The sequence below is a fragment of the Populus nigra genome, chromosome 5 (genome assembly GCF_951802175.1).
Source record: "Populus nigra chromosome 5, ddPopNigr1.1, whole genome shotgun sequence".
Classification (NCBI taxonomy): domain Eukaryota; kingdom Viridiplantae; phylum Streptophyta; class Magnoliopsida; order Malpighiales; family Salicaceae; genus Populus; species Populus nigra.
This window is the reverse complement of record NC_084856.1, coordinates 22,314,492-22,382,025: the sequence shown is the minus strand read 5'-3', so window position 1 is coordinate 22,382,025 and position 67,534 is coordinate 22,314,492. Positions and strand designations below refer to the sequence as shown.

Genomic DNA, 67,534 nt, shown 5'->3' with positions numbered 1-67,534 from the left:
GGGAGTTAACTCTCAAGCCTCGTCTTATATTTGCTAGAACAACCCTTTAAATTAATAACAATAATAACAACAACAACACCCTACTATAACCTATTTAAAAAAATTAAAATAAAATAATTTTTTTATGATTTGAACAGTTGACCTTGGTCAAATTTCTATTGAAACATAATTAAAAATGAGAATTTAGAGAAAAAAACAAAACAAAAGGATGAAAGAGAGTCGTTAGAAGATACTTCAGTGGGAAATGAATAGATAAATACTTTGGTAGTTTTTTTTTTACCGTATTATTTGACCAGAAAAGGAAAGTGATAAATTATAAAAAAAACACTCAGCCTGTGCTCCTTTTCATATCAATTCCTAACCGGATTTGACACCCCGGTGCATTATATATGCCTTTCCCGGCGAAGAATTACATTGAATTTGCTGCACAAACACTAAATCGCTCGTAATTTCCGTTCTACATATTTCATTTGTGTATTGTTCAAGAATTAATTTCATGTTTCTATTACATATTAGTGGATTTTGTTGATAGATGTAGAAGAATAAAGACATGGCTCTGATAATTTATTTGAAATAATAATTTAAAAAAATAGCACGCCAGCAAAGTCTACAGCCCAATTGGCACGCCGGTCTATTTCCTTATAAAACTATACAGGAAAAGGACATCACAACCCAGGAAGCTAGCACTATCCCACGTGCTTAACAGCGTGTGTGGGAAAATATTTGAATATAAAAATTAAATTTTAAGAATAAAAATTAATATTTAAAAATAAAAAATATTTTAACAAATAATAATCACCGCTACAGTAGAAAACACAAATCATGCGCTGAGAAGGTAAAGGAGGTGACATTTCTTGCAACCTGATGTGATGGATAAGAAAGCCAATAAATGGTATTGGTCCACCACTTGACTCGGTGCACCGCACCCCTATAAACTTGCTACGAGCCAAGACGACTTCCATCGTTCACAAAAATAATAATTATTGATTTTTAAAATAATATTAGTAAAATAATCTAAAAATATATTAAAAAAATTAATTAGATAAAAAAATTATTTTTTTAAAGTACGCCGTACTACAATAACAAACAAGGTTTTAAAAAGTATTTGCACCGTAATTGAACCATAATTTTGTAAATTTTTAAATTTTTTTGTTTTAAATTAATTTTTTTATATTTTTAAATTATTTTAATATATTAATATTAAAAAATATTATTTTAATACAATTTATTAAAAACAAAAAACCACTTTCAAACAACAAACAAGCCAGGCCGGATTACATGGCTACCCACAAATTAGAACTTTTTAATCATTCCCTACTCATTACCCACAAATTAGGATTTTTTTAATAGTTACTTATTGAGTAAAGTAGGAAAAATATAAATATCCATACCATATATTATCCAACTATCATATACTATTTAACATAAAATAAAATAAAATAAAATAATATATATATAATTCAGAAAATATAATTGGATCAATTTTTAAATCGAGTTTAACAATTATATTTATATCTTATTTATTAATCATCAATTACTAATATTACACAAGAAGTAAAATAACCAGTAAAACTCACTTTTGGATTTTGATTAAATTTCCATCCCTCCTTATCAAATTAGAATAAATAAATAAGGTAATAATGGAAAGCCCACCATCCTTGACGGTCTTCACGATGATAACATTAATTGGCTGTCCTATCTCAGCTTCCATCAAAAGCATCATCATAATGCTATGCTGATCCCACACACAATCACGTATAAAAGGAGAAGACGCAAGCAACGGACAAAAATTGAAAAGCTCCATACAAACAGAGATAACAAGCAAGAAACTGCATTGAGAAATAAATAATATCTCTACATATATTACATCTTAATTACGACACATCTCACAGACCATCAACACCAGGGCATGAGATCCGAAAAGCGTTGTTAGACAGCTAAAACACACACTAGGATACAGTCCTGCATCGTCGCTACAAACGGAGACATGATCACCCGAGGAGGTGAGAACTACTACAGATGCCGGAGATGATGTAAAGGGCTCAGGTCTCACACGCCGAAAGGAGAAGTAGGATTTCTGGGTCCAACCTCGGTTGGCTTCTCGTATGCATCCGATGTAGACCTCCTTCGAAACCGAAAGGACTCTCTGCTTCCTTAACAAAATACAATAGCTCGCTCGTGTCAGTCATCAAGTTCAGAATCCCACAATTCTCACAAACAATGGAAGCACAATGGAATCAATCTGTCTGACACGAACCATATACACAAAGATATAATTAAGAACATGCTAGGCACGCTAGCAAATCCTAAGAATTAATGGAAATACGACCATCACCATATATAATACAATGGGATGCCTCCCATCACTTACACAAACACCATATATCAATCAGTCTATATCTAGTTAGACGATGGACTCCCCACCACGGCGCCCGCCACTCATTCCTCGCCGCAAGGAATTATTCAACATATCCGAGTTTTTACTTGTCACTCTCACGTATACATGGAACCATGAATACATTGTTTTCTTGATGGGTCGTTCATGTTTCCATAATCGAAGGAGTATATGCACGCTCACCACATCCATCTACTCTTCCACCAAGATTTCACATCGTTTGGTAGAGAAGCCAACCACGCTGTTGACCGCCCTACCAAACACGGTTGGCCGCGCTAGCAAAAAGGCATTTCAAGTAATACGAGCAGCAAGTGAACCCAACTAGCTACAACATCTGAATTTTTCTTAATATTTACTCTTCTTTCTTGGCCATTCTACTAAATCCAATTAATCTGAATTAATCACCTTAAACAAAGATTGCTCCACATAATCCATCCAGGTGACAGTACCTGGATTGACTGGCAAATAGTTTCATTTTGACTTCCACGATACCCATAAGATATTATCAGTGAACCATTCAATACGTTGCTGTATCCGCACCCAAATAAAAAAAGAGAGAGAGAAAATTCTACCAACCCATTGCACATAATCTTGACGTGACAGACCAACCAAACCCTAAACAAAATGCAGATACAATTTACATAATTAGGGCAACAAAAATTAATGACCCTTTCCGTATCAATAACCAAACTTATCAAATTAGGGCATGGATCCTAACATAGCAGTAGCAGCATCCCATGCATGATTGTACGTTGACAAGGACAAAAATGTCATCATCCAAAACGGCAATCAAACAAACAGTTACACACCTTGCATCTACCCATCAGATAAAGCATATCACCATATCCACCTAACCACTAATATGACAAGACTACCCCTAAACTCCACTTATCTGGGAGGAACAAAGACAGAGGGCATTATTGACTTACCAGGAAAAGGAGACACGGGAGGGGTCGATCCAGCTGGTGAAGCCGGCGGTGTAGTAGACGAACCATTAGTGTATCCCGGTGGTCTTACTATCATGATACTCCGTGTCACTCTCTTCTCATCAACCGTCGTCGCTTCCTCACTGTGCGATCTCATCACGCCGCCGCCGCCTGACTCTATTCATAACAATAAAATAATAATAAAAAAAAGCTTACTTAAAAAAATCATAATTATATTACATTTAACAAATCACTATTCTAGCTCTCTAATTTATAAGAACCGTCCGATTGAAATCAGTTGTTTTCATCATTTTATTATGGTCCGATAGTCGTGGCAAGAAATGGGTGGCATACCCTTGCCGGGGTTTGGCCGGAGGCCCAAGCTCGGCATCTTCCGGAGCTTGCCGAGACCGCTTTCCGGAAGGGGACCGGCAACGGTGTCGTCCCAGAGCTGATCGAGAAGGCTCATGGCGGAAGCTGGAAAAAAACCCAGCGAAATTTAGCCAAAGAAACGGCGCGCTCCCGCAAATACGGCGTAGTTTAAGGCCTGCAGATGATAGAGCGAGTAAGCTTCGTGGAGTGGGGAAGGGTATTTAAAGAAGAAGAGAGGGTTGAGGGTCTAGCAAGTTTGGCAGTATCTCGGCCGCTGATCTAGATGCAGTGGTGATGAAATTACGTGGAAGTGAATGGAGGGGACACGTTTGCAAAGATAAGATCAATGATGCGAGAGTGGGTCCCGGGGTTGCCGGAGATCTGAAAAGGAGATGTGAAGCGTGGCGTGTCACGTGATGGGGGTCATCGTCTACATTGGAGAGACGAATATGTCCTTGGCTTTATCTAGATGGATAGTTTTTGGAGTTGTACTTTATTGCGATGTTGAATTTGTTTAACTACTGTGAATTTGGAAAATATATTTGTAAGAATAATTTTTTATATTAAATTATTTATATATATATTTTTAGATTATTGAGTATTATTAATGTAAGATTACATTTTAGATTTTTTTTAGATTTTTATTTAAAAAAAGATAAAACTAATAAATTATAAATACATCATGAAATCTTCAAAACATATATTCATAATTTTCATTTTATATATATATTCATAATATCTTTCTCTATAATATTTTTTTATTTTCTCTCTAAAAAAATATATTTATTTAAGTATCAGAAGTTCTTGTCTTTACTAAAATTTTCTTTTATAAATATTAGTTACAAGTAACTTTGACCTATCAAGAAAAAAAAAAACATGAGCTATTAACTAAATAGAGAAGATTGTTATGAACACTTAATTAACTTATTATCTGATCCTGAAACTTTATTTCTAAACTAGTTTGATTTTTAAAATATCATCATTTATAATTTATATCATTAATTTTTTTATTAAATCTAACCGTCGTGACAAACTCCTTATGTTTAGCTCTTCATTTTAATTTTAATATCTTCTGAATCCAATAAGATAATAACAACATTTGAATGAAAGAAAAATGTTCAAAGCCTTTTTTTTCATATTATTATTATATTATAATAAAAGTTAAATTATATGTGTTTAGTGGATAGCATTATCATTAAGAAATCTCTAATAATCCCATAAAAAATCAGTGATCCCCAATTATGTTCCCAATTAACCTTAAAATATCCAAATTGCAAGTACATCATCATTGGATCTGTGACCCCACTACTAGCATGGTGTTGTGGGGTCCTTTGACGGGGAAATTACTAAATTGTTTTTATCAAATACAGACTCCAAAGTTCAGTTTGGCACTAATATTTAATTTAGTCTTCTCTTGTCTCCGTCCGACAAGTTATGTTTTATTTATTGCTAAGACTAGCTCAATTATTTGCCTAACCGGATAAAATAATGAAACAGCTGAAATATCTAGAACTTTCGTGATAAAAAGATGTTTACAAGTGTGGTAATTATTATTTTTTAAAGTGTTTTTTATTTTAAAAAATATTAAAATAATATTTTTTTAATTTTTTAAAAATTACTTTTGACATTAACATGTCAAATGATCTTAAAATATCAAAAATATATTAATTTAAAGTAAAAAATTAATTCTTTTTAAAAATTTTTCAAAAATACTTTCCTACCGCAGTGTCAAACACTGCCATAAATCTTAGCATTTAGAGTTTGGTAATTATTTTTTTGTTTGGGTGTTTAAAGAATATATTTTATTTTAAAAAGTATAGAATAGATTATTTGTTTTATAGTTTTGATGGAAAGATATAAAAATAAAATTATTTTAATATATTTTTAAATAAAAATATTTTTAAATATTATAATATTTAGCATATATAGTTATAAAAAATGGCACGACAAGTAGAACCAAAACCTGATTAACTTAGAATTTATTTGGTAGTATGACGAGGTATGGTTAAAAATATATGTTATTTCAACTTTAATTTTAAAATTGTGTGATTAATTAATAATTTATATTTTTATATGAATGTTGCTAAAAATATTCTTTTAAAACCTCAATTAAAAAAAGATTATGATTTGTAACTTTACTTAAATCTACTTTTTAAAACGCAAGAACTATCATATACTAAACATATATAGATTTAGCTTTGACCCAAATAAAGTTTTTTTTAAAAATCCACTAAAGAATCACATGGTACGTATGGCCCAAACCAAACTAGCTTGCCAAGAGTTCCAGACATTTTCATGGCATTGAAACCCATAACAAGCTTTTTGTTTCTGATTTGTCTTTTTGTAATTTATGACTAAAAACCCTTGGAATGCATCCTAATAACCAGCGTAAGCGAGTGATTTTTTTACCAACCGGTAAGATCTTGCACGGTCGGAATACCAACTGACATTTGGCTGAATAAGGCATACAAGAAATGATGCATCCTTTTCTTATGAAGTGATTAAAACATAAGATAAAATGAAAAATCATGTAAATAATGTATAGCAACTACCGCATGGATCATGGGAATTGCAGAGGACGACCAGATAAACATGAATACAACGCATGAGAGTGGCAAAATACATGGCATTAATCGATATTTATATTTTCATTCATTCCAAGAATTCAATTTCTGAATATATAAATCTGTTCGTGAATATTAATTTTGTATGTTAGATCCAGTGCATTTTCAACAATAACTTCTGACTTGTGCAACGATGTTGTCTGGATTATTGGAGGAAACTAATTATGTGTGTTATACGAGGGGACAACACTGTGATTTTCCTTTCGGCTAAAACATTTGCAGGCCAAGCAGGAGAGGTAGCAACTGCAAATTTCACTTCATGACTGCGAGCAAATGTTGCGTTCAGATTCTGCAGGCATCAAACGACGTAACACCAGCTGAACTTGCCATGGTGTGCGAAGCATGATATACGTAGCCTAGTGCACATCTCTGATGGTAAAAAAACTAGTGTTTGAAATTTAGAAATGCATGGAAGAACCCATCATTTCTTGTGTTTTCTTTTCATGTTATTTACCTGAAAACAATAAGGGATAAAAAAGAGAATAGGTTGAAGGAACAAGAAGATGGACTTGCTAAAAAAATCAATTATCAGCATCCATTAGAGCATCTACCAGTGTACTTGGTGTTACAGATTCTGCCCTAATGAAACCAAGCTGACACAATGAAGGGCTCTCCTTATCGATTTGCGTGTCTGATTTCGAATCACAAGCTGATAGATTGAATCAAATCCACAGGTTTTGAGAACGTGTGCAATGCTCGCATGAGGAATAGATAGAAGGAAGAAAGAACACAGGACTAAGCTGTAGCAAGGTGGTAGGCATATCTCAAGCTTGTGTCACTAAAACAAGACCAAAATCAAAGTATATCCTTTCAGCTTTACTCTGTGAACATAAACTCCGCCTTCCTTGTCCCTTCAGGCTAAGTTTTAGTATTATCAGTGCCACAAGATTGGGATGATTTTTGTACTATGGAAATGGAATTAATTTTGAGTCAGATAGGAATTCAATAGTTTCGCCATGCAAATCCAAAGGCATTTTGTTTAGAATTTGATGAATTAACAGGCTATCTATTAGATTTTTTTTATTGATAATTAAATTGTAATAACTCTTCTGATTTATTAGACCATCCAATCTTGAGTTAGATAGAAATTCAATAGTTTCTGTATCTTTGCGTATAATTTAAATCAAATTATTAGACCACTCAATGTTATTGGATTCAATGAGTTAATAATTTTAGTATTAAGATTTTTTTACTTTAAAAAAAAAATATTATCTTCATCTTGATATTTTTTGGTAGGACCCGGAGAAACAGCCCATCCGGAAGTGTGCAGGGAGATGTGTCTTATCAGTAACTTTCAGAGGAAGTTCCTAAAGGAACGAACATGCAATAATAGTCATAGTTTGGCCAATATAGGAAACCACACCCAAGAACAGAGTCAAATTTCCAGGCGCAAACCGAGATTTTACAAGAGGAGACATGGATGCCATTACAGCAGAAAGTTGATTGGCTAGGAATGACTAAATTAATATCTAATAATGTAATATTCAGAGTCTTAGTCGTGTATTTAGCATGAATATATTTTTCTTGTTTAAAAAAAGTCTTTTCAAAAACGAAATTTACGTTAATCAGGACAATACCTCTTGAAAAGCTTACTGTATATGTGAATATGTACACACGTTATCAGCATTTTTGTTGCTTTGCTCGGAGTGGGGGCAACGAGGAGTCATGTCATTTATATTTAACATATAATGTAATGTTAATGATAAAATAGATCATGCTAATATATATATATATATATATATATATATATATGTATGTATGTGAAGCCATGTTTTATTTAATATATTGATAAACATTTATCAACCTGGAATTTTAGCATGCCATTATTTCATAATCAAGCTAGCCTAAAAGAAAAAAATCAAACTTCATAGAATCAGGCCGGCAGGGCATTGAAGCTTTGGTAAGATGTCATCAATGATCCACAATGCCATGTACTGGTATGCCTTTTCGGTCAACTGAACTCCGTCCCAGCTGATAAACCGATCAGGTTCAGGGCAAACTGGCACACCAGGAGTTCCACACATTTTCAAGGCATTGAAACCATAATCACCGCCAGTCCCACAACAAGCCTTCTGAACAGATTTGGCATCAAAACCTGTTCATGTTAGAAGAAAGAATTATAAGTAAGTCAACTGAATAGTCTTTTTTGTGTTTTTTTAGGGTCTAAAGATGCTCACCAAGGTTTGGAGCTTTGGTAAGAATCCATTGGAATGCGTTGTAATAATCAGCATATGCAATGAGCACATTAGGGTTTTCCTTCTTCAATTCTTCTATGGCTTGTTTGAGATGATCATTGTGGGAAGCAGAGAGGTTGTTAAGTTCTTTCAGGCAGTGAAATTTGTCGTAGGCATCGGTATTGTTGGTCTGAAATCCAGTAAGATAGATTGGAAAACAACCTATTGGGACATTTCCAGGGACAACCACGCGTCTAGCACCATAACCAATAACTCTCTGCAACAGCAAGAATTAACATTAGAAGATAGACCAAGAACTTCTGATATCATGTAAGGAACCAATTAGCGTACCGTCACGGCATCTTTGATTGCTTGAACAACATCAGGCACCATGTTTTTTACCTCCTCCATGATTTTGCCTTGGAAAAAAGCATAGGTATAGTCATTGACTCCAGTCTCTCCGACGATGAAGAGGGAGTTTTTAAGTTTTTCAGCACAATCTATACGTCAAAGGTTACAAAACAGATGAGAAATTATGCGTAGTCTGAAAGGGATATATTGCACAACTACCAATCAATTACCTTGCTCATTGAAACAAATTGAATTGAAATAAGAGAACATCCAGTCAAGTTGTACACTAAGAGAACTATGAGTAGGAGGAAAGATGTTCTTTTTCGATAGAATATCTGCCGGCAAGGCAGTCGAGCTAGCAACTGCAAAATTCACTCCATGGCCGCGAGTGAATGTTCCATTTGGATTCAAGTGAGCATCAAGAAATGGAACACCTGCTGAACTTGCTGCAAAGGGCAAAGGGAATTTAATTAGCCCATCACTCAGAATTAATGAAGTGCAAACATCACATAAACAACAGGCAAATCTTTCGATCCTTTCCTTACCGATAAAATCAATCATCAGCCTCCCATTTGAGCATCTGCCGGTAGGTTTGTTGAAAAAAGTTTCGCCATAAGGAAACCTAGCATACACTGATGAAGGTTTCTCCTGGATGAAATTGCCAGTGTCAGATATCGAATCACCAAGCTGATAAATTGCATCAAACCCACAAGATTTCAGAGATTTTGCATTGGATGCATAAGGGAGCACTGCTACAAGGAAGAGAAAACTAATCAGGACCGAAGCTATAATAATTTTACTGTTAGCCATAGTCCAACAACTTATGAAAACAATGCTAGAACAAAAGTTGGCTGTGGCAGGATGTGTGGAATCAAAGGTTCATGCATGTGTTATTTATAGTAACCGTAGCTTACAGGATTTGATGTAGAATCCAATCAGTCGCAAGCTTATTTGCTCTGTAAATCCTGAATTTAAATTCTTGTGATGAAAACGAAGAGTTTGGTAATGCAATCTAGACCGGCATGCAAAAGGGCGTAACACAGTCAACGCGCTATCATTTGCTTGTCGTTTTTGCCGGAGGGGTCATGCCAAACTTTTGTATACCTTTCCTATTTAGAAGGGTCGGATATTTGCTTATATGGTGGCGCCATTGGAGTTCCTTTTCTAGGTTCTATTTTGTGTGCTTTTCCTTTCCAAAGTACCAAAAAGAAATCATCTGCTTGATTTTTCCTTCCATGAAAGTTATTTGGGCTGCAGTAAGGAAAAAATATATTACTCCAGGAGTATCTACCATTTCGTAACATATTCAATTAAATTAAGTTATTACCTCAAACAACTAAATAAACTGGATTCTTTTTTATGGACAGTGGAACTTTTTTCTTTATTTCGCATTTCCTCGTCTTTCTTTCTACTTTTTTTTTTCCTGTAATTCTTTAATATTTATTTAATTTTGAATTTACTTTTATAAATTTTTTAGGATTGTTTTTTATAAAATAATCACGGTTTTAAAAAATAAAAAATAATTTTTAAATTTTTTTTTTTAAAATTCAATAAAATCTATAACCTGGATCTGGATCGTGGATTTAATGAGTTAAGTTATAAAAATCAAGTCGATTTAATATATTATTATTTTAATATTAAAAAAAAATCATCTTACATTTATTTTTATTAGATGATATTAAAAACTTTTTAGATGATATTAAAAATTAGAAAATATCTAAAAAAAATCATACAGTTTCAATTGAAAATTTCTTATACAAAAACACTTTTTAGTGTATTTAGCACAATCCCCTAATCTGTTTCGTCCTAAATGAGAGGTGGGTGACCGAGCGAGACCACTTGTTTGACAAAGCTTTTAGAACTGCAACCCTGATTCATGACAAAGCGAGTTTCATCACTAGGCTTCAGCACCCTCTACAATGCGTTAATGGGATAAGCAGAGATCAAGTGACAATAGCGATGAACTTGACCAGCTCCGACCAATTCTGTAAAGCTGTAGTCAATTGATGCTGCGTAGAACAAAATCCACTTAGCTGGTGGCTGATCATAAGAGTTGACTGTTGAGAAGCAAACTGTAGCAAAGCAGAAAGCAGGAAACCACCTACTCCAGAAGAATTTCAATGAAAATCATATTCGGTTAGCCATGCATTCAAATCACTACAGTACTCGGGTTTCGAATACTTTGAATAAATGCAGAGGAAACACGTTGTAAAAGATGGCTTAAGCAAAACCCAGATTTTCTTAATGGCAGGCAGGTTCTAAATTTGGCAGTAGCAATATTGCAAAAGCACCAACTCAATAACAAAATTATAAAACATTAACTCAGTAAATGTGCCATCACTTGATCAAACAAAAAAAAATGAAGAGGGTTCAATCTAGGCAGCAACATAATCGAGGCTATAAGACCTAAACTTCAGTCTTCTTCCTCTCCCTCGTTCTCAGCAATGTTGAAGTATCTCAACTCATAAACATTGCGATCCTTGTTGGATGAAATCACTCGTAGCCAATCCCTAACATTGTGTTTCTTCAAATACTTCTTTGTCAAGTACTTCAGATACCTATTATACACAGAACAAAATCAGGAATCATGTGAAATAGGGCACAAAGCCATGATAGTGCTGTTGGCACAGATTGTGACAACTTCGGCTAGAAGTTAGGAGAAAAAAATTGAATGATTTATGGGAACCTCTACAAGCAAAGCCAATTGAGAAGGAATAGAAACTCAAAAGTCCATGTTCTAGTGAAACAAACAGGCTTCATGCAAAATCAAATGCTAGTTATGAAGAACAGTATAGGAATAACTAGGTAACACAATTAGGGAAATAGAGAATCATCTATCAAACCAGCATGGGTTTCTGATGCATGCAAGTTGTGGAATAAGCACCGGAGACGTCATGTTTGGGTCATAGAATTCATCCTTATTACAACAAACAAGAAACAACCTTCTCAATGATGTATTGTTACATATTAAAAGTGAGAGATCTCATAGGTTTCAGGGTGTTTAGTTGTCAAGTTTTCCACTTCACTAAACCGGCCCAGGTCGTACAATACAACACTCGTCCAAGAAAAATACAAGCAATCTTATCAGAGCCAAAAAAAGCACTGTGCTCTGTACTAAACTCGTTCATAAAATAGAATGTGTAGCAAGACAAAACACCTAATCATCATAATCCCTGAATGCCACAACAAGCTGGAACCACCTCCTTTCTCCTACGAAACTCTGGTTTCACTTCTAGAGTACCTAAGACTTCTTCTGCTATAAAACATGTCATCCCCACTATTTCCGACCATTTATATGATTAACATCCAACAGAATCAAATCAACTAGACAACAAAGAAACCATTCACTAAAACTAGAAACAACAAAACAGTAACAGTACCAAACGGTCCCTGATCGACTAAAGAAAGCAACAAATCCCATAATTCTGGAATCACAAAAAGTACTACTAACAACTTAATATCATCTCAAGCAAACCAGGAAACCCAAAAATAACAAATACAGCAAAACAACAAAAGGGTTTACCTTTTGGAGAAGTTACTGTCAGAAGTGACAGTAATCTTGCTCTTTTCACGTGTAACAGTAACTGTGTCACCGAGAGCACCAGCTTTGCCTCCAACTTTGATCCTCTCTTGAAGAAACTTCTCCAATGACGCAATGTCCATAATCTTGTCCTCCACTGGCTTTGTACAATCTACCGTGAAGGTTACACCTTTCTTCTTCCCTTTGGCTCCTGATGCTGTTGCCTTACTCATCTTTGATCAATCTCTAACATCAACAGCACAAGATAAACAAAAGCATAAGTAAAAAAAAAAAAGTGAGCTTTTTTGCTAATGTAAGAGAAGAATAAAATGTAGAGAGAATTACCGGTGGCGACTGTGGAGGAAAAGAGAAGAGGCGGCGTCTGTGAGAAGAAGAGAAGGAGAGACTAGGGTTTTGGCTTATAAGGGGTCGTTTTTTTTTATTTTAACTCTAAAGTCTAACCTACGGTTTAGTCCTTGTAATTTGTTAGACATTCCATTTCGGTTCTTAATGTTTAAGTATCTCAACGTTGGCTTTTTGTTATTATGGGTTAACATTTTAGCCTCCTCTTATATTTTTATTTACGAGTTTTTAGTTTTGTGGAAGTAGTTATTTTTTTAAAATATATTAAAATAATATATTATTTTTTTTTAATTTTTAATTTTGAAATCAACGTATTAAAATAATTTTAAAATATTAAAAATATATAATTTAAAATAAAAAAAATAATTTTGCACCCAAAAACAAATATTGCTTTTGTGTCTTGAACTATGATAACTTTGTATATTTGTCAAATCAGATATAATGACCGACGTGAAACATGGCTTGGAAATCATAAATGGATCAACTCATAAATTACTAGGTTAATTGTTTTTATTAAAATAATAATATTTTGTTTTTTTTCCTTGATTGTTGGCCTGATTTAAACCAATTTTTACTTGGTTAATTTAATTACTTAGAAACTTGTCGGGTCAAATAATTTTTTTCAAATCTATGAATTTAATCAAATTAATATCTTCTCTAGCATAACTAGAAACCCTTCTTACATCAAACTACAAAAAAAAAAAAAAGATAGAAAAGCAGATACATACCGAATTGCAGGCCATGATTAGATTATATTATAATATATTATATATTTATTAAGTATAAAAAAAAAGGCATGGTTTTTTATTGTTTACAAGCATTGTTTATTCTCTTATGGATGGATTATATAAAATTTTTAGTATTTTTAATTTGATTCTCGGATTTTTTTTAGTAATTTAGTCCTAATTAAAAACTATTTTTTTTTGTTATTTTTAATTTATGGTTAAGAGAGGAGAGAGATATATCATCAGATTCTTACGGTGGAGAAAGAAACATGTCATTGACATCGATTTATGTTAAGAGAGGAGAGAGATATATCGTCAGATTCCTATGGTGGAGAAAGAAACATGCCATTGATATCGATTTATGTCACCAAAATGGATGACATCCATGTCAAGTGATTTCATTTTATGATAGGGGTTTATATTATGTTATTTTTTACATTTAAAGTTCGTTACAAAACATATACAAGATAGGGGTATTTTTTGTTTCGGGTTGGTTTTGGTTTTTGAGACTTTTTTTATGGATTTTTTAAGGCCAATGGTAGATTTATCATGATTTCTAACGTGTTTTATGTGTATTTTGGGTAAAACAATTGATTGAAAACAAGGTTTTTGGTTGAAAAAACATAAATCTCGATTTTCCAGTCACTATAATAGTTAAAATTTAGGCAAATTAGATGATGCATTGTGTGATTTATTTTTCAAAAAAATTTGAGACAGACAAACTACTGCAAAAAAAAAAGGTCTTAATCACACGAGCCTTATGTAAAAAAGGCTAAGTGAGTTGGCTTGGTTTGTCAGATCCAAAAACTTTTAACTTTATTTTTTTCTAGTTCTTGTTTTAATTTAATGATTTTTTTTATGTTTTTTCCTGTATTTTTTTAATTTATATTTATATTAATACTTTTTTTTTATTTAGAGAGATATAATTTGAAAAGTTTTTTTGATTCATTTATAATTTTTTTAATCTTTTAATCTTTTATATGGATGGATGAAATTTATTTTTGAAGTTCACCTTAAACAACATCCTAATTGTCCCATTATCGTTTTTGTTTTCTGTTCTTCTAAAATCTGTTTTCAAAATCTTAAAAACAGAAAACGATGGCAAACCAGAAAACCTTTAATAATGCTAAAAAAACAAACCAAACCAAAACACTATACAATTCAAGCAGACTGGTGCGAAACCAAGACATCTTACATCCCAAACAGATCGGTTGTATCCAGTTGCCGGATGCAACTCTGAATAAAAGTCTCAGGCAACCAAATCTGCAGGTCTTTAGAAGTATAGAACCATGTCTGGAGAAAGACTGTAAAATGCAGCCGCCTCTGCCCTTGTTTTTCTCAAGGATGCAGTACCTGTTCTATAATTCTATCACCTTCATGCGCGAACCAAGAAGCTACAACACATTCTTTAGTGTATCACCACAGGCCAACAACCATTATTAACTGCAGCAGGCTGCTAACAATTCTTAACATAATTTTCAATAAAAAAATAACTAAGAATCAATGAAACCAGTGATTGATTGAATTGCTAATGGTAAGGTCATCATAGTAATCCACTCATCCGCCACTTATCCCTCTCCAGTAAAATCTGTAATCGTATTTCTTTAGGAGTACACTTGAAAACAAATCATTTTTCACTTCATTCTCTCATGGATTTTGACTCTGCTACAAAGCAGGTATTCAGTCAACCCAACTACAACCAAAAGATAAAAAGGAACAAAACTAATGCCCATTCAAGGAAATATTGTTGTTATTAACTTTTCAGTGGAGGCCTGAAAGGTATGCTGTATCTTGAATGTATTAGTCCTTGTGTGGGACAAGCTCTGCATATCGATCAGCCTTTGCTCCAGAGTTATGGTCATAGTATTCAACCAAAGCAGCACCAGCTAATGCAGCCAGGGTGAGAGCCTGTGCATGCAACCTGAATTCCAATAGGATGAGCACAAGGTTAACAAGGCAAAAGTAGAAACATATGCAGTGTAAAAGATATATTAGAACATCAAACTGTATATGAACAAGGCAATCCAGAAGAAGGCGCATAGAGGGCATCAGAGAGCGATAAAAAAACGTTTACCCATGTGAACATGAACATTTAACAATTGGAAGGCACAGTAAGGAAAACATGCTCCATACACTGTTTATTGGAAAGAATACAATTAAAAACTCTGAAAACTTCTGATCTGACAAAGTTTTCAAGATCTGGTGAATCATTGACAAACAAATTACGAAGAACCATTTTGTCCCTAATCATTGGTTTTGCATTCAGGAACGATGCAAATGATAACTGGGTAAAAGCCGAGTAGAAAACATCAATAACAGCAAAAATTGAGGCATGATCAACCACAGCTAGAAACACAAATAAATCATAACATTTGCTAATTCTCAACTAATCATCACACAACATCAAGATACTATGAACCATTCACAATTGCTCAAGCACTAGGTTGCTTTCTGATCATCTCATAGGTAACCAAATATGCCTAAAAGCTTTTAGGTTTAAAAGATCATCCTTTTCCATAGTTAGGTGCACCTAAAAATAATATGCATTATTCTATGCCATTAACCAAGAAACAGATAACAAAGAAATTCAAAGCTTCAAATTCATTTCCTTCGAAGCTTTGCAGCAAATAAACAGAAGTATACTTGTTTCTGATCAAAATTTCTTCATAGGATACATAAAAAAATCTAATAAAGTGAGAGAGTGAGAAACTTTACCTAGCATGAATGATCTTGACACTGGGTTTCATATTTGGTTTCGACCAATTGTAGGCAAACGAACCCGTAATACCACTAAGCCATAGACATCCTTCATCACAAAACAATCAAGAAAAAAAAAAACTCCACATCACAAAATCAAGAGAAGGATCAAAAGAAAAGAACTCCGATCCATTGCAGAATTAAGCACAAATTTAAAAAGAACCCCTTTTTAAACCACACCATCAAATCAAAAATCGATATGAACCCATATCACAGGATTTGAAACAAAAAGGAAACAACTTTGATCCAATTGGAAACAAAGCACTGAAGGAAATTTAAAAAGAAACCCTTTTCAAACCACGCAATCAAATCAAGAACCCATATCACGAAAATTCAGAAAAGAAACAATAAAAAGGAAAGGCAAAAGGCAATTAATTACCAACAGCTCTAAGCTTATGTTCAACAACCCATTCCCTGATAGATTCCACTTTGGTCTTAGCATCAGCCATTTTCACGGGAGAATCTTGTGTCCGAGAGAGAGAGTGTTTATTTTTATGTTTTGTTTTTGTTGTGAGGCGATTTTATAAATAGCAGGAGAGAGAGGGAGGAAGACAGCAGAGGAAGCAAAAGAGAAATTGTAGACCGCTTTGGGAGAAACAGTGGGCAAGCAAAAATTAAAAGAGGTATTTTTGTTATTACTGTTGTAGATTGTAGCAGTATTTAGTATTTTTTTTAGTTTAAATTAGCATCCAATTATATATATTTTTTAGAAGAGAATTTTGAAAACTGAAGTGAAAAACACAAATAAAATATGTGGCGAGATTGAAATTTGATTCCAAAATTTATTTTAATCCCTATTTTTGAATTATTAAATAACCAATCTATGTAATTTTCAAAAAATTAATTTTAATACCAAACTTTATTTTTTTTATTTTTCATTCATTTTTTTATATGCAAAAATGTTAAAAAAATTTGCATATTCAATTTTTTTTATTATGTTTTGATGTTTTAGATTAGGTCTTTATTTGAATGATTTCTAATATTTTTTCTTTGATTCTTTTATAAAGTTTCATTGTTTTTAATTTAAACTTCAATCAAATTTTATGGGGTATTGTTTTTTTTGTCTTTATTTTTTTAATTTTTTATATTTAAATTAATCTCGAGTTTGGATTTGGATGGTGGCTCTAGCACGTGATTAAATTTGATGAGAGGTCTCTTTTGGGCCTTTAGGCTCTTTGAAAGGACTCCTTGCCTTGCCTGACTTGCAGGGGCTTTTACAAGCTTTGCTTTCCCAATAATTTCTTTTTAGATTTGTCGAGGAAAAAAAAAAAAAAACTTTTCAAATTGCTCTAAAGCCACCTGCGTGTCAGCTTTTCTTAGCACCTGTTGAGTACTGTGTCCTAAACGGAGTTGACGAAAGTTTATTTATTTTTTATTTTAAATTGTTTTAATGTATTAATATTATTAATAATTTTAAAAATAAAAAATATTATTTTAATATATTTTTAAATAAAAAATATTTTTAAAAACAACAATAACAAACACTTATTTATTTAAAGATTGTAGTAGGGGTATAGTTTAAAATATTTTTAGTTTAAAAATATATTAAAATAATATTTTTTTATTTTTTTAAAATTATTTTTAATACCTATAAATATATATAAAAAAATTTAATAATTTTTTAAAAAAATTTAAAAAATACAACTACAAACACGTTTTCAAACCTACTAGCTTTGATACCCGCGCGATGCCGCGGGTTATTTTTTTTGCATAAAAAATATTAAAAAAAAATAAAAATTTAAAAATCTTGGGTTTTTCTGCAAAGTTATACCCAAAAATTTTGGGTTTGGCTGCACGCCTGACCTAAGAGTAATATTTATAATATTAAAATAAAATTAAACTTGTATGACCCAAGTTTAAGTGAGCTTGGCTGTAATACCGGACCCAAGAATACTGGATATGGGTCTGGCTATAAGGTTGTGTCATAAAAGTGTAACAATTAAATAGATTAATTAAAAAAAAATCAAAGAACAAAAATTAACAGGAAGAAAAAAACTAATGAAGAAAAAGAAAAAAAATCTGAATTAACTGGGTTAACCCGTCAAACCTGAGATTTATGTCATGAAAGTCTGATAACTAAATAAAAAAAAATTAATATCAACAAACTAAAAAAAAAATTCATTAAAAAAAAATAAAGGCATCAGCCTTTTCACCATGAACTGCATACAATATTAAAAGATGAAATCTGAATAACAAAACTAATGAGTTAAAAGAAAAACAATCTGAATCAGTTGGGTTAACCCGTCAAATCTGAGATCCATGTCATGAAAGTCTGATAATTAAACAGAAAAAATTTAATATTAAGAAACTAAATTAAAAGAGTAATTACAAAAGATAAAAAGAATAAAAAAAGATAAAAAAAAAATAAAATTAAATGCATCATCTTTTTCACTGTGAACTGCAGTGTGCAGTCCACAGTAAAAAGCTTAAAAAAAAGGAAAAAACAAAAACAAAACAAAGGCATATGCCACGGATTTTTTTTCTTGCATAAAAAATATAAAAAAAAGCTAAGATCTATCAGTGTAGACTGATAGATCTTTTGGTATAGCTGCAATGTTTGACCCAAGAGTAATATTTAAAATATTAATAATAATATTAAACTTACATGACTCAAGTTTAAGTGAGTCTGGTTGTAACACTGGACCTAAGAGCTTTGGACATGGGTCTGGCTGCAAATTAAATAGATTAATTAAAAAGAAAAAAGCAAAAAAAACCAACAGGAAAAAAAAAACTAATGAAGAAAAGGAAAAAATATCTGAATTAACTGGGTTAACCCTTCAAATCAGGTTAACTCGTCAAACCTTAGATTCGCGTCATGAAAGTTTGATAACTAAATAGAAAAAAATTTTGATGGGTTAGCCTATAATTAACTGGGTTAACCTGTCAAGCTCGGGATACATGTCATGAAAGCTTGATAATTAAATAGAAAAAAAATTTAACATTAACAAACTAAACTAAACGAAAAAAATTAATTAAAAAGAAAAAAGCAAAAAAAATAAAATTTCGGGTTAACTCGTTAAACCAGGTTAATTCATCAAACTTGGGATCCGTTTCATGAAAATCTGATAACTAAATAAATTTTTTTTTACCATTAACAAACTAAATTAAACAAAAAAAATTCATTAAAAGAAAAAAACACAAACAAAAAAGCAAACAAAAACCATAAAAGCATAAAAAAAATAAATTTAAAAAAAAACAAAAAAAACAAAAAAATATATGTGTTATAATAATAATAATAATAATAATAATAATAATAATAATAATAATAATGGGGAAATAATGAGGAAAGAAAAGGTGTGGGGAATGGGGAAATAATAAGAAAAGTGGGGAAAGTTAAAAGGCGTGGGAAAGCTACAGTGTTTTCCCACGCTTTTTAAATGACCTGCGCGATGTCGTGGGTCAATTTTGTTGCATAAAAAATATTTAAAAAAACTAAGATCTAAAAGTATTAGATTTTCTTAGAAAATTATACTCAAGAGTCTTGGGTTTGACTACAATACCTGACCAAAGAGTAATATTTACAATAACATTAAACTTGAATGACCCAAGTTTAAGTGGGTCTGGCTGTAATACCAAACCCAATAGTTTTGGACGTGGGTCTGACTGTAAGATTGTGTCATAAAAGTGTGATAATTAAATAAATTAATTAAAAAAAAACAAAGAACAAAAAACCAACATGAAGAAAAAAACTAATGAAAAAAAAGAAAAAAAATCTGAATTAACTGGGTTAACTCATCAAACCTGAGATATGTGTCATGAAAATCTAATAAGTAAATAGAAAAAAATTTAATATCAACAAAATAAAAAAAATTTAATTAAAAAGAAAAAAAGAAGGCATCGGCCTTTTCACCGTGGACTGTACTGTGTAATCCATAGTGAAAGGCATAAAAAGAAAAAAAATAAAGGCATCAGCCTTTTCACCATGGACTGCATACAATATTAAAAAATGAAATTTGAAAAACAAAACTAATGAGGAAAAAGGAAAAACAATCTGAATCAACCGGGTTAACCCGTCAAACCTGAGATCCGTGTCATGAAAGTCTGATAATTAAACAGAAAAAATTAAATATTAAGAAACTAAATTAAAAGAACAATTACAAAAGAATAAAAGAATAAAAAAACAAAAAAAGAAACTAAATGCATCATCTTTTTTACTGCGGACTGCACTGTGCAGTTCACAGTAAAAGGTTTAAAAAGAAAAAGGAAAAAAAAAACAAAACAAAGGCATATGCCACGGATTTATTTTTCTTGCATAAAAAATATCAAAAAAAGCTAAAATCTAACAGTGTTATGTCTTTTTGCAAAAATATACTCAATAGCCTTTGGTTTAGCTGCAACGCTTGACCAAAGAGTAATACTTGAAATATTAATAATAATATTAAACTTACATGACTCAAGTTTAAGTGAGTATGGGTGTAACACTGGACCCAAGAGCCTTGGATATGGATTTTGCTGCAATGTCGTGTTATAAAAATAGGATAATTAAATAGATTAATTAAAAAAAAATAAAGAAAAAAAAACAATAGGAAGAAAAAAACTAATGAAGAAAAAGAAAAAAAAACTAAATTAACTGGGTTAACTCTTCAAATCAGGTTAACCCGTTAAACCTTAGATTCGCGTCATGAAAGTTTGATAACTAAATAGAAAAAAAAAATGGACGGGTTACCCATAATTAACTGAATTAACCTGTCAAGCTCGGGATACTTGTAATGAAAGCCTGATAATTAAATAGACTAAAAATTTAACATTAACAAATTAAACTAAACGAAAAAAATTAATTAAAAAGAAAAAAAGCAAAAAAAATAAAATTTCGGGTTAACTCGTCAAACTAGGTTAATCCATCAAACTCGGGATCCGTTTCATGAAAGTCTGATAACTAAATAAAATTTTTTTTATCATTAAAAAACTAAATTAAACAACAAAATTCATAAAAAGAAAAAAACACAAAGAAAAAAGCAAAAAAAAAACCATAAAAGCATAAAATAAATAAATAAATCAAAACGAAAAAAACAAAAAAAAATTAAAAACGAAAAAATATATATATATATATATATATATGTTATAATATGATAATAATAATAATAATAATAATAATAATAATAATAATAATAATAATAATAATAATTATTATTATTATTATTATTATATTAATATTATATTAACAATGGGGAAATAATGGGGAAAGTAAAAGGTGCGGGGAATGGAGAAATAATAGGGAAAGTGGGGAAAGTTAAAAGGCGTGGGAAAACAGTGTTTTTCCCACGTTTTTTTCTAGAGTATTACTTAGTGTTTGTTTGGCAGTGTGGTTGCGGTTGCTTTTCAAATAGTTTTTCATGTCAAAATACATGTTAATAATATTTTTTTATTTTTTAAAAATTATTTTTGATATCAGCACATCAAAATGATTTGAAAACACTAAAAACATATTAATTTGAAGTTAATAAAAAAATAAAAAAAAATTAAATTTTATCAAAAGTACTTTTAAAACGCAGAAACAAACAGGCCCTTAATTTTTAATAACAGTGTTGACGAGAATTTCAATATGTTGAGAGAAAAATTAAATATTTTCAAATTTGTTTAATCAGTAAAACCTTTTCCCCGTCAAACTCAAACAAACAAGCGACACGTGACCATATATCTAAAACAAACCAGCAAGTACAACAAGAAAGAATGGTAAAACGGGAAACAAAACTTCTCATCCTCTTTCTAGAAGAAACTCGAAGCTGTACAAAAAACACATTCTCAGGAGCTCTAGAGGCAAAGAAATAAAGGAGGAAGTAAAAACAGAGAAACATTCCGAGTGTGATTTCTCCCTCTCCAGAATCCAGTATTTACCCCAAAAAACTGTCAGTCTCTCAATTTTTATCTTTTTAACTCTGTTTAAATTCATTTTTTACTCAACATTAACAATCCGCTGTTTTTTTCCCCTCAAAATTTGCACTTAATTCCAGGTTTTTAATTAATTTTTATGCTATTATTTTGTCTGTTATTTTTTTTATACAATTCTATTCTTTGTATTATTCGTGGATTTTTATATTAATCAGCTGATTAATCTTTCATCAGATGATTTATTTATTTTCTATTAATTCTTCTGCACTAAGATTCCGATTCTCATGACTATTTTTATGCTTTTAATTAATTTTTTAGACTAATTTCTTAGCTCTATTTTCCCCGATTAATAGAAAATTTTCTCTGTATTTTGGAATGAATGATTATATTTTGTTTATGTAATTTTTTTAATATAATTAGTGTCATTTATAGCTGTGTTAATATTAATTCTTAATTATAATAATTATTTTTATTTCAGAGAAAAAGAAATGAGCCGAGCAAGTCGAACACTTTACGTTGGCAATCTCCCCGGAGATATTCGCGAGAGGGAAGTTGAAGATTTGTTTTATAAGGTTTTGCACTCTTTCACTTTTTTCGCTTGATTTTTATTTAAGTGATAATTACAGTATAAATATTGATATTTTGTTTAAATTTTGTTGCGGTTTTCGAGCATTTGTGAGTTGATATTGTTGAAGTTGATCTGAAGTGTTATGGATCTGGGTGAAAACATAGTGATATTTAGTATCTTAGATTTGTCAAATTAATGGCTAAGCTGCGGCACTGCGCATACTATGATGAATTGATGCATTTTATTGACCAGTTTGACAGGGTAAAGGGAGCGGTTTGCAGCGAAGTAATCAGTGATAAGTGTATTGTTATTAGTAGTATTATGTGATTCTGACTTGTGTCGATTTTGAATTGCAGTATGGGCCCATTGTTGACATTGATTTGAAAATCCCACCGAGACCTCCAGGCTATGCATTTGTTGAGGTGAGATTAAGTTTTTGGTGTGAGGGGTAATCATATGGGAAATAGCACGCACTTGTGTGCACTTTGGATTGGCTACCTGCTTTGGTTTTTAAATTTGCTTTGAAGTTGAATTTTATCTCCTATCCATTGAATCTGTGTTTGACTAGTGTAATTTTTTGACTCCTTTTACGTTATAGTTTGAAGATGCTCATGATGCTAAATATGCAATTCGCGGTCTGGATGGATACAATTTTGATGGTTGTCGATTACGAGTACGCCTCTGTTCTTTCCTTTTATTCTCTTAAATAAATCCACTTTGTTTTTGCTAATAACAATGAATTTGATTTGATTTGGTTTGTTGTTGTTTTTGTTTTTTGCTTTGGATTAATTTGACTTGTATGCAATTTGGTTTCTAGGTTGAGCTTGCTCATGGTGGGCGAAGACATTCATCACCAGTGGATCGTTATAGCAGTTACAGTGGTAGCAGTGGTAGCCGTGGGCCTCCCAAGCACTCTGACTATCGTGGTATGTTTCACTCTGACGTCCCTCTTGCAGTTTCATAAAGTGTTTGCTCCCAAGAGCTTATTTGATAGTTCTTTAATCATGCAGTTTTAGTCACTGGATTGCCTTCTTCTGCTTCATGGCAAGACTTAAAGGTATACGGAGGCCTTAATTTTTCTGCTGCATCCAATCTCCTCCTCGAGTATTTTGGTTCTATGTCGGGTCATATGATCATTCAGTCTTCATTGTTAAATTGATTTTTTATCATGTATATTTAATGATCAGGATCATATGCGTCGAGCTGGGGATGTCTGCTTTTCTCAAGTCTTTCGTGACCGTGGTGGTAAGTAAATTAATTTAATGCTTACGTTTTGCTGCATGGTTATTGAATAGCCAAGTCAAACTTGTTAGCAGAAGTAATCTTTATTAAGTAATGATTTCCACTGGTTCATGTTTTTCACTCAAAAGTTATTTTTAGAATAGAAGGGAAATTATATGGTTTTGGACCATAAAAATGGGTACTTAGTGGATGAACCCATTAAAACAGTTTCAACTAATGTAAGGTTCTTTAATATTTACTGTGGAACTGCCCAAAATGGCTTTCTGAGATATGCTCTGTTTGAAGCTATTTGTGGTTGCATTGCATGCTGAATGTAAAAAAGAGAGACCTATGAGCTTTTTTTTTTTTTTGAGGGCTGAATTTGAAAAGCTTTAGTTGGATGTAGAAGCGACATTGCACCCCAGACACCCCAGACTTGAAGTTAATGGCATTAGTAACACTTTTTAGCAACATTTTGCAGGCATGACAGGAATTGTAGACTACACGAACTATGATGACATGAAATATGCTGTAAGTTACTACAACAAGCTTTAGGCGGTTCTTTATGAATTTTGTTAGTTTATTTATATATGGTTATGCTGTTCTTCCCATGTAGATCAAGAAGCTTGATGACTCTGAGTTCCGGAATGCATTTTCTCGGGCATATATTCGGGTATGTCAAGATCTGTATGCTGTGCAAAATTTTGGTCACTTTGGTTTGTACTTAGCTGTCTTATTTATCTAGGTGCGGGAGTATGATTCTAGACGGAGTTACTCTAGGAGCCCCAGTTGCAGTTCACATGTGTCAAGAAGCCGGAGTCGCAGTCGCAGTCGCAGTCACGGTCGAAGCTATAGTGACAGAAGCCGAAGGTCCACACCGCCGTAATGGATTTAGAATGTTAGGTTTAAGCCTTAATGATAATTGACTTAATGTTGAGTTCTTTTTGCAGCAAGTCTCCAAGGGCAAAATATTCACGGCGTTCTCGATCTGTATCTGTTTCCTCTCGTTCTCGTGCAGGATCATCTCCACGATCTTTGTCGAGGTATACCATTGCTGCGTTTCTTTTCCTGATATTGGTTGTTATTTTAAGATGTTCAATCAGATATTTGTTAAAGTTTGTTTTTACGCTGTTATAACTCAAGGTCATTTAAATCACAAATGGTTGATAGGTGTTACAATTTGCATTTCAATCCTTTTTAGTTTTGTGTCTATTTCTGCATTTTTATCTAATGGGATGGCTTTCTAAGAGAGGGGAAAATAGAAGAGCTGACTATCCAAGAAAAGGGAAAATAATGGGGAAGTTAGGTAAAAGATAAATCTGTAAAAATTCTTCTCTCCTTCTGCCATTTGGTTGCCATTTTTTTTCATCCTGCTGCATCTTTTTTATATCCTAAGTTCATGAGTTTTCATGATTTATTAGCAACTCTTCTTTTTGGCCTCTATAAGATATAGTTGAAGTTACTTCAATTTTGACTTGCATGTCCTTTTGTTCTTAAATTTGTCCAAAGAGCCTATAATGCTGGATCCCTTTATAAACTATTACATGAAAGAGCCGAGCGGGCAATTTTTTTAATTTTTCATTTTTTTACTGAATCGATGTGCCAAATTTTATGAAATAGCAGCAATATCTTGCTTTTTCATGACCATTGACTCATCCCATCTAGAGAAGGCATAATAGCCAAGGTTACAGCTTCAGTTTTGTATGCATCTGACTTGGGTTCTAAAGCTTCTTGGCTGTCTTTGAAAGTAGATTCACATGCATGGAAATATATTTCTATGCATCTTATCACAAGAAGTTTTGACACTCGAGTCCTGAACTTTACATGATACTGGTCAATGTTAAATCTTTTATAACGTGAGAAATGCACCTTCCAATTAAGTTAGTTGAGTATCCTATTTGAAGTTTGACAAAATCCAACTTGCACATGAAGAAACTTTCGAGGCTGAGCTTTATTTTAGGTAGCGTACTGACTATACTTCTTTCTTTGCATTTGTCAAATTTAGTGCTGCAGAGCATATTCTTCATTCTCTATGCCTTGGCCTTTTAAGTTTGCCTGTCATCTTCCATTCCTTAGCGAGCTTGCCATTTTAAGCAATTCCTTTATTTTTCATCGGTTGATCTTTTTATTTTTGTTTGCATCTGCTACTATTTCAGTGGATGAACCTCCAAATTTCATGGTAATTTTCCAAAAATTGCCTGTTTTCTGATGGTGTTTTCCCTCCATAATTAGAAATTCTTAATGTGATGGCAATGTGAAGCATCTTGTAACCATGCCAATTCAACATTTAATACCTTCTAGTCGTGTAACTTCTTGCTATTCATCTATCTTCACTACTCATTAATCTTGCTTATATGCTAAAACAATCAACCGCTGATTGGGATTGGAAAGCTAATATACCGGAAAGAGTGTAAAGTGCTACTGGGAAAGGGCTTCTGGGTTGGCTAGTATTGTACCTTGCCTGTGAAGGCTGCCTTGTTTGTTTTGCTTGATCTGGCTTTGTGCAGTGATCTGGCCACCTGGGGATTGGATGTTAAGGACTTGATGGGATGTGGTGGGTCGTATGTGTGCACCTCTTTGCTTGTTTTGAGGTAATGATGTTTTTGTTGATGGGCACCTCTGGAAAATCCTAATAATCTCATAATGCTATTAAGTTGATTCCTAATAATCTTACAATGCTATTAAGTTGGCGTGTCAATTAACATTAGACTTTATCAAGCGTGGATGGGATTGTGATTCTAAAGCTGGATTAAGTGGAGTAAGTGCTATCAGTGCTGCCTGCTCACAAGCGGTACAAAGAAACTTGAAACTACTTCAACTTTAACCTTAACTTGTGTTTGGTATTATCGCTGCTTGATTTGGCTATACAGACAGGGAGGATGTAGTTCTCCTTTCTTCTGGTATGGATGGGCACAATGTCGTTTCATTTGGAATCTTGTAATGTGGTGTTATACTGGTTTTTCATTTCTCCACGCATTGTTTTAAGTCCCATTACCTGCTGCAAAAGGAATTAACAAATGGTAAGCTAGCATTTATCAGATAGTGGATTTGGTTCTGGTCTTTTTTTAGTGCCTCTAAAGATTGGTGGTAAGTTTCTGTTTCTTTTGGTTGCTGCTCACTCTGAGGTGGAAGTGGCACTGAAGCTTTTGGATCAAGGGTTATAATGGATTGTTCTGGATATTGAATTTGGTTGTTTATGGAAATTCTTGCAGATCCCGTTCAAGATCAAGATCTCCAGTTGATTCTGTAAGTGAGAGCATTCATTCCATTATCATCACCCTATGTGCTGGAATACAGCTCCCTGTTTGCTTACTGTATTCTATCGTCCTTGTTGATGTGCAGCAGCCTCGCAGCAAACAAGACTATAGAACCCCAAGCAGAAGCCCCGCACATTTATCTCGGCCCCGTTCGCCTTCTGTATGACCCTTCTCTCAGCTTTGATGATCTCCATTATTTCATCTTGTACTCCTTTTCAAACTTTAATTTGACACGTGATCATGGTTGCAATGGACAGGTGAGATCTGATAGAAGTCGTTCAGTAGACTCCATGGATCGTTGAAGAGTCTCTTGCTCTCCTGATCGTGGAACGTTTTTAGTGAACTCTACACCTATAAAGCTAGATATGCCTGGGTTGATGGTTTGGACTATGATCAACTTACTAATCTTATTTGATACTGAATTTAAAGTTAGTGACTTTTTTTTTCTTCCCGATATTGCTTTTGTCAGGATTTATATGGACGGGGCTGGGATGATCTTATTTCATAGCTCTCGAGGGTTTTTAGGCTTGCTTTGTTTTTTTTTTTTTTTAATTGCGGTGTGGTGGGGTTTGTATTTTGTCCGGATTATATATTTGAAAGTCTTTCTAGTTTTGGAAAACTTTCTGGATTAAAAAAAAAACTATAATTTGTATATTTGATAAAATTTATTTTATTTTAAAATGCAACTGCAGAAACTAGTCATGCTCGACAAGCACATGTGGATGACCAAAATCCTCAGCAAGTAATAAATAGCTTGTAGGTGAGCCTTCCCTATAAGTGGAAAAACCCAATCAAGCTGAAAACCCGACTAACCAGTCTACTAGCATCAACTCGACCCTGAGGTACCTAAAGATGACCGCTGTTATTGTGCCATTTTTTAGACTACAAATTGTTAATGCTCGTATTTACCACATCATGAATCTTATCAATCGTTAAATTTGATGATAAGCCATTTTTTAGACTAAATCTTATCATTTAGTGGTCATGTAATGAGGGTGCCCTTTTACCTTGGGAAAACAGTTGGTTCGGTAAATTCATCGGATATGTTGGGTATCTAATGGTATTTGACTTCTTTGAAACGGATTTTTTTATTTTATTTGATTTGACCCTGATTAAAGTGAAGGTGGATAGATTCTGTTCTTATTTGTTTTAGTTGGAGTTGGATGCTGACAGTAAAATAATTAAAGCTTTTTTTTAAAAAAATATATTAATTTTAAAAACATAAAAATAAAAATCAGATCGAGTCGAGTACTTATGGATACCTGATAGGTAGAGAAAGTCAGACCCTAGATTGTAGGAGGAGTTGGGAGATGGATATATGCCATGTTTGTTTCTTGAAAAGTAATTTTTGGAAAATCATTTTCCAAACTTTCCTGTGTTTGTTTGTCATTAGGAAAGATGGTCAACGGAAAACATTTTCCAGTCAACGGAAAACACTTTCCAGTCAAAGGAAAATTTTACTTGGTTTCTAGGAAAGTGTTTTTTCTTTTGGCTGTATTTGTTTTTTGGAAAGTGGTTTCCGGGAACTATTTTTCAAATTTTCATGTGTTTGTTTGCCATTAGGAAAGTTGGTCAACGGAAAACACTTTCCAGTCAAAGAAAAATTTGGCTTGGTTTTCAGGAAAGTGTTTTCCTGGAAAATTTGGGCGGAAAACACTTTCTGGAAGTTGTGAAAAATTTAGAAATGTCATTATTTGCTGATTATATCAAATTTGATCCTCAAACTTTTAACTGCTATATATATTTTGTTTTGAATATTTATTTTTTAATTTCATCTCTTAAAATTTAATTTTTATATTAACTTTGGTCTTTATTTTTATAATTGCTATTTACTTTTTCCTTATTATTTTTTTATTGAAATTTTTTATCTATCAAATGTGGTCTTCATTCTTTTGATTGTTACTTATTTTATTTGAAATAATTTATGAAATGTTAATTATTATTATTTTAATTTCTTCATCTTTCAATTTTTTTATTTTTTATTTGATCTCTATTATTTTGATTATTATTTATTTTATCTGAGATAGTTTATGAAATTATATTTTTTTTCAATTTCATTCCCATTCAACTTTTTAATTTGTAAGATTTCTTCCTCATTATTTTAATAAACTTGAAAAAAATAAAACATTAATAAATTATTTTCCAGCTCATTTTTCATAACATAACCAAATACTGGAAAATATTTTTCAACTTATTTTCCATTACACTATCAAATATTGAAAATACTTTTCCAGAATTCTCTTAAAAAAAAACTACTTTCCAGCAAATAAATAAGGTACGATGTAGGTAGAGAAAAACCTGGTTTTCGGGTACATTATAGGCGAAATAAGTTGCATCTTGGGACACAGGATGTACTGTACTTTGTTGTGGTAAGTTTTCAACTTGTTTACTGAAGCAAGGAAGTAACAAACCAGTGAATCAAGCAACAGTATTATGGTCATGATCATGGTAAAGCATGCCCATCATGGGCATCACACCATGTCCATGGATATATATTGTGGCGGTGGAGGGCAGGGAAAAGCCCGGTGGCTGCTCAACTGTACTATCCAACATTTGATCTTATTTATATCCTCAAAGGCAAAGAAACGAGAGGAAGCAAAAGTCCATCACACAGCCAGGTGGCTGCCAAACAGATCGTTTTTTCAGGGCCACTCAACAGTATTTTGAGCCTGCCAGGATTGACAGGCTCCAAGCATTATATATCATTTCTCAAGCATACATAATTTGGTTTCAGCCACAGTAGTGGTAGTTTGCTTCACCCAATAAGGATAATGACGAAAGTGATCACCGATTTTGTGATGACATTCTCTCGGATCCATGCCTTTGGCGGAAGCTGCCAGATCTGATGCTGGGATCTGAACCGCCACCAGCCTGATGGAATGTGCCCCTACCTGAATCCCTGTCAACCTGACTTACTGAGAATGGTGGCAAGTGACTTTCCCATGAACGAAATCGAGTTGGAGGAGGATTTTCTGCTTCTTGGAAGTTCCGACTTGATGCTCCTGATGGGATGAAATAGAAGCCAGTCTGATCGGATGTTGAGGCAACCGTTCCTACTTGAGACAAGCCTCTATGACCGCTGGATCTTCGGCTTCCAGAAACAACTGGTGTGTGAATGGGCGGTGAATTTCCAGGCTGTTGTTGTTGGTAGTATGCCTGGAGGGCTTGAACTCTATCACGTGCCCGTGCATTGCTGCCTTGGTAAGGTGGAATCATTGAGGAAGCGACCGAACTCCCAGCTCTAGCACTAGAACTGTGGAAGAAAGAGGTGCACATGATGCAATTATATAATCCAGAACGAAATGAAAAAAAATAGAAGTAAAAACAAAGGGGATTTCTATTTCAAATGCCGAGGATTATCTGTTTCTTCAACCTAAATGGCATCAGGTGGAAGCCTAAAATTAACTACAGTTTTCATGGCAAAGAATTTAAATTTTCTGAAGACATACATACCTATGACCAACAAGGAATGGATGCATTAAAGATCCTGACCTTGGTGGAAGATCTGAACTAGTTCTAGCTGACCTTTGAGTAACAGGTGGAACTGAAGGTTGATCTGCATTACCTATTCGATTGCCTGTTGTTGAGAAGGGAGGAGAATGGTGCTCCCAACTGTGATAATGGATATCCATGGCAGGAAAAGCATAGGAACTAGGGATCTCACTAGGTACTGATGGGCCATTCCAGTGATTGTTAAAACTAGAACCATCTGAAACACTGACACCAGAGTTCGAAGATGAAGGGTGAATTGGTCCAAAATAAGCAATATATGGGCATGGATGGGTAGCAGATGATACTGCTGCAGTATGTTCGGCAAATATGGCATGCCCTAATAGATCATGATCTGCATCATAATATCAGTCCTATCAATACAGTTATCCATAGCGCCACCTGTGCTAGAATTTGAAAGAGAACCGTTACACAAACAGGATAGAGGAATCTCTTACATGCATTTGATGGAAATTCTCCTTCCCTGCAACATAGAAAAAATATAACACCTTAGACAAAGAGCAGTGCCCTACTTGAAAACAGAAACAGAAACCAAGCAGACTGAATATATAGAAAAAGTAAAACTATTGCTCCTAGAAAACCTAAAGCAGTTTTAAGGGACAGGAATTGGTGCATTCCTCCAATCCATTTTTTTTCCAAATATCACATATAAGAGTGCAGGCGTGTAAAATAATAGCAAGTGGAAAACCAATGTTAGAAAATTTAGTATAGAAACTAAAACAATAATGACTTTGGGCTCTAAAATGTAATTAATGCTTACTCAAAGGATGAAGGCAATCGTGCTAGGCTACCAAACGGACACCAATGAACTCCAAAGGACTGCAAAAACATTTAGAACCAAATAAATAAGAAGTGATAAAATTAAAGTTATGTAAACAGCCCTACATAATTCATCATAAGTGACAATTCAGGAACATGAACCATTCCTCATGTCATACCACAACCAGAAATACTACTGAGAGAAACTTACAGAAAACACAAATTTAGGTACCAAAAGCACAAAGATTTAAGAGTAACTGTCCAGAAGGACGAGTTGTTTCTATGATTTATCTAAGCATGAATAAAGCTATCTATATAATAAAGAGAGATGCAGATAGAAGAATAAAAATAAACCTATTACTTTTGGAAAAGCTACAGCTAAGGCATAGAGCATTCAAAGTACAAAGTTAGATTACAATTAGACAGGATAGAAAAACCTTTTGATCCACCTCACTTTAGTAAAGCTCTCAGTTGCACTTTGGTGGCATCTTCAATTCATCTCCCGAGGAAAATCCAAGGAACCTAGGGAACTGCAAAATGGCAAAGTTGTCCTTGTGCCTAAGTTCCAGGGACAAAACAAGTTTTAATCTGGCAATCTAATACAATCACTAATCTACCTGTGTGGCTGTGTCATTCTCCAAATTTAAAATACCGGGTATCTTGTTGCAAAGAAGATTGAGAATTCAACCTTACTTCCTAAGGTCCAAACTACAGAAAAAGAAAGAGGCCATGATGTTGATTTCATTGACGCATATCAACAATGAAGTTTGTATAGGCACCCGCATTTCTTTCTCCTTCCAATAAACCTGAAAAGATATGCACACGCATCCTATCCAACTTGGTTCATTTATCTAAAACACCTAGCTGAAGATGGCTAGGCTTTGCTGATTTGCTTTCTTTCATGACATGGAAAGATAGGAAAAGGCTAAAAAAAAGAAAAACATAGCCAAAAGCCTGGTTATCCAGACCATACAACCAAAAAAGAAAAGGAATGTTCTTGTAAAATTCTCAAACAATCAAAAACTTTATTTTTATTACAGCAATAGCAGCCCTTAATTAGCAAAGCAAACCCTAATTAAAATGAATCCTAGTCTTTAAAATAACTTAATCTTAACCATCCAAAACACTATAATAAAATAATGCAAAAACTGAACAGAAAAGGTAAGAAAACCCAACTGAAAGAAACTTGCTATGGTTACCCTTAAAACTTGACATACTATGATCTTGATCCTGCATCATTTGATATCTCCTAGTTTTATATTTTTGGCTTTCTCAGCATTTACAAGGAAGGAAACTACTTAGATAGCACTTTCAATTATACAGATTCTTGCTTTACATGCAATTAACCAAAGAAAATGACATTTTTACATCCATCCTTGATATTCAAAGGTCCTATGGACAGAAACGAATACTGATTACAAACAACAAGGGGTTGTCGAGATTAGGGGGTACTTGAAAGTTTAACATAGCATCAAAACTCAAAAGTAAATAGAAGTTGAACAGCAATGTTTAATTGACCACCATAAATATGAACAATATAAAAGTAAAGTACATGTTTAGAGAGAAAAAAATCATTTACCATTTCAGACTTTAAGAGGAAAAAAAAAATCCATTTACCATTTCAGAGTAACTTAAGTCATAAAGGTCCTCATCATGTGCCCAGTCATCCATGGTAAATTCTGGCAGTGAACGACAGCCATTTGCATAGAGCCATTGACCCTTCTCAATTTTCCGACAATTAGGGCATTGCATTGCACCCTTTACATTAAATGCTGAACCGATGCAATCTGAAGATCATCATGACAAGATAAATTTCAACCAAAGGGAAGAAACAAACAATGAAATACAAATGCCAAGTAAACAATGAAATACAAATGCAAAGTAAATGATGAAATACAAGTGAACAAATCAATCTGCCAGTAAATAAAAAAAAGTCTTGCTGGTATTCTCCAAAGGAGAGCAAAACAGACATCGAAGCATAGCGATACAAAAAAAAAAAGAAAAAAAAGAAAAAAAAAATCTCCAAGCATTCAATCACACAAAGATTCACAATTCATGCTCCCAATGGAAGACCACTGAACCCAAGCACAGCTTTTCGGAAGAGCCTGTAATGGATTATCGTATGTGCAGTTTTCATGGATCCAATTCCATGTTCTCCAACAAACAGTTATCATGAATCTCTTGCCTCCATCCTAAGGCATTTGTTGTGCTGTACTCCACTCATTTCAATAACATAATTGATAGATATCTAACTTTCGTTTTGAATAGCAAAAGGACAGTAAATTTAGATGAAATTACTTCTGTGTGATGATAAATTCTAAAGGGTAGTGTTTGGAAAAAAGTGTTTTAATAAGTATAGTAAGTATTGCTGGATTGTACTTCTCAGCCACGCCACAATGTTACCAACCCGCAAAGATTAATAAGAATTAGAGGGAGAGCTGGGCAAGATTACTTAGCAAAAAGCATTTCTCAGTGAAGCAAGATTAGGGTTTTAGTATTTTCACTCTGTTAAAGACAAACACACACACTAAGGAACAGCAGAAATCGTCATAAACAAAGCTATCCTCAGCGCTCTCTCGTCAAAGCATGACTTCCGATTAGCTAAAATAACTTAAAGCTGTAATAAATTCCATTACATGCAACCTCATTCCTAATTCAGAACCACCCTCTCCCCACCATTTCAATCACACAACATAACTCAATGCCGATATCTCATCTCTCATAATCTCCGGTTCCAAATTCCAAAATCTAAAATTCAATAGAGATGCAAATCTAACTGCCAATTTCAAATCAGCATCGCATCTGTACAACAAAAATTTAACTTGTTTCATAACAAAGATCTAACAGATGCATATCATCAAATTATGGCCTCAAAATAATCACACATGATTCTATATGCTATCCAATGAAAAGCTACACCACCATTCAGCCAGTAATTCAAAATCCAATCACAAAAACTCACAACAAACCAAAAATCCAAAAACTACCCACAAAAACATGACTAAAACAACATTGAACCCGGATCTCAAAATTCGAAATCAAAACCAAGAACACCACAAAAATTAAAAATCCAAACTTTTTAACATACCCAGATGAAACTGGTGTCCACATTGAAGCTTAGCCCATGATCGATCCCCATTATCAGTTACCACTTCAAGACAAATCGAACACGAAACTGACCCTCCAAACGACTTGCCACCTAATCCTCCTCCACCACCACCACCTCCATCATCCACAATCACATCATTCCCACTGTTCCCCAATCCCATCTCACCAAACCCGAAACCACAAATCCTTCAATCTCCCTTCTTTCTCTGTATAAATTAATAACACTCTTTCCTTCTCTTTCTTCTTCAGAATTACCCCACCAAGAATCACACCTAAAAAAAACCCGATAGACTAGGACTCGATCGTAAGTGAATTACCAGAGGTTACGAGAAAAAGATTGCTTTTTTAGAGAGAGTTTCTGTTTCTGTTTCTTGTTCTTCTCTTTTGTTGTTGTTGTCCTTGTTCTTTGTTCTGTCTTAGATTTATTTTATCCGATCTTTTGTGTCTTTTCTTTGAAATAATTTTGTGACCGTTAGATTAGGGGAGGTTAAGGTTGCTGTTGGAAGTTTATAGTAACTGCTGTCTAAATAGGATAATGGACGGTTCAGATTTATCTGGGTTATTTCTGTGGATTCTGGTTGTTGGATTGTAATTGGTTGACAATATTTTTTTGCACAAACGTTTTGTTTTTTATTTATTTCTTGAGAATCAATTAATAAGGCACGAGGTTTGGGCTCGGATAATAAATGATTTTTTCTCTATATACTAAGGTTTTGAGTATGAATTTAAAGGAAATCACGAGATATAACTTAGGTAAAGTCTTTAGTTAAAAATGATATGATATTGACATGGAAAAATATGATTGATTTGATTGTGTTTTTAATTGTTTGATTAACATGATTAAATGAGGTTGAGTGAACACAAAAACATAATAAAATAACTTTGTTATAGATTGATTTGATAATCCAATAACATAGGTTTTGTTTTATTGGTCGTCAAAACTAGTTTGCCAACCATAGCTAACATTAGATCAAGAAAAAAATGAACCTATGATCATATGAAAAGTAGTCTAGAAATTTATGATATTTAAAAAAATAAAACAAAACTGACATGGTGTTTAAAAATATGATAATGGTTGTGTTTTAAAGATATTTTTCACTTAAAAAACATTACAATAATATTTTTTATTTATAGCGAATTAATTAACTTGGTTGAATTTAATTTAAATCATGTTGGCTTAACATTAAAAAAATAAAACCAACTTGTTTCATTAAAAAAATGACTCAATAAATAAAACCAACTTGTTTCATTAAAAAAATGACTCAATGACATAATGAATTTCTTTTTAGGAATTATTTTAATGAATTTCTTATAACATGTTATTGTGAGATATCTTTGAAAATGATGACAAGATTACCCTTTTAATTATGATGAATTGTGTTTAGTATGGCGTGATTAGGGATAAAATGCCTTCATTTTCTTTGTAATTTGTTGGTTGAAAATATTATTTATTTATGAATTTGATAAGATTATCATGTGACCTCATGTACCTTGGAGGTTTTTGGGTAGTTAGGAGTTAGGAATTGATTCTGTACTCCACATGCATTGATTTGTCCATCCTGGTTAGGCAGACTTTGGGGATTTATTTTTCTCCTTTATTGGAAGAATTGTTGGAATTGGACTGTGGAAGATGGCTTGGAGATGTATAAACCCTGTTTTCTACATTACAAAAATATAATTATAATCAATTTATTATAAGGGTCCAATTTTAGCATTAGTGCAATAGTTGAGAGGTGTATGATCTTTATAATTATTAGAATTTAAATTTCAAGTCAAACTAAAAAATAAATTCTTATAAATTTGATTTAATCCCATGCAATATATATATATTGTATGAATATATCGCTTGAAAATAGAATAAAAAATTAATTCAATTGATCCGTGATTTTCTTATTTTTCTCAACAATCAAGGTATTTCTCCCACTAACTTTTGTGCATCGAACATTTACCTTCTAGATAGTATGTTCATGAATTTTATTTTTTTTTAACTGATACCTTGGATAATAACTATAATAATGTTGGCTAGATTAGGGATTTGGTGCATTTAAGGCGAGTAAATTGAAGATTCCATATTTAAAATTGTGGTCAAGATTGCTTTTTTTAAAATATATACTTAGAAATGTATTAAAATAAATTTTTTTTAATTTTAAAAATTTATTTTTAATATCAACATATCAAAATAATCTAAAAATAAATAATAATTTTAAAACAAAAAAATATTTTTTTAAAATATACAATTGGACCACAAAACCAAACACAACCTCGAGCTAAATAACACCAATATGACTAATGTATTACTCATGAAACCATAATATAATACTTGGTCAAGGGTAAATTATGCCAAGCAATGTTATTAAATTTGAACTAATTCATCAATTGGCTCATAATTTAAGTTATGGTTTGGGTAAATAACTTGGGTTGGTTTAGGTCAATTTAAATTTAGATTGTTGCAATATTTCTTTTTAAAAAAATTAAAATAATATTATTTTTTTAAAAAATAATAAATCAAGTTTTATTGAATTAAATCTCATTTAATATAGAACTCATTCCAAATTAAATCTCTAATTGATAAATTATCAGGCTAACCTAACATATTAGGTCAGACTAGGTTTGATAATATCTATGCTCAATAACTTAAACAGTGATGATCCGTTGAAGTTAGCTTGATTGAAATCTATTAGTTTTAACATTTTAAAAATGCTTTTGAAAAAATAATCTTTTATTCATTTAAAATAATTTTTTATATTTTTAAATTATTTTAATATATTAATATCAAAAATAATTTTTTAAAAAATAATTTTTTAATAAGTTTTAAAAATCAATCTATCATCACATTTTAAGATGCTGATTACTGCCTTTAATTGATTATTGTATTTGTACAGGGTGTCATCACCGATCAATCAACCCTTTAGTTAATTAATTTATTTATTTGTCATAACACCACCGGGCTCCACACGTTATCCATAGCTATTGTGCAAGTGAGGGAAAACCTCGACTCGAGAAACAAGATTTTTTATTAAAAAAATGTAAGCAACCAAACAATCTGAAGTTATTATGATTAATTAAATCAGATAGCAGGAATAGTTTAATTTAATAAAATAAAAATATTTTTAATCAATTCAGATATCCAAAACAAATCTAAATAACATATAAGTTTATTTAGATTATAAACTTTCAAACATAAAGATCATGATTTCATCGTAAATATAATTGACAAACATAAATTTTAGCTTGCATAATAAACACATATTTAAATTTATAATTGATTTTATATCAATGTTCCTACATGCATATTGATAAATAATACATACATGTTTAAATTTAAAAAATAAAATTAGTACTTATTTGTTAAAATATTTTTAAAATAATAAAATATTTATTATTGTTAATAATGAATTAATTATTCTTAATGCTTTATTACTCTTTACTTAAAATAAAAGAACTAACTTTAATAGGACTTCAAGATTTTGATTGTTTGGGTATGCTCTTAAATAATATCAAACAAATTCAAATAAATTACCTTTAATATCTCCCCATGAATATCAAACCTCGGTTGTAGAGTAAAAAAAATAAAAATAAAAAAACAAGTTTAGGAACAACAAACAAAAAAAATAAACTTAAATTTTTTTAAAATGTCTTGTCATCCATCCAAGATATATATATATATATATATATATATATATATATATATATATATATATATAACAAATCAGAATATTAACTACTCATAATTTATAAATATTTGCTGAGTACGAGGAATGTTTATAATTCATGAATATTCATAATTCATGAATTTCTTATAAATACTTTCATTTTTGTTACATGGTTAATGTATTAATTGACGCACAAATACATTTTAGAGACTAAAAGAAATTAATCATCAAGAGGGACTGAACAACAAGGATACTTGTTCAATAATCAAACTTATGTCTAAATTCATGAGCTCACAACTATCCACTCCACAAAATTGTTTTATATTTGAAACTTTACAATTCAAAAGTTATTTGAGAATAATCTTTCATTAACATTTAATTGGTTTTTTAAAAAAAATATATTAATATTTCATATTAAAGTACTTGTGTTGAATCATAAAATCCAATATGATTTTAACCTTAAATATGAGTGGATCTTGTATATATTTTGACCTTAAAAAACCTATTATATATTATATAAATCAATTTCAACATAAAAAACAAAGAAATAAAGATTTGAAAATGGAGAGAAAATAGAAGAAAGCTATTAACGATAAGGAAAATATATGATAACAAAGTCTTGCACACCCATTTTTATCTTTAAATATTATTAAAATTGTTTTCAATCCCTATGCAAATTCAATAAGAAATCAAATCCTGCTCTTCCCCCCCCCCCCCAAAAAAAAAAAAGCTTTTATATGAACTTAGCTTGTCAATCTCATCCAAAAACCTAATTGAATTAGTTTGAATTTGGACTAGAATAGAATTTGTTTATTAAATGAGTTTTGAAAATATGCTTAAATTGATTCTTAATGTTAATTTGTATATAAAGAAAAGAGCATCAATTTTGACGTGTGAGATTATCTATCTAGTAGCTACGAGATCGCTCTAGCTAAGATAAATAAATAGTTAAGGAATACCAAAATTAAATTAAAATAACATTATTTTTATACAAAATAATTATTTTTATTTGCATAATTCAAGCTAAGGCCTAAATTAACATGTCACCCATAGATAAACCGGCCGGACCGGGTTTCATGATCATCTCAGTCTCACATTTGGTTCGAATTGCGTAAAATTAATTTGTTTTTGGTAAAAATTAAAACTCATATTAAAAAAAAAATAAGAAAAATACACGGCGACATCCACACTTGCCCAAGGGTAAACTTCCAGGTTGCAGCACCGAACATGCTTGGAAACGACACCCAGTTAGCTGTCCACATGGAAAGCAAGGCTGGGACTTGGTATGCAGATCTGCCAAACCGTGGCCTAATTTTGATTTGCTCACACGGCTTCTGCTCCTAAACATTGTGTCGGCTATAGAATTTCTTTTTAATTTCATCCTGGATATTTTTTTGCCTTTGCTTCTTCTTCTTCTTCTTTTTTTAAATTCCTTTCCTCCTTTATTTTTTTATTTTTAATTTCATCATTTATACAATTTTATTATTTAAAATTTAATTAATTTTTATAATTTTTATAATTTTTTATATAGTTATCACAATTTCAAATAAACATTATAATATTTTGATATGTAATCGATTTTGTAAAAATAGTTTTTTAAAAAGTTATTAAATCTAACAAAGTATATAACCTAAGTTATAGGTTTGATGGATTAAGCTATGGAGTCTGGGTCAATTCAATATATCATTATTTTAATATTAAAAAAATATTATTTTGATTTTTTAAAAAATTAAATCATGTTTTTTGCTATTATTTAAGTCTTTAAATCTATAATTTCAGTCGAGTTATATTAAAATAATTCTTAATTTTATATTTGTATTAAGTAAAGAGGAGAGTTGATAAATTTTAAAGTAGATACACCGAATCAAATTTAATAATAATACTAAATAAATTTTTATAATTTAAAAAATCCTAATCAATACTCAGCTTATAAACCGGTTGCTTTGCATCTTATTCGGATGTCGTGTTTCCCACTTTTCATTCTTTTATTGCATGTCACAAGGATGACGGGGGCTTAGAGCAACAAAACACGACTGTATGTTCTTCTGATCTAAATAAACAGAAGGTCAACAATGGTGGCCAGAAGGTCAAGGGCACATCACCTTCTTTTTATCTATTCAAGTCCCAGTAAGCATTCAAAAAGGAGGATGTCCGTATTCAATGGATATTCTAGCCATCTGGTAATACTGTAGTCCGTTTCCATGGCCCACTTGCCCAAATGACCCCATGCATAGTTTGTATGCAGACACCTGTGTGAACTTTGCACTGCCAGCTTATATACGAGGTCTTGGACTTGGATGCTTTTTTCACATACCACAACCGTCAGCTACACTCCTCGTAGAGTCGTAGCAGCCTCAGAAAGTGTTTGACTCCTTTCCTTTGTCGTAGACAGAACCAAAACGGTGCCTGTTTCGGTAATTCACCAGCCGCCTTCTTTTTTCACCGCCTCAAAAATTCTTTAGTCCTCTATAAATTCTCGACGCCTCTGCCTCATCCTAAACTCTCTCAGGCTCTCTCCCTGTTTTGTGCAATCAACCCCTCTGCTTCTCCTATAAAGATATCATAGTTTTTTCTTTAATAATCCTCTGTAATCATGTTGGTCTATCAAGATCTTCTTACTGGTAATTCAAAGACTCTTTCTTTCTTTGTTTCTTTCTTCTGAAACTCGTTTGATGATCTGGGTTCTGTTTTTTATACTGTTATTGATTGTTTTTGTTGTTGGTTTGTTTGTTTTTATAATCTTGTTATTGGGATTTGTTGCTTTAACTTTGTACTGCTGTCTTTGGATGATAAAAGGTACTGGGAATTTATTATTATTATTATTTTATTATTATTATTATGAGTTATTGAGTAAGATTTATCTAGAACTTTGAATTTGATTTTAAGATGTGTTTTGAACAAGTTTATGAGCTTGAGGTATTTTGCCTTTAATATCAACCTATCAGGGAAAACAGAAGGAACTTGTTACTTTGTTAGTATAGTTATGGCTTGAAGCTTAATTTGGGTGATGAATTTGATTTGTTCAAGGGCATGAGGACAATTTGTATAAGGAATTGTTATTGGTTTGTGCCCGGAAGCTTAATTTCGTTATTAATTTCAGGTGATGAGCTTCTCTCTGATTCATTCCCATACAAGGAAATTGAGAATGGAGTGCTTTGGGAAGTGGAAGGAAAGGTTGGTATTTTCTTCCTATTTCTTGGTCTCAATTTCCTTTTCCTTTAAGCTACGTTGTTGTCAAATATTCTGTTGAATATAACAGAAGTTGTCAGTTTGAAGCAATATGACTTTCTTTTTATGTGTTTTTGTTTCTACAGTGGGTTGTTCAAGGATCAATTGATGTAGACATTGGTGCTAACCCTTCTGCAGAGGGTGGAGATGATGAAGGTGTTGATGATCAGGCTGTCAAGGTTGTTGATATCGTCGACACTTTTAGGCTCCAGGTCGGTGAGCTAGATTGGATTTTTGTCTTCCACTGTTATAGTTTTTAAATTTCTTGGTATCTAAAATAGTTCTTTCCTGTAAAACTGCAGGAGCAACCTGCTTTTGACAAGAAGCAATTCGTTACCTACATTAAGAGGTACATTAAGTTGCTGACACCCAAATTGGAGCCAGAACAGCAAGAGGTGTTCAAGAAGAACATTGAGGGAGCTACTAAGTTCCTGTTTCCAAAGCTCAAGGACTTCCAATTGTATGTGCAATTCATTCTTTTCTCCATGGGAAATAGTTCTTAAATTCTCGTGACTTAACCTGAATTTTCCTTGGCTACTCTAATTAGTTGAGGTTATAACATTGCAGCTTTGTTGGGGAGAGCATGCACGATGATTGCAGTCTGGTGCTTGCATACTACAAGGAAGGTGCTACTGATCCAACTTTTCTCTACTTTGCTCATGGCTTGAAGGAAGTCAAGTGTTAAACCAGTCTCTTAACAGATAGCCACTGCACAGCCACCTTTGAGATGAATGTGGTCTCTGTAGTATTAGAATTTTAGTAAAAGCTTTTCAAAATTTATATAACATAGAAATATACCGTTGGGACTTTGATGACAGTTTTGGAGTGGCATGTTAAATTCTTTCTTCTTAGATATTTTCATGGGACAAGGTTTTATTATATACTTTACTTAATGGAGGAATAAGATGCAATTACTTATATGCTTGCTTTGTCATAATCATCAATCCAGAAAGATTTATCATGTGAAAATGCTTAATATATCATATGATGTGGTCTGGATGTTTTTTTGTTCTTCATAATCTCTCTCTGTGGTGGGTTCGAGTACCAAGCATTAAGAGCTAGTGAAATAAATTTGGCATTTGAAAAATGAATAATTAAAGTTAGAAACAATCTTGTGAGGTCCCTTTTTCACTCAATGACACAATTTTTACAAGCTTAATAGTAGACAAAACTAAGAGCTTCATGTTATCAGGTCCATGTCCTGGTGAACAGAACTTAATCAAGCACTGCATTGAAGCTTTGGAAAGATATCGTTGATAAGCCATTCTGCTATGTGTTGATAAGCCTTTTGTGTCAAATGAATTCCATCCCAGCTGATGTGCTGATCAGGGTTTGGACAAACTGGAACGCCAAGAGCTCCACACATTCTCATCAGGCTAAAATTATGATCACCACCAGTCCCACAACAAGCTTTTTGCATCGTCTTCGTATCAAAACCTATATAGAAAAAGGAAGGAGACGATGCTGTAAGCATTAATTTTGTGCTGGGCCCCGTATAGTTTCTCTACCATTTACAAGGATCTTGAAAAGAAACTCACCAAGAGACTGAGCATTCTGATAGATCGACATGAATGCTTTGTAATAGTCGCCGTAAACTATGATCACATCAGGGTAATTTCTTTTCAATCCTTCAACGGTTTGCTTGAGAAGCTCGTTGTGATAACTTGCGAAAGAGTTTAACCCCTTGAGGCAGTGGAACTCATCGTAAGCAGCAGCATCATTGGGCTGGAATTGGCTAAGATAAACCGGGAAGCATCCTATCGGGAAGTTTCCGGGGACAACCACTCGTCTAGCACCGTAACCAATGACTTTCTACAAGATCATATTGAAGAACATTCATAAACAAAAACAATATAGCTAGAAATTTACAAGGAACAAACTAACATACCTCAACAGCATCCTTTATAGCTTTGACAACTTCAGGAACCAACGCTTTCATTTCTTCAGTGGTCTTGTTAAACATGAAAGCATAGTTATAGTCATTGCCTCCAATCTCCCCAACCATGAAGAGAGATGATTTAATTTCTTTAGCACAATCTGTGAAACAATAACTGTCAGGCATGATGGTTGAAAAATGATTAACTATAGAAACATCATATGAAACATGTCGATTACCTTTAGAACATGTTGTGTTAAAATAGGTGAACATCCACTCAAGTTGTGTGCTAAGAGATTCCTTTGTCACCACGTTCATTATATTCTTTGATAATAAAACTTCTGCAGGCAAGGCAGTTGAACCAGCAACCGCAAAATTCACTCCGCTGCAGCCACCGAAAAAAATTCTTACCGGATTCAAGTAGGCATCAAGATAGGGAAGTTTAGCCGAGCGTGCTGCAATAGTTCAGAGAAAAGTTAACACAATCAAGCAACTTCTACTGCAAAATAGGTTAGAAAGAGACTTATAAACCAGAATTTGTAAGATAATGTAATTTATCATAATAATGTAGGAAATGGACCGCCTTTAACTTGAATAATGCTCTGATATACATTGTAATATTTCTGAACATTTAGAACAAGAAACTTTTTGGATCAAGGCCGCATGGTTGCCCCATTAATCCCAACGGTTCAATGTGTCAGATTTTCTTGATGATTAGCATTATTATGCAGATTAAGGCTACGATTTGTTTGGCTGGCTTTGTTTTTTCAAGACAAACACAATTTGAAACGTCGTGTAGACAAGCAGGAAACTTACCAATGTAATCAATCATCAATAACCCATTGGAGCATCTACCGGTTGGCTTCGAGAGATTCATACCATAAGGAAACCAAGCATATCGAGAAAGAGGATTTTCTGTAATCAAATTGCCAGTGTCAGCTAAAGAATCCCCAAGTTGATAAATTGCTTTAAACCCGCATTTTTGAAGAACATCTACATCATGGCTAAATACAGGAACAAGAACAAAATGGAACAAAGAGGAAAGAACAAAAGCACAAACAATGTTGCTGGTAGCCATAACACAAGAGATGTACTATGTGTCCTTAATTTGTCAATGAAAAGATCAAAGGAAATTGTCGTGTATTTATACTATTTTTCTGCTCACAAAGTCCGGATATTTCTGTTTTTCAGGGAAAAAATGGAAGCTTCTTGCAAGGAATGTGGAGAATACATAGCATTAGCCAGCGGTATCTTTTACAGGTCATGGTGGTTTTCTGTTAATCTTTCTAGAAACATGACCAAAAACACCTCATAATTGGATTCATATCCAATCCAGTTAATAGTCGAAAGATGAAAGGGAAATCTCTGTAGAAGCAACAAGTCGAAAAATGAAAGGGTGGTGTCTTGCATGGTTGTGTCAGGGTGTAAAGAAGCTACGTAATCAAAGTTGTCCTTGATTCCAAGCCGACAACCATTCTGCTTATTAAAGGTAGTATAGTTTTTATGTTTCAAAAATGTATTTTAAAAAATTGAAATTATTTATTTATTTTTTGTTTCAAATTAATATTTTTTTGGTATTTTTAGATCACTTTGATACGCTAATATCAAAAATAGTTTTAAAAAAATAAAAAAAAATATTATTTTGATATATTTCTAAATAAAAAATATTTTAAAAAGTAATTACAATCACACTTAACCTACCGATCAAATAGTATAAATACACGATCATGTTGACTCATCATCTAGTTGTCTCAGCCAAACCCAACCATATCAAAACCAAGAAATTTTATTTAAAAAAAAGAATGAGATGATGTTTATTTGACATAGCCGACTCAATGAGTTTTTCTTTCAAGATGAATTATTGATATCAGTCCTACATTTTGCCTCTATGAACAGAGGACAAAGTGGCTTGACAAGAAGACGATTGTCCCATGAGAGAAGCAAGGTGGTCGGCCTCTTTCAAATATATAACATGGATTTTGGTAATTTAATGGGGTTGGACTCTTATATCAATCCGAATGAATTATTCTTTTCACGAATATAAATCTTTGCCTGCTAAGCAATAGAATAACAAGTTATAAATTCTATTATTATGAAATTTATAAAAAAAATAGTTAATAAATAAAATAAAATAATTAAAGGTGGGGTTAATGTTATCCTTTTGTCTTAGCTGTGTTTGAAAACTATAATCTCTTGATTACAAATTTATAACACTTTATATACTTGTTTTTATACTGGTGAACCAAAAAATATTTATATGATTATAAATATATTCCAATCAATAAATAAAAAGTTTTTATATTAAATATTATAACTTTATCATCGAATTGAAAAAAAATAAAATCCAAATACAACTCTTATCCTTCTCCTTTTATCCTCATCAGAATCCGACCACCCAAATTCATGTTTCCTTTGTCAGCGTAGCTCGAAAAAATTGCAGCTAGTGAATCCGAGTTTTTTCTGCGGAAAAGACCAGTAAAGCAGCTCTGCTAATTCAGAGCCATTATTGATAAGACTAATGGCATAACAACGGATCAATTCAAGACTAATCTTTCTCTGTGTGGGGTTTGAATACAAGCATCAAGAGCTGGTGATTTGAAAAGGGAATAATTAGAGTTACAAACAACCTTGTGAGGTCCCTTTTTAATTCAAAGACAAGAATATTTTTACAAGCTTAATTGTAAACAAAATTAAGAGCTTCATGTTATCAAGTCCATGTCTTGGTGAGGACAGAACTTTCACATCAAGCACTGCATTGAAGCTTTGGAAAGATATCGTTGATAAGCCATTCTGCCATGTGTTGATAAGCCTTTTGTGTCAAATGAACTCCATCCCAGCTGATGTATTGATCAGGCTTTGTGTAAAGCCACTTTAATTAGTTGGCATAATTGATGGGATTTGAGTGGGAGATGAGTTGTAATTGGTGGAGTGTGAGTGGAGGATGAGTTGGTATAATTGGTGGAGTATGAGTGGAGGATGAGTTGTTAGGCATATATTCCTCCTAAAGTTATGACCATTATACCCTCACTCTTGCCTATAAATAGGCAATGCATTCAAGCCTATATGCACACCAAGTTAGAGAAGAAGAAGAGGAGAGTGAAGAGAGAGTAATCCCACAAAATTGTGAGGTATTTGTGAGAGAGTAAGTGAGGTGTTTTCTCCTAATAATAGAGAGATTCTTAGTTGTTCTCCTATTATTTGAGAGAGGTTGTAATTCCCACATTACTTAGTAAAATCCTTCTATACTTGCCCGTGGACGTAGCCAAATTGGGTGAACCACGTAAATTCTTGTGTGTCTCATTTCTCATTTTATCCTATCTCTTGCCTTTTATCTTGTCGGGTTTGCATGCCAGTATCCTAACAGTGGTATCAGAGCCTTCTTGGTTGGTGTTGTTAATACACAAAAGTTATTCGTGTATACAGTTACTATTCACGTCTACGGCACTATTCACCTATACGGCACTATTCATCCATACGGTACTGTTCACATAAGTTACTGTTGGTGTATATAGAAAGTCAGTGCGGTGATTAAATACAGTCTAGGAAGTTCTGTCTAAGGAGATTGGGTTTTAAGCGGGACCGTTTGTGACCCCTCCAATCTTTCCTGGGAACTTACTTAGTGAAGTATTATTCACACGATACTATTTCTGTATACGTTACAGTTCTGTGAAACGGTGATAGCTGAATAGATCACGGTGAATAAAATGGCAGCAAAGTACGAGATTGAAAGGTTTAATGGGAGCAATTTCTCACTCTGGAAAATGAGAATCAAGGCAATCTTAAGGAAAGACAATTGCTTGGCAGCAATTGGGGATCGACCCGCGGAGATCACTGATAATGCAAAATGGAATGAGATGGATGGCAATGCTATTGCTAACATACATTTAGCATTAGCCGATGAAGTATTATCAAGTGTGGCGGAGAAGAAAACAGCTAAGGAGATATGGGAGACTCTAACAAAGCTATATGAGTCCAAGTCTTTGCACAATAAGATTTTCTTAAAGCGGAGACTTTATACCCTTCGAATGGCAGAAACCACGACGGTGACTGACCACATCAACACAATAAGGACTTTATTTTCACAACTCACTACGTTGGGTCAACAAATAGAGGAAAGTGAACGTGCAGAGCTTCTACTTCAAAGTCTTCCAGATTCGTATGATCAGCTCATTATCAACTTGACCAATAATATCCTCACAGACTATTTAGTCTTTGATGATGTTGCAGCCGCCATCTTGGAAGAAGAAAATAGGCGCAAAAATAAAGGAGACAGAAATAGTTCAAACCAAGCAGAGGCATTGTTGGTGTCAAGAGGGAGATCAACGGAGCGTGGCTCCAGTGGGAGTCAAAGGCAAGGGAGGTCCAAATCAAGAAGCAAGAAGACTGTGAAATGCTACAACTGTGGCAGAAAAGGGCACTTCAAAAGGGATTGTTGGTTTAAAAAGGGTATAGAGAACACTGCAGAGTCATCAAAACCTCAAGGATGTGTTGCGAGCACCTCAGAAGATGGGGAGGTTTTATATAGTGAAGCAGCGACAATCTCTACAGATAAAGAAGAGCTTACTGACGTCTGGCTAATGGATTCAGGAGCAACATGGCATATGACTCCTAATCGAGATTGGTTCCATACATATGAACCCATCTCTGGAGGCAAAGTGTTCATGGGTGATAATCATGCTGTAGAGATTGATGGCATTGGCACCATCAAATTGAAGATGTATGATGGCTTGATTCGCACTATTTCAGGAGTGCGGCATGTGAAAGACTTGAAGAAGAATCTTTTGTCCGTAGGACAATTTGATAGTCTTGGCTGTAAGATCCGAACAGACAATGGAATAATGAAAATTGTCAAAGGAGCGCTGGTGGTTTTAAAGGCAAGAAAGACAGTTGCAAACATGTTTGTATTAATGGGAGAAACACATCATGGGGCAGAAGCGTCAATCGCATCAGCCAATCCTGCAGAAGAGAAGACGATGATGTGGCATCAAAAACTAGGCCACATGTCAGAGAAAGGTTTGAAAGTTCTCTCTGATCAGAAGTTACTCCCTGGGCTTACAAAGGTTACTTTACCCTTTTGTGAGCACTGTGTTACAAGTAAACAACACAGGTTAAAGTTTGGCACATCAACAACTAAGAGCAAATGCATCTTAGACCTGATTCACTCTGATGTTTGGCAAGCACCGGTTGTATCCTTGGGAGGAGCAAGATACTTTGTATCATTTATAGATGACTTCTCCAGGAGATGTTGGGTGTATCCAATTAGAAGGAAGGCAGATGTGTTCGCAATCTTTAAAACTTTCAAAGCGCGAGTGGAACTTGAATCTGAAAAGAAGATCAAGTGTTTGAGGACTGACAATGGAGGAGAATATACCAGTGATGAATTTGATAACTTCTGTCAACATGAAGGTATCAAAAGGCAGTTCACAACGGCATACACTCCACAACAAAATGGAGTGACAGAGCGGATGAACAGAACTCTATTAGAAAGAACAAGAGCAATGTTGAAGGCTGCAGGTATAGGAAAGTCATTCTGGGCAGAAGCAGTCAATACCGCCTGTTATGTGATAAATCGATCTCCATCAACTGCAATTGAGCTGAAGACACCGATGGAGATGTGGACTGGGAAGCCAGCTGATTATTCTCGATTGCATATATTTGGAAGTCCTGTGTACGTGATGTACAATACACAAGAAGTTAGCAAACTGGATTCAAAATCCAGAAAATGTGTATTCTTGGGATATGCTGATGGAGTGAAGGGGTATCGCTTGTGGGATCCCACTGCCCACAAGGTAGTCATCAGCAGAGATGTCATATTTGCAGAAGGTAAAATGCAAATGGAAGAACATAATAGCATTCTAAAGGAGACTACAGCAGTCCAGATTGAAAATACTCAGAATCATACTTCTTCTAAAGCTGCACCAGAGCATGAAGAGAAAGAACAAATAGAGTCTGAAACTCCTGAAGTTCGGTGGTCGACTCGTGAAAGAAGACCACCGGCTTGGCACTCAGAATATAGTACTGAGAGCAATATTGCATATTGTCTTCTAACAGAGGATGGAGAGCCATCAACTTTCCATGAGGCTATCAAAAGCACAGATGTATCTATGTGGATGACAGCAATGCAAGAGGAGATTGAAGCTCTGCACAAGAATAACACTTGGGATCTTGTTCCGCTACCACAAGGAAGAAAGGCCATTGGCAACAAATGGGTTTACAAGATAAAACGTGATGGCAATGATCAAGTGGAGCGGTATCGTGCAAGATTGGTAGTGAAAGGATATGCTCAGAAAGAAGGAATAGACTTCAATGAGATATTTTCTCCGGTGGTACGACTTACTACAATCAGAGTAGTCTTGGCAATGTGTGCTATATTTGATCTTCACTTAGAGCAATTAGATGTGAAAACTGCATTTCTTCATGGAGAACTTGAAGAAGAAATTTATATGCTCCAACCAGAGGGTTTTGCTGAAACAGGCAAGGAGAACTTGGTTTGCAGGTTGAACAAATCTCTATACGGTCTCAAACAGGCGCCGAGGTGTTGGTACAAGAGATTTGATTCCTTCATAATTAGCCTTGGGTACAACAGACTCAGTTCAGACCATTGTACGTATTACAAGAGGTTTGAAGAAGATTTCATCATTTTGTTGTTGTACGTGGATGACATGTTGGTGATAGGCCCCAACAAAGATCGAGTCCAAGAATTGAAGGCACAGTTGGCTAGGGAGTTTGATATGAAGGACTTGGGACCAGCAAACAAGATTCTAGGGATGCAAATTCACCGAGACAGAAGTAAGAGGAAGATTTGGCTTTCTCAGAAGAATTATTTGAAGAAGATCTTGCGACGCTTCAACATGCAAGATTGTAAGCCAATTTCTACCCCACTTCCTGTTAACTTCAAATTATCCTCAAGTATGTCTCCTAGCAATGAAGCAGAGAGGATGGAGATGTCTCGAGTACCGTATGCATCAGCAGTGGGAAGTTTAATGTTTGCCATGATATGTACAAGACCAGACATTGCACAAGCAGTGGGAGCAGCTAGTCGATACATGGCAAATCCTGGTAGAGAGCATTGGAATACTATTAAGAGGATCTTGAGATACATCAAGGGTACCTCAGATGTTGCATTATGTTATGGAGGATCAGAATTTACTGTCAGAGGTTATGTTGACTCAGATTTTGCCGGTGACCTTGAGAAAAGAAAATCCACTACAGGTTATGTGTTCATAATTGCAGGAGGAGCTGTGAGCTGGGTCTCTAAACTTCAGACTGTTGTAGCATTGTCCACAACAGAAGCTGAGTACATGGCAGCTACACAAGCTTGCAAAGAAGCAATATGGATGAAGAAACTTATGGAGGAGCTCGGGCACAAACAAGAGAAGATTCTTTTGTATTGTGATAGTCAAAGTGCCTTGCATATTGCAAGGAATCCAGCATTTCATTCAAGAACAAAACATATAGATGTTCAATATCACTTTGTTCGCGAAGTGGTGGAAGATGGAAGTGTGGATTTTCAGAAGGTTCATACAAAGGAAAACCCAGCAGATGCTTTGACTAAACCGGTCAACACTGATAAGTATATATGGTGTAGATCCTCTTATGGCCTAGCAGAAACGTAAGCAGCATGAAGATGGCAAGTATAGAAAGGATAGAAGAAGAATCACAGATAATCAAGTGTGAAGACTTGATTAAATCATCAAAGTCTTCAAGTGGGAGAATGTAAAGCCACTTTAATTAGTTGGCATAATTGATGGGATTTGAGTGGGAGATGAGTTGTAATTGGTGGAGTGTGAGTGGAGGATGAGTTGGTATAATTGGTGGAGTATGAGTGGAGGATGAGTTGTTAGGCATATATTCCTCCTAAATTTATGACCATTATACCCTCACTCTTGCCTATAAATAGGCAATGCATTCAAGCCTATATGCACACCAAGTTAGAGAAGAAGAAGAGGAGAGTGAAGAGAGAGTAATCCCACAAAATTGTGAGGTATTTGTGAGAGAGTAAGTGAGGTGTTTTCTCCTAATAATAGAGAGATTCTTAGTTGTTCTCCTATTATTTGAGAGAGGTTGTAATTCCCACATTACTTAGTAAAATCCTTCTATACTTGCCCGTGGACGTAGCCAAATTGGGTGAACCACGTAAATTCTTGTGTGTCTCATTTCTCATTTTATCCTATCTCTTGCCTTTTATCTTGTCGGGTTTGCATGCCAGTATCCTAACACTTTGGACAAACCGGAACGTCAGGATCTCCACACATTCTCATCAGGCTAAAATTATGATCACCACCAGTCCCGCAGCAAGCTTTTTGCATCGACTTTGTATCGAAACCTATTTAGAAAAACAAGGAGACGATGCCGTAAGCATTAATTTTGTGCTGGGCCCCGTATAGTTTCTCTACCATTCACAAGGATCTTGAAAATAAACTCACCAAGAGACCGAGCGTTCTGATAGATCGACATGAATGCTTTGTAATAGTCGCCGTAAACTATGATCACATCAGGGTAATTTCTTTTCAATCCCTCAACGGTTTGCTTGAGAAGCTCATTGTGATAACTTGCGAAAGAGTTTAACCCCTTGAGGCAGTGGAACTCATCATAAGCAGCAGCATCATTGGGCTGGAATTGGCTAAGATAAACCGGGAAGCAACCTATCGGGAAGTTTCCAGGGACAACCACTCGTCTAGCACCGCGACCAATGGCTTTCTGCAAAATCACATCGAAGAACATTCATAAACAACAACAATATAGGTAGAAATTCAGAAGGAACAAACCGAAAACTAACGTACCGCAACAGCATCCTTTATAGCTCTGACAACTTCAGGAACCAACGCATTTAGTTCTTCAGTGGTTTTGTTAAACAAGAAAGCATAGTTATAGTCATTGCCTCCAATCTCCCCAACCATGAAGAGAGATGATTTGATTTCTTTAGCACAATCTGTGAAGCAATAACTGTCAGGCATGATGGTTGGAAAAGGATTTAACTATTGAAACATCGTATGAAACATGCCGATTACCTTTGGAACATGTTGTGTTAAAATAGGAGAACATCCACTCAAGTTGTGTGCTAAGAGATTCATTTGTCACAATGTTCATTATATTCTTTGACGATAAAACTTCTGCAGGCAAGGCAGTTGAACCAGCAACTGCAAAATTCACTCCACCGCGGCCACCGGAAAATTTTCTTGCCGAATTCAAGTAGGCACCAGGAGAGGGAAGTTTAGCCGAGCGTGCTGCAATTGTTCAAAGAAAAGTCAACACAATCAAGCAACTTGTACCGTAAATGAGGTAAGAAAGAGAGTTAAGAACCTGAATTTCCTAAGATTATGTAATTTACCCTAATAATATAGGAAATGAACAGCCCTTAACTTGAATAATTCTGATAGACACTGTGATATATATTTTTTAACAAGAAAGTTTTCGGATTAAGGCGGCTGCTGAAGAAGAAGAAGAAAGTTTGAGAAAAGAAAACAAGAGAAAGGGAATAGAAGCAAGAAAATTAAACAAACACAAGCTAAATGACACGGAGAGTAATGCTAAACATAGAGGAAATCTGACAGATAAAAATTTACAGGCCACATCAACGATGTGTCGGATTTTCTTGATGTTCAGCATTATTTTGTAGATCAAGGCATAAAAATCATAAAAAATGAAGCCTTTTCAAGTCAAACACAGTTTGAAACTCGGCAGCATTACCGCTTAGAGAAACAGTGAAATCAAGAATATCGTAACTTACCAATGTAATCAATCATCAACAACCCATTGGAGCATCTACCTGTTGGCTTCGAGAGTTTCAAACCATAAGGAAATGAAGCATATGGAGAAAGAGGATTTTCGCGAATCAAATTGCCAGTGTCAGCTATAGAATCCCCAAGCTGATAAATTGCTTTAAACCCACATTTTTTAAGAACATTGACTCCACGAGTACTTGATACAGGAACAAGAAGAAAATGGAACAGAGAGGAAAGAACTAAAGCACAAACAACGTTGCTGGTAGCCATAATTAACTCAAGAGATTTACTACGTGTCCTTAATTTTTGTTAATGAAAAACCAAGGGAAGTAGCTGTGTATTTATACTATTTTTCTGCCCACAAAGTCCCGATATTTCTGTCTTTCAGGGGGAAAATGTGAGGCTTCTTACAAGGAATGTGGAGAATACAGAACGTTAGCCAGCTCTATCTTACAGTTTATGGTGGTTTTCTGCCAATCCTTCTAGAAACATGACCAAAAACACCTGATAATTGGATTCATATCCAATCCAGATAATAGTCGAAAGATGAAAGGGAAATTTGTGTAGAAACACGAAGTTTTTGGTGGTTTCTTGCATGGTTGTGCCAGGGTGTGCATGCTCGCCAAATATGGTTGAGGTATAGACCGGTTCGTCAAATAGTTACTAAACCTACCTGGCCTCGCAGTTTAACTTAAAAAACCCACAATGGAATGGAACGTTTACATTTCATTTTGGCCTTGTTCTGCTCAAATAGCTTTTTTTAAAATAAAAAAAACCATTATATCAATTATATCTCTTAGTTTGATTATTATATCAGGCTAAAATTTTAAGAGGAGTCTCCTTACATATCATTATATCCGAGATTAAAATTTTAGGGTAATCGAAGTTCACAAAGGCCTTGGAAGAACGCCAATGGTATTTTCATAACTTTGTTCAAATTTGTAACTTTGTTAAGAAATGTTATTTTATTGTGTTGTTTTTTTAGATTGATTTTTTTCTTGATTTTATCATTCAACAATAAATTTATTGGTAATTTAGCTTCATAATTTGTTTTGATTTGGTGTTAATATGGTCTTAAAACCCGGGTCATGCATTTGAAATGTTGACCTATGTTGATTCAATTTGTTGCCGTCTCAATTTTGTTTTAAAAAAGATGTTGTCTTGAATTGTTTTTTAGTCAAACTATATTTTTACCAGTTATCCAGGTTGTTTGTGGACTATTCAAGTCGATTGGGTCATATCGGTTCAACCCCCACTTTTTACTTGTGTTTGAAATTTGAATTGCATAATTTCAAGTTAATTTATCTCTAAATTTGAATAGAAATTATATTTACTGAATTAATATTTTGAATTATATATATAATAATAATTCAAATATAATATGAACAATACAATCTTGAAATACATGTCGAAACACTTCAAAACATAAACATACATTTTCAATTGAAAAAACAAAACATCAATAGAAATGGAATTCATAATCTTGCTACAAAGGACAACAGCAACTTGCTAAAAGTATTTTTATTTTTGAAAAATAGCATAGTGATAATTATTTCTTTTCTTACCGCTGGATCTCCCCCTTTTCTCTTGACCATCGGATCTGATTACCAACTTAATCATTGGATCTTCTTGCTTGTTCTCTAACCTTGGATCTTCCTACTTTTTCTTGTTGACCATGAAAGATTTATAGAGAATTGCATTTTTAACTTGTTTCTTCTTAAAATCGAAACACATGCGCGCAGGGGCGGAAGCAGGGGGGGCAAGCAGGGGCCCGAGCCCCCTGCAAGACATTTTAATTTTTTTTAACTACTGGCTAATTAAGTGTGAGGAGATTGATCTGGATTGGATGAACGGCATTATATATTGTCAAGAACCCACCTCCGAAATAACACGAGTTGAGAAGCAGTTTTCTCGGCTCAGGTTCAAATGCAGGACCGCCTTTTTTTTTAGGATTTAAGATAGATGCGGATGTTGCACCGCATTACATTATATATATGAGATTATGCACCATCCACGTTGAAATCAATTATGAGATCGCCCGCTTTCCTCGTCATTTCAAGTCCCCGATCCTCCTCAGCAATGGAATCTGCCTGCTTCGTACCCGATGACCACGTCCTTTTTTTATATGCCTGTTATATTTTTTATTTTAAAGATGTGAGCCTTAAATTAAGTTTGATTTACTTTTGATTTCTTTTGAATTTACTCCTGACCTAAGTGGGAAAGAAAAAAAATATAAAGGTATTATTTTATGAAATAAAAAACAGAGCCATCAATTTATCCTAATATAAATTCTGCAGCCGATCAAAAATAGAAATAAAAACATAAATCACGAGCAAAATTTTTCTACAAAAAAATTAAAGCAGAGCTACCAATTAATTTATCTTTCATCAAACAAAACAAGGTAACTTAAATTTAAAATCTAATTTTGTTTTGTTTTGAGATGTTTGTTAATAATTTGATGAGGTTTGTTTATATATATAATTCTACCATATTTACTCTCTTTTTTTCTCAGATTTGCTAGTTCTACCAATTGTTTTTTGAATTCTTGTTATAGTGATTTTTTTTTAATTAATTAGATATATTTTATAGGTTTGTTTTGATTATATTTGGATTTTTTTTTATGTTTTGTTTTCAGCAGAGCCACAAAAATTATCAATTTTTTCTTGCGATATATGTTTTGATTTTAGGTTGAACCATGAACAAAATAAAAAGAAATGATTTTTTTTTTTGGAAAAAAATATTGATAACTCACAGCCTACTGAACGAGCTTTTTTAGTGATAAAAATTGTTAAAACAGGACTTCGCAATTGGATGAAGAATGATTTTTTTGCAAATTATTTAATTGTCTATATAGAAAAAAAAATTGCTGAAAGATTCACAATTGATATGATAATCAATGATTTTTATTCTATGAAAGAACGACGAGCATAATATTTTACATCGTCGTTCTGGTGCACCAAAAAAATCAATGAATAATAAGTTTATTTATAAAATTGCCATTGTATTTTAATCAATAACTAAAATAGCATTTGGTTATTATTTTGGAATAAAAAAAATAACAACAGAGAAAATAAAAATATATTTAATTGAAGTTAAGAGATAAAAATATAAAAATAAAACTGTTTATGAAACAATTCTAGAGTGAATTTTTTGTGCTATGTAATCCCATACAAGCAAAGCTGTTAGATTTCTGTAAGATGATGTAGATGGTGCTAAATTGATCAAACTGTCACAACTCCTTCCTTCCAGAGTTTCAAGATTTTGAGGAAGCTGGACCTCTTGGTTCCAAATTTTAACATATGAAATGCTTAATATATCATATGATGTGGTCTGGATGTTTTTTAGTTCTTCACGATCCTTCTCTGTGGTGGGTTTGAATACAAGCATCAAGAGCTGGTGATTTGAAAAGGGAATAATTAGAGTTACAAACAACCTTGTGAGGTCCCTTTTTAATTCAAAGACAAGAATATTTTTACAAGCTTAATTGTAAACAAAATTAAGAGCTTCATGTTATCAAGTCCATGTCTTGGTGAGGACAGAACTTTCACATCAAGCACTGCATTGAAGCTTTGGAAAGATATCGTTGATAAGCCATTCTGCCATGTGTTGATAAGCCTTTTGTGTCAAATGAACTCCATCCCAGCTGATGTATTGATCAGGCTTTGGACAAACCGGAACGTCAGGATCTCCACACATTCTCATCAGGCTAAAATTATGATCACCACCAGTCCCGCAGCAAGCTTTTTGCATCGACTTCGTATCAAAACCTATTTAGAAAAACAAGGAGACGATGCCGTAAGCATTAATTTTGTGCTGGGCCCCGTATAGTTTCTCTACCATTCACAAGGATCTTGAAAATAAACTCACCAAGAGACCGAGCGTTCTGATAGATCGACATGAATGCTTTGTAATAGTCGCCGTAAACTATGATCACATCAGGGTAATTTCTTTTCAATCCCTCAACGGTTTGCTTGAGAAGCTCATTGTGATAACTTGCGAAAGAGTTTAACCCCTTGAGGCAGTGGAACTCATCATAAGCAGCAGCATCATTGGGCTGGAATTGGCTAAGATAAACCGGGAAGCAACCTATCGGGAAGTTTCCAGGGACAACCACTCGTCTAGCACCGCGACCAATGGCTTTCTGCAAAATCACATCGAAGAACATTCATAAACAACAACAATATAGGTAGAAATTCAGAAGGAACAAACCGAAAACTAACGTACCGCAACAGCATCCTTTATAGCTCTGACAACTTCAGGAACCAACGCATTTAGTTCTTCAGTGGTTTTGTTAAACAAGAAAGCATAGTTATAGTCATTGCCTCCAATCTCCCCAACCATGAAGAGAGATGATTTGATTTCTTTAGCACAATCTGTGAAGCAATAACTGTCAGGCATGATGGTTGGAAAAGGATTTAACTATTGAAACATCGTATGAAACATGCCGATTACCTTTGGAACATGTTGTGTTAAAATAGGAGAACATCCACTCAAGTTGTGTGCTAAGAGATTCATTTGTCACAATGTTCATTATATTCTTTGACGATAAAACTTCTGCAGGCAAGGCAGTTGAACCAGCAACTGCAAAATTCACTCCACCGCGGCCACCGGAAAATTTTCTTGCCGAATTCAAGTAGGCACCAGGAGAGGGAAGTTTAGCCGAGCGTGCTGCAATTGTTCAAAGAAAAGTCAACACAATCAAGCAACTTGTACCGTAAATGAGGTAAGAAAGAGAGTTAAGAACCTGAATTTCCTAAGATTATGTAATTTACCCTAATAATATAGGAAATGAACAGCCCTTAACTTGAATAATTCTGATAGACACTGTGATATATATTTTTTAACAAGAAAGTTTTCGGATTAAGGCGGCTGCTGAAGAAGAAGAAGAAAGTTTGAGAAAAGAAAACAAGAGAAAGGGAATAGAAGCAAGAAAATTAAACAAACACAAGCTAAATGACACGGAGAGTAATGCTAAACATAGAGGAAATCTGACAGATAAAAATTTACAGGCCACATCAACGATGTGTCGGATTTTCTTGATGTTTAGCATTATTTTGTAGATCAAGGCATAAAAATCATAAAAAATGAAGCCTTTTCAAGTCAAACACAGTTTGAAACTCGGCAGCATTACCGCTTAGAGAAACAGTGAAATCAAGAATATCGTAACTTACCAATGTAATCAATCATCAACAACCCATTGGAGCATCTACCTGTTGGCTTCGAGAGTTTCAAACCATAAGGAAATGAAGCATATGGAGAAAGAGGATTTTCGCGAATCAAATTGCCAGTGTCAGCTATAGAATCCCCAAGCTGATAAATTGCTTTAAACCCACATTTTTTAAGAACATTGACTCCACGAGTACTTGATACAGGAACAAGAAGAAAATGGAACAGAGAGGAAAGAACTAAAGCACAAACAACGTTGCTGGTAGCCATAATTAACTCAAGAGATTTACTACGTGTCCTTAATTTTTGTTAATGAAAAACCAAGGGAAGTAGCTGTGTATTTATACTATTTTTCTGCCCACAAAGTCCCGATATTTCTGTCTTTCAGGGGGAAAATGTGAGGCTTCTTACAAGGAATGTGGAGAATACAGAACGTTAGCCAGCTCTATCTTACAGTTTATGGTGGTTTTCTGCCAATCCTTCTAGAAACATGACCAAAAACACCTGATAATTGGATTCATATCCAATCCAGATAATAGTCGAAAGATGAAAGGGAAATTTGTGTAGAAACACGAAGTTTTTGGTGGTTTCTTGCATGGTTGTGCCAGGGTGTGCATGCTCGCCAAATATGGTTGAGGTATAGACCGGTTCGTCAAATAGTTACTAAACCTACCTGGCCTCGCAGTTTAACTTAAAAAACCCACAATGGAATGGAACGTTTACATTTCATTTTGGCCTTGTTCTGCTCAAATAGCTTTTTTTAAAATAAAAAAAACCATTATATCAATTATATCTCTTAGTTTGATTATTATATCAGGCTAAAATTTTAAGAGGAGTCTCCTTACATATCATTATATCCGAGATTAAAATTTTAGGGTAATCGAAGTTCACAAAGGCCTTGGAAGAACGCCAATGGTATTTTCATAACTTTGTTCAAATTTGTAACTTTGTTAAGAAATGTTATTTTATTGTGTTGTTTTTTTAGATTGATTTTTTTCTTGATTTTATCATTCAACAATAAATTTATTGGTAATTTAGCTTCATAATTTGTTTTGATTTGGTGTTAATATGGTCTTAAAACCCGGGTCATGCATTTGAAATGTTGACCTATGTTGATTCAATTTGTTGCCGTCTCAATTTTGTTTTAAAAAAGATGTTGTCTTGAATTGTTTTTTAGTCAAACTATATTTTTACCAGTTATCCAGGTTGTTTGTGGACTATTCAAGTCGATTGGGTCATATCGGTTCAACCCCCACTTTTTACTTGTGTTTGAAATTTGAATTGCATAATTTCAAGTTAATTTATCTCTAAATTTGAATAGAAATTATATTTACTGAATTAATATTTTGAATTATATATATAATAATAATTCAAATATAATATGAACAATACAATCTTGAAATACATGTCGAAACACTTCAAAACATAAACATACATTTTCAATTGAAAAAACAAAACATCAATAGAAATGGAATTCATAATCTTGCTACAAAGGACAACAGCAACTTGCTAAAAGTATTTTTATTTTTGAAAAATAGCATAGTGATAATTATTTCTTTTCTTACCGCTGGATCTCCCCCTTTTCTCTTGACCATCGGATCTGATTACCAACTTAATCATTGGATCTTCTTGCTTGTTCTCTAACCTTGGATCTTCCTACTTTTTCTTGTTGACCATGAAAGATTTATAGAGAATTGCATTTTTAACTTGTTTCTTCTTAAAATCGAAACACATGCGCGCAGGGGCGGAAGCAGGGGGGGCAAGCAGGGGCCCGAGCCCCCTGCAAGACATTTTAATTTTTTTTAACTACTGGCTAATTAAGTGTGAGGAGATTGATCTGGATTGGATGAACGGCATTATATATTGTCAAGAACCCACCTCCGAAATAACACGAGTTGAGAAGCAGTTTTCTCGGCTCAGGTTCAAATGCAGGACCGCCTTTTTTTTTAGGATTTAAGATAGATGCGGATGTTGCACCGCATTACATTATATATATGAGATTATGCACCATCCACGTTGAAATCAATTATGAGATCGCCCGCTTTCCTCGTCATTTCAAGTCCCCGATCCTCCTCAGCAATGGAATCTGCCTGCTTCGTACCCGATGACCACGTCCTTTTTTTATATGCCTGTTATATTTTTTATTTTAAAGATGTGAGCCTTAAATTAAGTTTGATTTACTTTTGATTTCTTTTGAATTTACTCCTGACCTAAGTGGGAAAGAAAAAAAATATAAAGGTATTATTTTATGAAATAAAAAACAGAGCCATCAATTTATCCTAATATAAATTCTGCAGCCGATCAAAAATAGAAATAAAAACATAAATCACGAGCAAAATTTTTCTACAAAAAGATTAAAGCAGAGCTACCAATTAATTTATCTTTCATCAAACCAAACAAGGTAACTTAAATTTAAAATCTAATTTTGTTTTGTTTTGAGATGTTTGTTAATAATTTGATGAGGTTTGTTTATATATATAATTCTACCATATTTACTCTCTTTTTTTCTCAGATTTGCTAGTTCTACCAATTGTTTTTTGAATTCTTGTTATAGTGATTTTTTTTTAATTAATTAGATATATTTTATAGGTTTGTTTTGATTATATTTGGATTTTTTTTTATGTTTTGTTTTCAGCAGAGCCACAAAAATTATCAATTTTTTCTTGCGATATATGTTTTGATTTTAGGTTGAACCATGAACAAAATAAAAAGAAATGATTTTTTTTTTTGGAAAAAAATATTGATAACTCACAGCCTACTGAACGAGCTTTTTTAGTGATAAAAATTGTTAAAACAGGACTTCGCAATTGGATGAAGAATGATTTTTTTGCAAATTATTTAATTGTCTATATAGAAAAACAAATTGCTGAAAGATTCACAATTGATATGATAATCAATGATTTTTATTCTATGAAAGAACGACGAGCATAATATTTTACATCGTCGTTCTGGTGCACCAAAAAAATCAATGAATAATAAGTTTATTTATAAAATTGCCATTGTATTTTAATCAATAACTAAAATAGCATTTGGTTATTATTTTGGAATAAAAAAAATAACAACAGAGAAAATAAAAATATATTTAATTGAAGTTAAGAGATAAAAATATAAAAATAAAACTGTTTATGAAACAATTCTAGAGTGAATTTTTTGTGCTATGTAATCCCATACAAGCAAAGCTGTTAGATTTCTGTAAGATGATGTAGATGGTGCTAAATTGATCAAACTGTCACAACTCCTTCCTTCCAGAGTTTCAAGATTTTGAGGAAGCTGGACCTCTTGGTTCCAAATTTTAACATATGAAATGCTTAATATATCATATGATGTGGTCTGGATGTTTTTTAGTTCTTCACGATCCTTCTCTGTGGTGGGTTTGAATACAAGCATCAAGAGCTGGTGATTTGAAAAGGGAATAATTAGAGTTACAAACAACCTTGTGAGGTCCCTTTTTAATTCAAAGACAAGAATATTTTTACAAGCTTAATTGTAAACAAAATTAAGAGCTTCATGTTATCAAGTCCATGTCTTGGTGAGGACAGAACTTTCACATCAAGCACTGCATTGAAGCTTTGGAAAGATATCGTTGATAAGCCATTCTGCCATGTGTTGATAAGCCTTTTGTGTCAAATGAACTCCATCCCAGCTGATGTATTGATCAGGCTTTGGACAAACCGGAACGTCAGGATCTCCACACATTCTCATCAGGCTAAAATTATGATCACCACCAGTCCCGCAGCAAGCTTTTTGCATCGACTTCGTATCAAAACCTATTTAGAAAAACAAGGAGACGATGCCGTAAGCATTAATTTTGTGCTGGGCCCCGTATAGTTTCTCTACCATTCACAAGGATCTTGAAAATAAACTCACCAAGAGACCGAGCGTTCTGATAGATCGACATGAATGCTTTGTAATAGTCGCCGTAAACTATGATCACATCAGGGTAATTTCTTTTCAATCCCTCAACGGTTTGCTTGAGAAGCTCATTGTGATAACTTGCGAAAGAGTTTAACCCCTTGAGGCAGTGGAACTCATCATAAGCAGCAGCATCATTGGGCTGGAATTGGCTAAGATAAACCGGGAAGCAACCTATCGGGAAGTTTCCAGGGACAACCACTCGTCTAGCACCGCGACCAATGGCTTTCTGCAAAATCACATCGAAGAACATTCATAAACAACAACAATATAGGTAGAAATTCAGAAGGAACAAACCGAAAACTAACGTACCGCAACAGCATCCTTTATAGCTCTGACAACTTCAGGAACCAACGCATTTAGTTCTTCAGTGGTTTTGTTAAACAAGAAAGCATAGTTATAGTCATTGCCTCCAATCTCCCCAACCATGAAGAGAGATGATTTGATTTCTTTAGCACAATCTGTGAAGCAATAACTGTCAGGCATGATGGTTGGAAAAGGATTTAACTATTGAAACATCGTATGAAACATGCCGATTACCTTTGGAACATGTTGTGTTAAAATAGGAGAACATCCACTCAAGTTGTGTGCTAAGAGATTCATTTGTCACAATGTTCATTATATTCTTTGACGATAAAACTTCTGCAGGCAAGGCAGTTGAACCAGCAACTGCAAAATTCACTCCACCGCGGCCACCGGAAAATTTTCTTGCCGAATTCAAGTAGGCACCAGGAGAGGGAAGTTTAGCCGAGCGTGCTGCAATTGTTCAAAGAAAAGTCAACACAATCAAGCAACTTGTACCGTAAATGAGGTAAGAAAGAGAGTTAAGAACCTGAATTTCCTAAGATTATGTAATTTACCCTAATAATATAGGAAATGAACAGCCCTTAACTTGAATAATTCTGATAGACACTGTGATATATATTTTTTAACAAGAAAGTTTTCGGATTAAGGCGGCTGCTGAAGAAGAAGAAGAAAGTTTGAGAAAAGAAAACAAGAGAAAGGGAATAGAAGCAAGAAAATTAAACAAACACAAGCTAAATGACACGGAGAGTAATGCTAAACATAGAGGAAATCTGACAGATAAAAATTTACAGGCCACATCAACGATGTGTCGGATTTTCTTGATGTTTAGCATTATTTTGTAGATCAAGGCATAAAAATCATAAAAAATGAAGCCTTTTCAAGTCAAACACAGTTTGAAACTCGGCAGCATTACCGCTTAGAGAAACAGTGAAATCAAGAATATCGTAACTTACCAATGTAATCAATCATCAACAACCCATTGGAGCATCTACCTGTTGGCTTCGAGAGTTTCAAACCATAAGGAAATGAAGCATATGGAGAAAGAGGATTTTCGCGAATCAAATTGCCAGTGTCAGCTATAGAATCCCCAAGCTGATAAATTGCTTTAAACCCACATTTTTTAAGAACATTGACTCCACGAGTACTTGATACAGGAACAAGAAGAAAATGGAACAGAGAGGAAAGAACTAAAGCACAAACAACGTTGCTGGTAGCCATAATTAACTCAAGAGATTTACTACGTGTCCTTAATTTTTGTTAATGAAAAACCAAGGGAAGTAGCTGTGTATTTATACTATTTTTCTGCCCACAAAGTCCCGATATTTCTGTCTTTCAGGGGGAAAATGTGAGGCTTCTTACAAGGAATGTGGAGAATACAGAACGTTAGCCAGCTCTATCTTACAGTTTATGGTGGTTTTCTGCCAATCCTTCTAGAAACATGACCAAAAACACCTGATAATTGGATTCATATCCAATCCAGATAATAGTCGAAAGATGAAAGGGAAATTTGTGTAGAAACACGAAGTTTTTGGTGGTTTCTTGCATGGTTGTGCCAGGGTGTGCATGCTCGCCAAATATGGTTGAGGTATAGACCGGTTCGTCAAATAGTTACTAAACCTACCTGGCCTCGCAGTTTAACTTAAAAAACCCACAATGGAATGGAACGTTTACATTTCATTTTGGCCTTGTTCTGCTCAAATAGCTTTTTTTAAAATAAAAAAAACCATTATATCAATTATATCTCTTAGTTTGATTATTATATCAGGCTAAAATTTTAAGAGGAGTCTCCTTACATATCATTATATCCGAGATTAAAATTTTAGGGTAATCGAAGTTCACAAAGGCCTTGGAAGAACGCCAATGGTATTTTCATAACTTTGTTCAAATTTGTAACTTTGTTAAGAAATGTTATTTTATTGTGTTGTTTTTTTAGATTGATTTTTTTCTTGATTTTATCATTCAACAATAAATTTATTGGTAATTTAGCTTCATAATTTGTTTTGATTTGGTGTTAATATGGTCTTAAAACCCGGGTCATGCATTTGAAATGTTGACCTATGTTGATTCAATTTGTTGCCGTCTCAATTTTGTTTTAAAAAAGATGTTGTCTTGAATTGTTTTTTAGTCAAACTATATTTTTACCAGTTATCCAGGTTGTTTGTGGACTATTCAAGTCGATTGGGTCATATCGGTTCAACCCCCACTTTTTACTTGTGTTTGAAATTTGAATTGCATAATTTCAAGTTAATTTATCTCTAAATTTGAATAGAAATTATATTTACTGAATTAATATTTTGAATTATATATATAATAATAATTCAAATATAATATGAACAATACAATCTTGAAATACATGTCGAAACACTTCAAAACATAAACATACATTTTCAATTGAAAAAACAAAACATCAATAGAAATGGAATTCATAATCTTGCTACAAAGGACAACAGCAACTTGCTAAAAGTATTTTTATTTTTGAAAAATAGCATAGTGATAATTATTTCTTTTCTTACCGCTGGATCTCCCCCTTTTCTCTTGACCATCGGATCTGATTACCAACTTAATCATTGGATCTTCTTGCTTGTTCTCTAACCTTGGATCTTCCTACTTTTTCTTGTTGACCATGAAAGATTTATAGAGAATTGCATTTTTAACTTGTTTCTTCTTAAAATCGAAACACATGCGCGCAGGGGCGGAAGCAGGGGGGGCAAGCAGGGGCCCGAGCCCCCTGCAAGACATTTTAATTTTTTTTAACTACTGGCTAATTAAGTGTGAGGAGATTGATCTGGATTGGATGAACGGCATTATATATTGTCAAGAACCCACCTCCGAAATAACACGAGTTGAGAAGCAGTTTTCTCGGCTCAGGTTCAAATGCAGGACCGCCTTTTTTTTTAGGATTTAAGATAGATGCGGATGTTGCACCGCATTACATTATATATATGAGATTATGCACCATCCACGTTGAAATCAATTATGAGATCGCCCGCTTTCCTCGTCATTTCAAGTCCCCGATCCTCCTCAGCAATGGAATCTGCCTGCTTCGTACCCGATGACCACGTCCTTTTTTTATATGCCTGTTATATTTTTTATTTTAAAGATGTGAGCCTTAAATTAAGTTTGATTTACTTTTGATTTCTTTTGAATTTACTCCTGACCTAAGTGGGAAAGAAAAAAAATATAAAGGTATTATTTTATGAAATAAAAAACAGAGCCATCAATTTATCCTAATATAAATTCTGCAGCCGATCAAAAATAGAAATAAAAACATAAATCACGAGCAAAATTTTTCTACAAAAAGATTAAAGCAGAGCTACCAATTAATTTATCTTTCATCAAACCAAACAAGGTAACTTAAATTTAAAATCTAATTTTGTTTTGTTTTGAGATGTTTGTTAATAATTTGATGAGGTTTGTTTATATATATAATTCTACCATATTTACTCTCTTTTTTTCTCAGATTTGCTAGTTCTACCAATTGTTTTTTGAATTCTTGTTATAGTGATTTTTTTTTAATTAATTAGATATATTTTATAGGTTTGTTTTGATTATATTTGGATTTTTTTTTATGTTTTGTTTTCAGCAGAGCCACAAAAATTATCAATTTTTTCTTGCGATATATGTTTTGATTTTAGGTTGAACCATGAACAAAATAAAAAGAAATGATTTTTTTTTTTGGAAAAAAATATTGATAACTCACAGCCTACTGAACGAGCTTTTTTAGTGATAAAAATTGTTAAAACAGGACTTCGCAATTGGATGAAGAATGATTTTTTTGCAAATTATTTAATTGTCTATATAGAAAAACAAATTGCTGAAAGATTCACAATTGATATGATAATCAATGATTTTTATTCTATGAAAGAACGACGAGCATAATATTTTACATCGTCGTTCTGGTGCACCAAAAAAATCAATGAATAATAAGTTTATTTATAAAATTGCCATTGTATTTTAATCAATAACTAAAATAGCATTTGGTTATTATTTTGGAATAAAAAAAATAACAACAGAGAAAATAAAAATATATTTAATTGAAGTTAAGAGATAAAAATATAAAAATAAAACTGTTTATGAAACAATTCTAGAGTGAATTTTTTGTGCTATGTAATCCCATACAAGCAAAGCTGTTAGATTTCTGTAAGATGATGTAGATGGTGCTAAATTGATCAAACTGTCACAACTCCTTCCTTCCAGAGTTTCAAGATTTTGAGGAAGCTGGACCTCTTGGTTCCAAATTTTAACATATGAAATGCTTAATATATCATATGATGTGGTCTGGATGTTTTTTAGTTCTTCACGATCCTTCTCTGTGGTGGGTTTGAATACAAGCATCAAGAGCTGGTGATTTGAAAAGGGAATAATTAGAGTTACAAACAACCTTGTGAGGTCCCTTTTTAATTCAAAGACAAGAATATTTTTACAAGCTTAATTGTAAACAAAATTAAGAGCTTCATGTTATCAAGTCCATGTCTTGGTGAGGACAGAACTTTCACATCAAGCACTGCATTGAAGCTTTGGAAAGATATCGTTGATAAGCCATTCTGCCATGTGTTGATAAGCCTTTTGTGTCAAATGAACTCCATCCCAGCTGATGTATTGATCAGGCTTTGGACAAACCGGAACGTCAGGATCTCCACACATTCTCATCAGGCTAAAATTATGATCACCACCAGTCCCGCAGCAAGCTTTTTGCATCGACTTCGTATCAAAACCTATTTAGAAAAACAAGGAGACGATGCCGTAAGCATTAATTTTGTGCTGGGCCCCGTATAGTTTCTCTACCATTCACAAGGATCTTGAAAATAAACTCACCAAGAGACCGAGCGTTCTGATAGATCGACATGAATGCTTTGTAATAGTCGCCGTAAACTATGATCACATCAGGGTAATTTCTTTTCAATCCCTCAACGGTTTGCTTGAGAAGCTCATTGTGATAACTTGCGAAAGAGTTTAACCCCTTGAGGCAGTGGAACTCATCATAAGCAGCAGCATCATTGGGCTGGAATTGGCTAAGATAAACCGGGAAGCAACCTATCGGGAAGTTTCCAGGGACAACCACTCGTCTAGCACCGCGACCAATGGCTTTCTGCAAAATCACATCGAAGAACATTCATAAACAACAACAATATAGGTAGAAATTCAGAAGGAACAAACCGAAAACTAACGTACCGCAACAGCATCCTTTATAGCTCTGACAACTTCAGGA

The 67,534-nt window shown here is 33.6% G+C and overlaps 12 protein-coding genes across 18 annotated transcripts in view; 2 read left to right on the top strand and 10 right to left on the bottom strand.

Annotated features, from left to right (window-relative positions):
* Positions 1-1,815: 1,815 nt before the first annotated feature.
* LOC133694951 (dormancy-associated protein homolog 3-like) lies at positions 1,816-3,915 on the bottom strand. Of its 5 annotated transcripts, none has more exons than XM_062116644.1 (4): positions 3,676-3,915; positions 3,325-3,498; positions 2,972-3,010; positions 1,816-2,149 (listed from the first exon to the last, which is right to left on the bottom strand). In XM_062116644.1, exons 1-4 carry the CDS (start codon positions 3,788-3,790, stop codon positions 2,043-2,045), a joined length of 435 nt encoding a protein of 144 aa, XP_061972628.1. In that variant the 5' UTR covers positions 3,791-3,915; the 3' UTR covers positions 1,816-2,042. The 5 variants fall into 5 exon arrangements, with proteins under 5 accessions (XP_061972628.1, XP_061972629.1, XP_061972630.1 ...); XM_062116645.1 differs by having other exon boundaries at positions 1,816-2,146; XM_062116646.1 differs by lacking the exon at positions 2,972-3,010 and having other exon boundaries at positions 3,676-3,914.
* Positions 3,916-8,182: 4,267 nt separating this feature from the next.
* On the bottom strand, positions 8,183-9,652 carry LOC133694910 (acetylajmalan esterase-like). The gene is made up of 5 exons (XM_062116603.1): positions 9,388-9,652; positions 9,073-9,288; positions 8,843-8,991; positions 8,495-8,768; positions 8,183-8,412 (listed from the first exon to the last, which is right to left on the bottom strand). Exons 1-5 carry the CDS (start codon positions 9,650-9,652, stop codon positions 8,183-8,185), a joined length of 1,134 nt encoding a protein of 377 aa, XP_061972587.1.
* Positions 9,653-11,062: 1,410 nt separating this feature from the next.
* Positions 11,063-12,834, bottom strand: LOC133695468 (large ribosomal subunit protein eL22z-like). Its single transcript, XM_062117482.1, has 3 exons — positions 12,708-12,834; positions 12,366-12,608; positions 11,063-11,400 (listed from the first exon to the last, which is right to left on the bottom strand). The coding sequence occupies exons 2-3, from the start codon at positions 12,593-12,595 to the stop codon at positions 11,256-11,258; spliced, it is 375 nt and encodes a 124-aa protein (XP_061973466.1). The 5' UTR covers positions 12,596-12,608; positions 12,708-12,834; the 3' UTR covers positions 11,063-11,255.
* Positions 12,835-14,950: 2,116 nt separating this feature from the next.
* Positions 14,951-16,809, bottom strand: LOC133693798 (uncharacterized). The gene is made up of 3 exons (XM_062115119.1): positions 16,587-16,809; positions 16,166-16,256; positions 14,951-15,371 (listed from the first exon to the last, which is right to left on the bottom strand). Exons 1-3 carry the CDS (start codon positions 16,654-16,656, stop codon positions 15,251-15,253), a joined length of 282 nt encoding a protein of 93 aa, XP_061971103.1. The 5' UTR covers positions 16,657-16,809; the 3' UTR covers positions 14,951-15,250.
* Positions 16,810-21,863: 5,054 nt separating this feature from the next.
* LOC133694728 (serine/arginine-rich splicing factor SR30-like) lies at positions 21,864-27,736 on the top strand. 3 transcript variants are annotated; one of them, XM_062116405.1, is made up of 14 exons: positions 21,864-22,053; positions 22,515-22,608; positions 22,961-23,026; positions 23,203-23,277; positions 23,422-23,530; positions 23,615-23,661; positions 23,792-23,849; positions 24,307-24,356; positions 24,442-24,498; positions 24,571-24,695; positions 24,776-24,868; positions 27,038-27,071; positions 27,171-27,242; positions 27,340-27,736. In XM_062116405.1, exons 2-14 carry the CDS (start codon positions 22,525-22,527, stop codon positions 27,382-27,384), a joined length of 915 nt encoding a protein of 304 aa, XP_061972389.1. In that variant the 5' UTR covers positions 21,864-22,053; positions 22,515-22,524; the 3' UTR covers positions 27,385-27,736. The 3 variants fall into 3 exon arrangements, with proteins under 3 accessions (XP_061972389.1, XP_061972387.1, XP_061972390.1); XM_062116403.1 differs by having other exon boundaries at positions 27,168-27,242; XM_062116406.1 differs by lacking the exons at positions 27,038-27,071; positions 27,171-27,242; positions 27,340-27,736 and adding an exon at positions 26,333-26,831.
* A 1,889-nt stretch (positions 27,737-29,625) lies between these two features.
* LOC133694639 (E3 ubiquitin-protein ligase RFI2-like) lies at positions 29,626-34,880 on the bottom strand. The gene is made up of 6 exons (XM_062116251.1): positions 34,440-34,880; positions 32,969-33,138; positions 31,353-31,411; positions 31,030-31,055; positions 30,536-30,926; positions 29,626-30,335 (listed from the first exon to the last, which is right to left on the bottom strand). Exons 1-6 carry the CDS (start codon positions 34,618-34,620, stop codon positions 29,867-29,869), a joined length of 1,296 nt encoding a protein of 431 aa, XP_061972235.1. The 5' UTR covers positions 34,621-34,880; the 3' UTR covers positions 29,626-29,866.
* A 5,532-nt stretch (positions 34,881-40,412) lies between these two features.
* Positions 40,413-42,258, top strand: LOC133693968 (translationally-controlled tumor protein homolog). The gene is made up of 5 exons (XM_062115362.1): positions 40,413-40,733; positions 41,213-41,286; positions 41,427-41,552; positions 41,643-41,800; positions 41,908-42,258. The coding sequence occupies exons 1-5, from the start codon at positions 40,706-40,708 to the stop codon at positions 42,023-42,025; spliced, it is 504 nt and encodes a 167-aa protein (XP_061971346.1). The 5' UTR covers positions 40,413-40,705; the 3' UTR covers positions 42,026-42,258.
* Positions 42,259-42,559: 301 nt separating this feature from the next.
* LOC133694909 (acetylajmalan esterase-like) lies at positions 42,560-44,294 on the bottom strand. Its single transcript, XM_062116602.1, has 5 exons — positions 44,033-44,294; positions 43,456-43,671; positions 43,229-43,377; positions 42,879-43,152; positions 42,560-42,777 (listed from the first exon to the last, which is right to left on the bottom strand). The coding sequence occupies exons 1-5, from the start codon at positions 44,292-44,294 to the stop codon at positions 42,560-42,562; spliced, it is 1,119 nt and encodes a 372-aa protein (XP_061972586.1).
* A 7,135-nt stretch (positions 44,295-51,429) lies between these two features.
* On the bottom strand, positions 51,430-53,211 carry LOC133694908 (acetylajmalan esterase-like). The gene is made up of 5 exons (XM_062116601.1): positions 52,947-53,211; positions 52,228-52,443; positions 52,000-52,148; positions 51,643-51,916; positions 51,430-51,542 (listed from the first exon to the last, which is right to left on the bottom strand). Exons 1-5 carry the CDS (start codon positions 53,209-53,211, stop codon positions 51,430-51,432), a joined length of 1,017 nt encoding a protein of 338 aa, XP_061972585.1.
* A 3,279-nt stretch (positions 53,212-56,490) lies between these two features.
* On the bottom strand, positions 56,491-58,377 carry LOC133694907 (GDSL esterase/lipase At5g03980-like). The gene is made up of 5 exons (XM_062116600.1): positions 58,113-58,377; positions 57,394-57,609; positions 57,166-57,314; positions 56,809-57,082; positions 56,491-56,708 (listed from the first exon to the last, which is right to left on the bottom strand). Exons 1-5 carry the CDS (start codon positions 58,375-58,377, stop codon positions 56,491-56,493), a joined length of 1,122 nt encoding a protein of 373 aa, XP_061972584.1.
* Positions 58,378-61,656: 3,279 nt separating this feature from the next.
* LOC133694906 (GDSL esterase/lipase At5g03980-like) lies at positions 61,657-63,543 on the bottom strand. The gene is made up of 5 exons (XM_062116599.1): positions 63,279-63,543; positions 62,560-62,775; positions 62,332-62,480; positions 61,975-62,248; positions 61,657-61,874 (listed from the first exon to the last, which is right to left on the bottom strand). Exons 1-5 carry the CDS (start codon positions 63,541-63,543, stop codon positions 61,657-61,659), a joined length of 1,122 nt encoding a protein of 373 aa, XP_061972583.1.
* A 3,279-nt stretch (positions 63,544-66,822) lies between these two features.
* The window catches only part of LOC133694905 (GDSL esterase/lipase At5g03980-like), a 9,005-nt gene continuing 8,293 nt past the window's right edge, over positions 66,823-67,534 (bottom strand). Inside the window, exons 5-7 of the mRNA XM_062116597.1 lie at positions 67,498-67,534; positions 67,141-67,414; positions 66,823-67,040 (exon numbers count right to left, since the gene is read on the bottom strand). The exon at positions 67,498-67,534 is cut by the window's right edge and continues 112 nt beyond it. Coding sequence (XP_061972581.1) covers positions 66,823-67,040; positions 67,141-67,414; positions 67,498-67,534 — 529 coding nt within the window. The remainder of the gene's footprint in view (positions 67,041-67,140; positions 67,415-67,497) is intronic.

Bases quoted from the DNA above. Each gene is read 5' to 3' on its own strand.
- LOC133694951 (XM_062116644.1), bottom strand. From the start codon at position 3,790: ATGAGCCTTCTCGATCAGCTCTGGGACGACACCGTTGCCGGTCCCCTT. The intron at 3,499-3,675 runs GTATGCCACCCA...TGTTATGAATAG, and splicing joins CCGGCCAAACCCCGGCAAGG to AGTCAGGCGGCGGCGGCGTG. The intron at 2,150-2,971 runs GTTGGTAGAATT...TTGTTAAGGAAG, and splicing joins GTCAAGATTATGTGCAATGG to CAGAGAGTCCTTTCGGTTTC.
- LOC133694910 (XM_062116603.1), bottom strand. From the start codon at position 9,652: ATGGCTAACAGTAAAATTATTATAGCTTCGGTCCTGATTAGTTTTCTC. The intron at 9,289-9,387 runs GTAAGGAAAGGA...TGCCCTTTGCAG, and splicing joins GCTGATGATTGATTTTATCG to CAAGTTCAGCAGGTGTTCCA. The intron at 8,413-8,494 runs GTGAGCATCTTT...TAACATGAACAG, and splicing joins TACCAAAGCTCCAAACCTTG to GTTTTGATGCCAAATCTGTT.
- LOC133695468 (XM_062117482.1), bottom strand. From the start codon at position 12,595: ATGAGTAAGGCAACAGCATCAGGAGCCAAAGGGAAGAAGAAAGGTGTA. The intron at 11,401-12,365 runs GTAAACCCTTTT...TGTGTATAATAG, and splicing joins GACAGTAACTTCTCCAAAAG to GTATCTGAAGTACTTGACAA.
- LOC133693798 (XM_062115119.1), bottom strand. From the start codon at position 16,656: ATGGCTGATGCTAAGACCAAAGTGGAATCTATCAGGGAATGGGTTGTT. The intron at 16,257-16,586 runs GTAATTAATTGC...TTTGTGATGAAG, and splicing joins ACATAAGCTTAGAGCTGTTG to GATGTCTATGGCTTAGTGGT. The intron at 15,372-16,165 runs GTAAAGTTTCTC...ATTGGAATTCAG, and splicing joins GTCAAGATCATTCATGCTAG to GTTGCATGCACAGGCTCTCA.
- LOC133694728 (XM_062116403.1), top strand. From the start codon at position 22,525: ATGAGCCGAGCAAGTCGAACACTTTACGTTGGCAATCTCCCCGGAGAT. The intron at 24,357-24,441 runs GTAAGTTACTAC...CTTCCCATGTAG, and splicing joins ATGATGACATGAAATATGCT to ATCAAGAAGCTTGATGACTC. The intron at 24,499-24,570 runs GTATGTCAAGAT...TTATTTATCTAG, and splicing joins TTTCTCGGGCATATATTCGG to GTGCGGGAGTATGATTCTAG.
- LOC133694639 (XM_062116251.1), bottom strand. From the start codon at position 34,620: ATGGGATTGGGGAACAGTGGGAATGATGTGATTGTGGATGATGGAGGT. The intron at 33,139-34,439 runs GTATGTTAAAAA...GATGATCTTCAG, and splicing joins TGGACACCAGTTTCATCTGG to ATTGCATCGGTTCAGCATTT. The intron at 31,056-31,352 runs GTAAGCATTAAT...TCTATGTTGCAG, and splicing joins CGATTGCCTTCATCCTTTGA to GGAAGGAGAATTTCCATCAA.
- LOC133693968 (XM_062115362.1), top strand. From the start codon at position 40,706: ATGTTGGTCTATCAAGATCTTCTTACTG. The intron at 40,734-41,212 runs GTAATTCAAAGA...TATTAATTTCAG, and splicing joins CTATCAAGATCTTCTTACTG to GTGATGAGCTTCTCTCTGAT. The intron at 41,801-41,907 runs GTATGTGCAATT...ATAACATTGCAG, and splicing joins AAGCTCAAGGACTTCCAATT to CTTTGTTGGGGAGAGCATGC.
- LOC133694909 (XM_062116602.1), bottom strand. From the start codon at position 44,294: ATGGCTACCAGCAACATTGTTTGTGCTTTTGTTCTTTCCTCTTTGTTC. The intron at 43,378-43,455 runs GTAATCGACATG...ATTGTTTCACAG, and splicing joins TAACACAACATGTTCTAAAG to ATTGTGCTAAAGAAATTAAA. The intron at 43,153-43,228 runs GTATGTTAGTTT...ATGATCTTGTAG, and splicing joins CTATAAAGGATGCTGTTGAG to AAAGTCATTGGTTACGGTGC.
- LOC133694908 (XM_062116601.1), bottom strand. From the start codon at position 53,211: ATGGCTACCAGCAACGTTGTTTGTGCTTTAGTTCTTTCCTCTCTGTTC. The intron at 52,444-52,946 runs GTAAGTTACGAT...GAACAATTGCAG, and splicing joins GTTGATGATTGATTACATTG to CACGCTCGGCTAAACTTCCC. The intron at 51,917-51,999 runs GTACGTTAGTTT...GTGATTTTGCAG, and splicing joins CTATAAAGGATGCTGTTGCG to AAAGCCATTGGTCGCGGTGC.
- LOC133694907 (XM_062116600.1), bottom strand. From the start codon at position 58,377: ATGGCTACCAGCAACGTTGTTTGTGCTTTAGTTCTTTCCTCTCTGTTC. The intron at 57,315-57,393 runs GTAATCGGCATG...ATTGCTTCACAG, and splicing joins TAACACAACATGTTCCAAAG to ATTGTGCTAAAGAAATCAAA. The intron at 56,709-56,808 runs GTGAGTTTATTT...TTTTCTAAATAG, and splicing joins TCAGAACGCTCGGTCTCTTG to GTTTTGATACGAAGTCGATG.
- LOC133694906 (XM_062116599.1), bottom strand. From the start codon at position 63,543: ATGGCTACCAGCAACGTTGTTTGTGCTTTAGTTCTTTCCTCTCTGTTC. The intron at 62,776-63,278 runs GTAAGTTACGAT...GAACAATTGCAG, and splicing joins GTTGATGATTGATTACATTG to CACGCTCGGCTAAACTTCCC. The intron at 61,875-61,974 runs GTGAGTTTATTT...TTTTCTAAATAG, and splicing joins TCAGAACGCTCGGTCTCTTG to GTTTTGATACGAAGTCGATG.